General features: G+C 42.4%; 1 protein-coding gene across 1 annotated transcript; it reads left to right on the plus strand.

The window, feature by feature from the left end:
* Window positions 1-19,784: 19,784 nt before the first annotated feature.
* On the plus strand, window positions 19,785-59,704 carry asic1b (acid-sensing (proton-gated) ion channel 1b). Its single transcript, XM_071524606.1, has 10 exons — window positions 19,785-20,456; window positions 45,910-46,060; window positions 49,147-49,274; window positions 52,303-52,453; window positions 53,477-53,533; window positions 54,111-54,264; window positions 56,621-56,712; window positions 57,063-57,142; window positions 57,913-58,014; window positions 58,919-59,704. Exons 1-10 carry the CDS (start codon window positions 19,785-19,787, stop codon window positions 59,012-59,014), a joined length of 1,683 nt encoding a protein of 560 aa, XP_071380707.1. The 3' UTR covers window positions 59,015-59,704.
* Window positions 59,705-60,948: the final 1,244 nt, after the last annotated feature.

The raw sequence follows: 60,948 nt of genomic DNA on the forward strand, positions 1-60,948 counted from the left end.
ATCAAAGAGCAAGTGAGTAAAGTGGCACAGAGGCTCATTTCCATACCCTTCTAAAGCAATCTGGATAAACTGTCTCAGGCAAAGGTAAAAGTCATTATTATCACAATGCAAAGGTGGTAGCAAAACAGTTGTCTCAGTGTTTCCTTTCAGTGTGGTTCTCCACTAATGGTGTTCATTTAAAGGTTGATTTCCAGCTGATTAGCTACATAATAAGGTTAATGCACAGTACAGTAAATCAAATCAATTCAAATACCATGACACAATTTTATCCGATCAACCATAAAAACCTGGAGGACATTATACAACATCTGAAATCCTCCTCCTGCTGCCTTGATATTCTGCCAACAGGCTTTTTCAAAAATGTTTCAAATTGTATGGCCTCAGACCTTCTACAAATTGTAAACATGTCTCTTCTCTCAGGTGTCTTTCCACAGGCCCTGAAAACTGCAGTCATCAAGCCACTCTTAAAAAAGAACAACCTGGACACGTCACTAATGAACAATTATAGGCCCATATCAAACCTCCCGTTTTTAAGTAAAATCATTGAAAAAGCCGTTTTTCAACAGCTGAACAACTTCTTGGCACTAAACAACTGTTTTGATGTCTTCCAGTCAGGATTTCGACCACACCACAGCACTGAGACTGCCCTTGTTAAGGTCTTCAATGACATCCACTTAAACACAGACAGTGGCAGAATTTCAGTCTTAGTATTACTGGATCTCAGTGCTGCATTCGACACGGTCGACCACAACATATTACTGGACCGACTGGAAAACTGGGTGGGACTTTCCGGCACAGTACTAAATTGGTTTGAATCCTATTTAAAGGACAGGGACTACTTTGTGTCTATAAGTAATTACACATCTGAGCGGACAAAAATGACATGCGGAGTTCCCCAAGGCTCCATTCTGGGGCCTCTTCTATTCAACATCTACATGCTTCCACTGGCTCAGATTATGGAAAACAACAAAATATGTTACCATAATTATGCAGACGACACACAAATTTACATAACCATATCACCAGGGGACTATAATCCCATACAAACGCTGAGTAAGTGCATTGAACAAATCAATGACTGGATGTGTCAGAATTTTCTTCAATTAAACAAAGATAAAACCGAAGTAATTGTTTTTGGAGCCAAGGAAGAACGATTAAAAGTCAGTGCACAGCTTCAATCGGTAATGTTAAAAACCACAAACCAAGCCAGAAATCTTGGAGTAGTCATGGACTCAGACTTGAATTTCAACAGCCACATTAAGACAATTACTAAGTCAGCCTACTATCACCTTAAGAATATATCAAGGATTAAAGGACTTATGTCTCAGCAGGATTTGGAAAAACTTGTCCATGCATTTATCTTCAGTAGACTGGACTACTGTAACGGAGTCTTTACAGGTCTCCCTAAAAAATCGATCAGACAGCTGCAGCTGATTCAGAACGCTGCTGCTCGAATCCTCACTAAGACCAAGAAAGTGGATCACATCACTCCAGTTCTGAGGTCTTTACACTGGCTTCCTGTCTGTCAAAGAATTGATTTCAAAATACTACTGTTGGTTTATAAAGCACTGAATGGTTTAGGGCCAAAATACATTTCTGATCTTCTGCTATGTTATGAACCATCCAGACCTCTCAGGTCGTCTGGGACAGGTCTGCTTTCTGTCCCCAGAGTCAAAACTAAACATGGAGAAGCAGCGTTCAGTTTTTATGCTCCACATATCTGGAACAAACTCCCAGAAAACTGCAGGTCTGCTGCAACTCTCAGTTCTTTTAAATCAAGGCTGAAGACTTTTCTGTTTGCCGCTGCCTTTTATGACATCAAATAACTAGTCAACTCTCACACTGCACTGTAACCTTTATTCTTGTATTTTACACCTGTCCTATTCTATTTTAGCCTTTTTTTTTTTTTTTTTTTATTCTCTTAGCTCTTTAATGAACTTTATTTTTCTTGGTCTTTTATTTGAATTTTATCGTTTTCATTTTGTCTCGATGCTTTTAATGTTTTATGTAAAGCACTTTGAATTGCCTTGTTGCTGAAATGTGCTATATAAATAAACTTGCCTTGCCTTGCCTTGCCTTACAGTAGAGGCGCAATTGAAATATTTGTAACTCCGAGATTTATTGAAAGTAGGAAGCAAGTGTCCAGCCTAGAGATTTCTGCTCACTGATGAACTAACTAATCAACTAAATAGCTTTCTAACTGAGTCACAATGAGCTTTGAAAATCCCCCACAAACGTTTCTGGGTAGCAGCATCACGGAAAAGGCTCCAAAAATCTAATTCCCAGTCGCAGTTCTTTAAGTTGCATTGATCAGCTATTAAGGAAATTGCAACAATTCAGTCTACAGGATTTTCGCTCTCTATGGCTGTTAAGTTAACCAGTCAGTTTGAAGTCAGACGTTTGAGGCTCTACAGTAATGAGAATCATAAGTGTACGGTAATTTCTCCTGTTGGTATTGGTGTAGCTGTGGAGTTTCACAGTACAGTATCAACATCATCTTTTAAATAACTTATTAGGGACTATTATTATTATATTTTATACAAATATATTTGTCTTTTAATAATATTATTATGGGCACACATGGTGCAAGGGCAACAGAACTGCACACTCTTGTAAAGTGCAAAAGGACAGAGTAGACTTTACAGATCATTTTACAGATACATTCAGTATTCATGTACATTCAATATTTTAGCAGCATGGCACACAGTAATGCCCAGTGGTGCATTTAGTCCAGTGTACCATGAGGCAGCTACACTGAATAAATTGAATAGCATGAAACAAGTTATGACTGAACAGAGACTTAAACAACCAAGGTTCCAGTCTATTCAATATTTCATCATGTTGATACAGATCGCACACGGCAGTAACCCCGCTTCCACACTGTGAGCAACTTGGCCGATGTGTCGCTCTATTCTGACCGACTGTAGGCGGTGTGAAAGGCTCCAGTGGCATCTACTGTATGTCATGGCTATGAAGTTTGAACAGTCAAATCAGTTTTCGCTGCTGTGGTATTTATTGCCTTCCATAACGTTTGTTTTGTGTGAACGCCGGGGGAAGTTCATCCCGTTCTGAAGTGAACTGCATGGGATTCTGTGTAAAGTGCATCTATCTGCACTCCCCACGTTCTGATTGCTGCCCCACTCACGTCACTATCTAGGATTGGTACTGTATGGATGTCTTGGTTGTACTCAAGGGAAAAAGTTGCAGTTTTCAGCCGTGGCTTAGAATGCCGATTCACTACAGTAACTTTTAGGGGGGTAAAAATAAATTGCACTTTTGCCTCATCGGCTACTTTATGTGTGTATATGCATCTGTGTGCACTTGTATGTGCAGTATGTGCACAAGTTTCAGTGCAAGTGCACAAAACATAGCTGTGTTTCAGTACCTGTGTGCAGTGAGGTAGGACAAGGAGATGGGCTAGCTAGCTGCGAGGCTGCTGGCAGGTAGAGGGCTAAATAGAGACGTATTGGTGCAGGTATAGTTCTGCTGCGCTACTCTACAGGATGGATAATGAGGAAGTTTAGCCACAGGGGTCTTTCTATTAAAAACAACAACTGCAAGAGGTGGAGGGGAGGGGGGAAACCCTGATCTAATCAAATCTCGGCAAGGAAATACAGCAGTAAATGGCGAGTTTTCAATCAGATTGGACAGCTACGTCCCTGGGGTGTGGTTCAAAATAGAGGTATGGATGGAGGAGAAGAGAGAGGGAAGGGTAGATGGACAGAAGAGGAAATGAAGGAGAGAAGAAACAGCTGTGGAGGGTGGGGGATGTGGAAGGAAGGGGAGAGAGAGAGAGAGAGAGAGAGAGAGAGAGAGTGAGGGAGCAAATGAACAAGTGCTAAAATGAGAGAGAGAGTGTGGGAGAAAATGAATAAAAGTCCACAAGAGACAGTGCAAGAGAGAGAGAAAATGAGAGAATGAGAGATTTCCTCGAGGAGAATTTCCTCAAGAGATTTCCTCAAAGAAGAGCTGCACTGAGGTTGAAATTGTTAAAGGCATGGTGGAAAAATATACTTACAGCTCAATCCTGATTTGCTGTCAAATCCAATCCATCGAGGCCACATAAAATTATGGTGTCAGTGTTGTGAAAAATGGTTATATTTTTTACTATGGTGTCCAGAATGTTTTATTTCAGCTTGTCCTCTACCCAGTGGCAAGGAAATATGTTTTGTTTATAAACCAAGGTCTGCTGGTTTACTGAAGTCTGATTCAAGACCAAGGACCGAGTTCATTCTCACACAAGACCAACACCAAAATACTGGGCTAATTTTGCAAAACAATGTTGCAGTGCTACTCGGCAGAATATGGCTCACAAAAAGACAGAAAGAACAATGGAAATAGTGTATCTAAATATTTGTACATGATTCTTTCACATTGTTTATAAAATATGTGAGATAAAGCCAAGACTAAGACAAATTGGGCGAGTGTCTGAGACGAGTACAAGAATTAAATGTCGCCTCGAGAAACAGTGGAAACAGTGCTACATCCCTGCATACTCTGTTTTACTTTCTGTGTTTCCTAGATTACTTTCTGTATCAAGTACATTATACTTACTGCTGAAATTGCTGTTTAACCATTTTAGCAATCGTCTGCTATCCTTTAAGGTGACGTTGAAAGGCAGTAAGACACAACAAGAACACTGTCAGCTGATGACTGTTTTGGTTTTTATGTTTTCTAGTGAGGTGCTGTCATCTTTCATCACCATTTAAAACCTTGCATCGCGCTCTCTTGGGGATTTATGTTTTTTTTCCCATGTCAAGTGTGTTGATCTTTTTCCAATGTGAGTCAATACAAAGCCAGAATGGCCATTAACTCCATTGATCTTTTTTAAGCCAGCCAATCAGGATTTATCTATTGCTGGGCAACTGATTGGCTCCTTTAATGGGGGTGTACAGTCCAGTTGCTTGTTCCCATTCCGTAATGACATTAGGTTAGCCATGGGTCCCTAACATGATTCGACTGGTATTGAATCTGGCTGGGTGTGTCCTGTAGAGCAGTGGTTCTCAGTGTGGGGTCCGGGGACCACCAGGGGTCCTTGACGGGGTTCTAGTTGGTCCCCAGCAAGTTGATGAATTTGCAAGAAGACAAGAAGTTGACACAATTAGAGAATGTAGAAGAAAGACTATTTTGATCATAGTTTTACTGTTATCTCTCTACCTATAATACAGATAGTCATGGAATTCTGGACAAAATCATATCTAACAATAAAAATATTCTCAGATTTGGGTTAAAGAGACAAATTCTCATCAAATGGGGGTCCGTGGCCCTAATGTGTACTAAATTAGGGGTTCTTAATATGAAAAATGTTGAGAATCACTGCTGTAGAGATCGTTAAAAAGCAGTGAAAAGAAGAGTATAGGGTTTTATTGTGGCAGGTCTTATAGGAAATAATGAAGTGGGGTTTTAATATATTATGCATCCTGTGAGTTGTCAAAAGAAATTCTCTCCCGAGACTGGGCAGCAGTTGTTACTGAGTAGTGATATAACACCAGTAGACACCCCGCAGTGCAGTGTAGTGTGAGCCTGCCTCCTTCCCCTCCCATTTCCTCCCTTCTTCCCCTCCTCCATTCCTTCCTCCATCCCTCACCCGCTCCCTTCAACCTTCCCCTCTTAGCAGTGCCTGATTCATTTTCCCAGCAAGAGCCTCAGTTCCCTGTGATTTATATGTTTATGGTCATTACTGACGTTGAGTAATACATTTCCTTTTTCTCCCCTCTTCTCCTTCTTCCCCCGTCTCTCCTTTGGCAGAGCCTTGGGGTCCGCTGAGGAATATCAATTACTTTGTTCCTGTTTAATCACAGTTTTCCACTTCTTCTCACGGCACCACTTTGAGGTGGACAGAGAGAAGTTTTGTTTCTGAGACGTCTATTGTTCTATTTTGTTTCTCTCAAATTCGCTGTTGACCAGAGACTCAAGGCTTTTGAAAAGTGTTTAATTGACTTACTATAGTCATTTCTGCCTCTGAATAGGGGTTCAGTTTACAACAATCAATTGTGTTTTTTGGCTTTTTGTCACCATTTAAGAGGCTGGTGTTGAACAATGCTTACCTCTGCTTACAATAATTGCCCTCTGCTTGCAGTAGTTGCTGACATGAATAATGTAAGCTAACAGCACCATGTGATCATTATTACTAAGGCTGCATTCACACTGCAATCCTTCATGCTCAATTCCAAATTGCTGCTCATATCAGATTTTTTGGATGACTGTTCATCTCTATTCTAGCTTGTAACCCATATTTGATACAGTATAAACTGACAGAAAAGTCAAAAAGATGCATGCGGAAGGTAAGAATAACAAAAAACATCACATTCGTTTCTGTACCTACATTCTCCTGTGTATTTTCGAACACATTTCAGTTACCGTACATGCCTTCTAGTTTTGAACCGACGCTACCAATCAAATCGGCTATTTCGCTTCCTTTCCATTGCTGTGACATAAGATTTACTTTTTGTCATGGCAGCGCTGACAAATTCCGATGTCACCTGCAAGTCCGATTTTGTACCGCATATCTATGTGGGTCAGAACAGAATTGAAAAAGGAGGAGACATCAAATCTGTTTCATACATGAGGGGAAAAAAAGAATTGGGACAATGTGTTCATTGCCTAATTGGTTGATAAATTCCACGAAGAGTTCTGAGCCTGCATGGTAATTTTTTTAGTGTATTCATATTCAAAATCAAACATTACTAATTGTAAGGTAACAAATACAATCAGTCAGACACTGAGAAGCTCAACTGGAGCAACTCGGGGTTAAGTGCCTGGCTCAAAAGTTGGGTCAAGTGCTTTGCTAAAGTTTTTGAGGGAGGGAAGAGCATTACTTATTTAGTTTCCCTGCACAAATGTTCTCAGCTGGTCTAGGGATTTAAACCGCTGATCTTCCACTCATGAGCGCTGTTGTCGGAGCAGGAGGCGAACATGACCCCCCAGTTCAAACACTGACAGTTGGTGTTTACTCAGTTCAGCAGGGGAGTGACAAACAGAACAGCGGTATCAACAAATGGACAGATGTGCATTATCCACAAACTGACTTTCGATCATTTGATTCAAAGAAAGGAGTGGGGGGGCTCCAATGAGAGCAAAGTCAACCCCCTCATTACTGGCTCCCACATCAAAGTAGTTTCCCAGAATCATTCACTTGAAAGTTCCTGGTTAGCACCAGCTTTCCCCTACCAGATGGAAAACATGCATGGGTTTTCATTTGGGTGACTTTATATTTCAGCCAGCTGCAGCTAGCTGCTCTTTATCATATCCAGCTTTCTCAGCACAGAGACCTAATGAACCAAGACTCCCTGTACAGTACGCCCTTTTTTTTTTACTTTGAATTTAAATCAACCAGCCAGGTAGCTGCCTGCAGCATTTATCAAAGGGGACTGAGGCACCGTTCTTTATAGGCAGTAGTACTTCATTCCTTTAAATGAAGTGTCTTAAAGTTACTTGAAAAAGGAAGAGTGCAATCAGTTCATTTCCTTGCATAAGTCCCGTACCACTATCTAAAAATAATAAAGAATAGTTTTACTAATGCAGACCTTGGTAGCAGAAATGCAAAGCTACGTAAGCCCTGAATCAATGAAATCAGTGGAAAGAAGTGTTGGCATGAGAATAACACCAATTTTAGGCCTTCAGATCCATTTTTCAGTAGAAGAAACATATACTGTGTAAGGAGCTTACTCCAGAGGCAGAAGAAAAAAGTGGAAGAAAATAACGAAGATGCGGGTAGCGCTGTCCTTATCAGTCAGATAAGGGAGGATGCTTTTCTTCCCTAAGCTGTGTTTCCACTGAGGAATTTCTCTGCCTCTGATGCAAATATCATCTGGCTTGTAAATTGGGCATGGTGGTATAATACCAAACTACTTGAAGCTGTCACTGCACCTCCTCAGGACATAGTTTAATGACTGCCTCTTGTTGATGTAGACGCCATGTGGGTTTACTCTGCAAGAACTGCTATTTCTAATACAGCGATATGATTGTGTTCCCTCCCTCCTGTGTAAATCCCAATGTGTCATTCTTTTCTTTCCCATCTCTGTGTGCCTGAATAGGCTGTAAATTAGTGAATCTGCAAATGTAAAAAGAAAAGTTGCATCTCTGGGTGGATTTGCGCTTCATGAATATATAGTCAAATGCTTGATAAGAAAAATAAGTAAAAAAAGGGACAACTTCCCCCAAATTAATGCTGAGATTTACAACTTTGCCTTATAGGAGATTTCAAAGCATCAGGCGGAGAATGAGAACGGGCGGGAGAGACAGAGAGAGAGACGGAGAGAGAGACAGGGAGTGAAAGAGAGGCAGGCCCATGTACTCTGCCGTAATGAAATAGAAGTGACCTTCCCTCTCTCAGTGTTAGCTATCTCACCAGGCTGAATTAACTTTCCCCATCATTCTCACCTCTCTGATGTGAACTGCACACACGCCACAGCCCAGCCCCGCATTCTCTCATGTTTATTAATTTCCTTCAGCGAGAGATGCGCTAAATCATTGACCCTGTTTTAGTGCCTCGTGCTCAGAGTGGGCATGGGAACGAGGAGGGCGTATTGATTTTGCCCCTTCTCATCAGCAGCCAGGCCCTCATTTGAAACGAGGAAACGGTAAATCTCATATAGTGAGCTCCTGTCAGGGCCTGTCCACATCCTAATCTTCACTAGTTGATGGCTCTCTAATCTTTTTACCATCTACTACTCATTAGAGACTGCAGAGTAAAATGTAAAGTATCAACGCTCAGGTGGATTCTCAGGACACGTTCAGGGAGTGAGTAAAAGAAAACTTTTATCACAGTTTGGATATGATAGGGAAAATGAAAAGACGCTTAGATTTGATTGTGGAGAGTGTGAAGGACAGGTGCAAACAATGATAACGGGCTGTTTCTCAGGAGAGACTGAAAGCAATCATTTTCCTGTAAAGAGACAACTTGACAACTGAACAGACCATTGCAACAGCTCTTTTCATTGTGATTTGTAAGTCAAAGCAAAAGTCTATTTTTCGGCTTTCTCTCTTTTTTTCCTGGTCTGTTGTGATGGAATGTCTGTCATTGCTGTTGTGTATTGATGTTCTTTATTTGAATGATAAACAAGAATAGCAAAGCTGTTTCTGGGTCAATGCATCTGTGTTGCCTGGTGAAGGCTAAGTGTAAGGCATTGAAAATAAAAGTTGGGTCAGTCCTATAGGACACTAGTGTGAAAGATGTGTGAAAGAATCTACCTTTGAAATACAAATGCAAAACTACCTTCGCCACCAAATTTTGATTTAGGTGAAGACCTGGGTTAAAAACATGTGTTTAGGGAGCCTTGCTTGAGATGCTTTTGAGCGCAGTTCCAGGAAAACGTCCCACAGATGCTCTCAAAACCACAGGAAAACTTCAGGTTGCAGCCAAAAGCAGTGTCACAATCATACAGCGCAAAATGCAAAGTGCAAAACAAGACTTTCAGCGGTGACTAAGCTTTAGCCTATAAAGCAGAAAACGAAGCCAGAAGCTATGTGTGATGATAAGACATTCAGTCGAAACCCGAACCAAAAGATTTTACACTTCACTCCATACCACATTTAAAGTTAGGTTGCTATACATCAATATTTAGTTCAATTACATCATTCAGCTCTTCTCCAATCAATGGCTGTGGCTCTGGATTCCAGTCGATCTTCACAAACCGCTCACACAGGAGAAATCAATCAAACAATCAAAATTGGGACAACTTCTCAATATTAACGCCAAGCTGCCGTAATACCCAGTTTCAAATCACTCCCCTGTGCTTTGACCATCACAGTCTTTTATGAGTGGCCTAGCTGTGTCAGAGTTGGGCCCAGTGGTTATATTTAAAGGAAGATGGTCACACCGAGACAGACTCATTACTGACTTATCGGAGACAAGAGATTTCGCTGACTGAGGTGTGAATTAAACCTGCCTCCCGCCTCGGGTTGCGCTGTGAGATGAAAATTGATTTGCCTCGGGTGGGAATTTCAGACCCGGCAGCATTTATTAACCATGGTAAATGCTGTAGCGCTAGTGATAAGTGCTAAGAATGACCACATGCTTGGATGGATGGAGGGATGAATGGATGACTGGGTGAATAGATGAATGGATAAGAGACAGAGAGCAGACATTATACCATCGACGGTTTAACAATAATAGCACGGCCTTGAGGATAAAGGGAAGGTAAGTAGCCTTCTCAGGGGAGTTGGAGAGATCAACGTCCATGACTGATGCCTCCCCTATTAACTAAACTATCCACATGTCCAACATATATCTTTTTTTGTTTTACTAGAAGATATAATCAGGTTAGCAAATGAACAGGATCTAATCTCCTTTTAAAAAGTGATGAGAGCATCAGGCTCCCATGAGTGCTGGCTCTCTTAGTCCTGCAAATAAATCGAGCTGCTCTCAATAATCTAGTTATGAGCTCTCCCTTGGAGCGCTTGTCATATTATCTGATATGACAAATAGATCAGAGCTCAGGCATCTGGCTCCCACCCGCCCTCTCTCCCCTTTTTTTCTCCCTGTAGTTTCGTTACCACTCGCCCTCCCTCCCTCTTCCCTTTCACCCCTCCTTTCTTACCTACCTTCCCCTCCCCCTTCCCCCTTGGGGGTTCCTCGGAGGCAGCAGTGCTGAATGCCTAAGCAGGGAGAGAGATGCACCAGGTGCCTTCGCTGCAACGCTTATCTCTGATTGGCTGTGATGAGGCTGGTGATTTTAGCCTCCATCTATGGCGGCCGGCCATCCATAATCTGTCAAGGGATGGAGCCGGGTCGGGTGTGAATGTTTACCACCACTATAGGCCGCCCTATACATTCTGTCACAGCGATGGAGGAGATGTTGATTTATGTGTGTGTTCTATTTATTTGTGTGTTTGTGTGTGTGTGTGTGTGTGTGTGTGTGTGTATATCATGTGCATGTGTGTGAGTGTGTGCATGCCCTTGTGTGTGTGTGTGTGTGTGTGTATGAACGACTGAAGGATAGAGAGAGAAAGAAAGATTGACACTGATTGTGTTTCTGCTGCGTGTACATACATTGCTTCCATGCTTGGTGGGTTTGTCTGGCCGTGCGCTGACGTGTGTGTGTGTGTGTCGTGTGTGTGTAGCTGCGTGCTGCTGATGTGTCCCACAGTGCCAATGTCCTGCCTTGCTGTTTTCACAAGCCCTCAGGCACAGCAGACTCCCGGGGACGTGTCATCATGCTCCTCCTCCCAGCTGATCAGACTATGTGGCGGTCTGAGTTGGTGACTGCCGAGCTCTGACACCATCACCAAGTCACGATCGCTTTAACAGCTGACATTATACTGTTACTCCATTTTAGTCATGAGAATCAGCGGGTGTTTTCGGCAACATGAGTGCGAAGTCTGATTAAACAGACCCACATGCTCCATGATATACTATAACCACCAGGATTCAGGTCAATTCCTCTTTTAATTTGCTCAATTTAGAATCTGGAGTCAAACTGCAACTCTGCAACTACTTATGTTAGGGCCTTTGTTTTCAATAATTTATTAGATATAAAAAAAATTCTGTTCTATGGAAGATTTCCAGGATTTTAATTTGGAAGAAAATCTACACCAACCCTGGTATCTACTTGCTGTTTCAGTCTCAGAACTCAAGTTAGTACCACTGCCTTTGAGGCAAACCAAGATCCAAGTCTTATTTAAGTCCACTACCAGTGGCCAATTTTTAAAAAATCATCATGATAATGATACTGCAGCAGTAACTAACAGTGTTCTCTTGCAGAATATATCACATTACCTTGAAAGAAAGAGGTACAGAAAACTGTAATCTAGCATATAATGAAGAAGGAGCAGTGCAGTGTCTTGTGATTGTCACATAATCCCTGTACGATATTTGTGTCGGCGTCAGACAGAAATAATGTTAGACCTATCAGACAAGACCCAGACAAAGACACATTACATCTGAGCCAGAGAAAAGACCAAAGACTGTTGAGTAAGGTGACTGTTAAAGCATGCAAAAAATAAACCTTCTCGTCTATTTATAAGGATACTGACTGAATAAATACATGCATGTCAAGGGTTTTTGGGAGCCTTTTTTGGCATGTATGAAGTGATGCAGACATGCTGTAGCTACTGATAGCACAATCAGTAAATTGTTTTTATTAGCAAAGAGATCCCCAAGCTGTGTGACTCCAGGCCGGCCCTGATGAATGGGCTTCATGAAAATGCTACAGAGTGGCACATTTAAACCATTCAGCTTGATAACTGTGTTCCTCTCAGCTGTTCCGTTAAAAAACAGCCTGCTGCCCCACTGGTGCTCATCTTAGTGAGAGAGAGACAGAAAGAGAGAGAGAGAGAGATAGGGAGGGAGAAACTGTGAGAGATAAAGTCAGAGAGAATCAAACAGCAAAGAACAAACTAGAGAGAGATAAAGAGACAGACACAGAGTGAGTAAAGAGAGATTTAGAATAGGTGAAAGGGAAAGAGAGCTGCGTTTGGAGGCGGGGGGGAGGCCCGGCTGAGGGGGTAATGGAGTGCGCTGAGCGATAATCACATTCGATGGGGAGCCGGTGCCGGAGCACCAATCAAAGAGCAGCTATCACCGCCCTCTGACCCCGCTCTGTTCACATGTACGCGTCAATCAGAGAGGGAGAGAAGGGGTCTGATGTTCCTGCCTCTGATCTGAACAGGCTGCTGCTTCTATGGATTCCATTGATTTCAGAACCAGCCATATGATGTCTCTATTGATTTCAGAAGCGACTGTCTGCTGCCACTATAGATCCCAGCTGGCATCCATCCACCCAATACGGCGCTAATTGCACTGACCTAACGACTGGCAAACATCTCTGTCTCTCTCTCCCACTCCCTCTCTCTCTCTCTCTCCCTGTCTCTCTCATTTTATCATTCACACTAAAAGCACACGAAGTGCCGCCAGCTACATATGTGACCTGATTATCGTTAACTATCCAACACTAAATAGTGTGAATTTAATTTCAAGCATGTCATAGCTGTTAACACCTCTTTAACTACAGTGTGCTCACACACCTCCCATGCATTTCTTGCACATTATCTGCTCTTTTCCCTTTGTATAACATAAACCAGTTTGATTGATGTGATTACCTAATGAATGTTATTTCTGGGGGGTTTAGTAGTGGGTTGTATAGCTACTGAGGTATTCTCTTCTGGCAGCTGGGCCATCACCAGAAATATAGTAAGAAAATATAGTACAGTACCACCATAGTCTGTTCTGTTTTGTCATGCAGTACCACCTTATAACACCAGTGTCCTCCCCTGTTAGCTTAAAAGTCACAATGAAATGAAAAATGATTTTTCACCTTGTTAGCTAGTTTTCCATGTCATAATATACCCCTGTTTAACAATAAACACCAAAAAATTATCATTTTTTGTTTTCTTATAGTTTTATATCAACATCCCATTACTTTTACATCCTGGAAAAGAGCATAACTTTAGTTTTTACTTCATGATGTACTAGTACGCGTACGTAAAAATTCAAACCAATGGTACCATCACAGATTTTTGTAAGAAATGGAGAGGAGGACAAAACAGTAGCAAAAAAAAAAGAAAAGTACAAAGGGGATCACCTCATTAGTATTCTCTCAAAGCCCCCCATATATTTGAATAATGTTGCCTTGTGCCAATAGAGATGGCAATCAGTTTTTCGAATCTTGCTGTGTTCTCAACCCCAACATGAGTTCCTCGTCTTGCCTCATGATCGGTAACAGCTCTTGGGTCGGTGACTTTGACCTCAATCTGCAGTGTGATGAAAACCCTGCGAGAGCGCTCCTGCTGTGGTCGCCGCCACCGAGCAGCGCTGCGCTCCGCTCAGGGATTTACCTCGCATTTTCCTGAGTCATCAGCACTTAGTCACATCTGAAGGGCCGGCGGCGGCCTCAGCCAAGGCACTGCAGTGGGTGAAGGTGGCCTGGGACTGCGAAAAAGAAAGAACAATCAGCTGCGGTAGAGATCTTTCTTTGAAGAGTTTAGTTAGTAGTGTCACTGTGTGTGAAGCAGGATCCGCTCTATGGTACAAGACAGGCTGTGACATGGACCAGCTGCTTCAGGGAGAAGTTTGCACCCAGGCACTGTGGGCTTTCCTAAATGAACAAGCATAATACTGTTTGACATTATGTCTGCTCCTGACTATGGTCAAGTAGTGAGTAATTCTTAGTAGTAGTGAGTAATTGTTTGGGGTTGTTTTGGCTTTTCAAGATTATTTTGGGGGCATTTTTGTCTTATTAGATTATTATTAGTTTAATGTGGAGAGAGACAGGAAAGATTGGTAGAGCAAGAGAGATGACATGTGACAAAGGTTTTTAGGCCGGATTCAAACCCAGTACATCACAGTTACACAGTAACGCCCCAAGTTAAGTAGTGTTAGTTAGTGTTTGTTTTAACTGGCTTGGAATACCAGGTGGGTGGGGTGTACTGCATCAGGACAAATTCAGATAGCCAGGTAAGTGCTCATTCGTAGATAAGTATACTAAATATTTTGTGGTTATGGGAGAGGGACGTTTCACTTCAACAGTAGATATCTTCATGGCGGGTGCTGGACCCAAAAACACATAGATTCCACAGGAGATCCCAGAAAATGAGTAACAAGGCAGCACATCCCCGTCAGGGCTCTGATAAAGACCTACTAGCCGAAACAACGCCCTTCAATATAGCTAGAGCAATGCATCTGTCATTTTGTCACCGTCCCTGAATCTGTTATCAGACAAGGTCAGGTTTGGGTAAAGGAGAAAGATATAAAATGCAGAAACTGAACCTTGTGCTCTGGTGCCATTGTCTTGTTCTGTATCATATGCAAGCTTGTGTAGGGGGTTTTACTATACTTTATACCCCTCATTTACTATTTTTACTGTGTTGTATTTATTTTAGCTTTATTTTACTTTAACTATGGTAACTGTACCACATTGTGTAACTGCACCACAGTGTTTCCCCCATCTTTTTGTCCTTGGTAGGGTTAAAAAAAGCCTTTGAAACAGGATTTAAACCATGTGACACTAAACCTCTATGTAAGATAGCCCAGCCAACACAAACAGACCTGGGATAGTCGTGTTGCAGTGTTACAGAGTACCAATGGATTACTGATTAACTTCAAGAAATGGTGGAACGGAAAAAATGAAGTAGGTATTTAAACGTGCGGAAAACTATGTCCTTTAGATACAAGGTTGGAACAAACTCTAGGTTAAAAAAAAACGGTTGCTAGATAGTGTAACCCAAATGATGTTTCTGTTGACAAAATACTGTTATATTCAATCGGTATTCCATTCTAGACTGTAGTAATTTTGTTTGGTTTTTGTGATTTTTTATAGTGACTCTTCTGTAGCATATATATGGAGGATAATAAATTTCCACTTTTAAATTTTCGTATTAATGTTAATACGTATATGCTGACATTGACCCTCACCATGTCCTTTTTTACATCAAGGACCACAGTGGAAATAAGACTTTATTGTGTAATCCTTCTCAATGTCCTTTTTTTTTTATATAATTATCAAAATACACTAAACTAAACCAAACTAAATAGGGTTTGGGGTTGATTCTCTTTTAACTCACTCAATTCAAAATGTTAATTGACACTGAAGTTCACATAATAATGATAGAGCCTTCATTCTAGAATAATATTTTGCTAAATTGTATTTGAGGGGACGGGAGACACTTTACTACACTACACTACACTTTACTACAATACTTGATACCTTGATTACCCATGTCAGTCGTGATAATTTGCTGTTGTGCTGTGTTGTTTGTCTCATTCTTAAAGTCTGTATGTTCAAAATGTTCAAAATACGCTTTTCGTACAAACGTGACTCAACTACATTGCTGTCTATTACCAGGCAAACCCTGTCCAGGCGCGCTACGGCTATGTGTATTATCACACGACTGGTTGCCTATTATCAGCCATATCATAGGAGAGGTCATGAAATTGTCTGTCACCTTTGTGCTAGCTTAAATGAGAAATGTGTTCTCTGGCCAAAACAACTCACTTAAAAGCAGGTAATGGTTCCCTCCCTATTGTCTTCTCCCAGCAGGGAGCCACTGTGTGTAACACTCTGTATATCAGATGGCAATGCCCCCTGTTGAAAGGTGAAGATGGAATATTGTGTTTGTGAGATCAGCATCATTGTTTCATTCTACCTTGGCATCCTCTGGGAATGGACAAAGCTTTATACTTGTTTCCTTATTCTGGCTCTTCATTATTCCTGCACAGGCTGACTCCATTGAATCCCACAATGATTTAAAAATATGAGTGCTAGACTATTGATTGAAAAGGTGACTGAACAAGTAATATCCTTGACATGGCAGCACTTTTTTCTGTGCTGTTTTTATTTTTCAAGTCTTAGCGCTCTTTTTGTCCTCACTTCAAATCAGATTTATAAGGTATGCATAAATGAGCTTCAAACATCAGAGATGGGTCGATTTAGTGTGTGTGTGTGTGTGTGTGTGTGTGTGTGTGTGTGTGTGGGAGAGCGAAAGAGAGAGATAGAGGATTGTCATGTGTGTCTCTGTCTGTGTGTGTGTGTGTGTGTGTGTGTGTGCGTGTGTGTGTGACTATATGCATGTTCTGAGTAATGGGCTTTGTGCATCCTCTCTTGCTGACGGCCAGGATGTATCCATGGCAACGCCAGGTCGGTCCTAGCTGTAAGCGGGGCTGGTGAGAGGGACTTGAAAGGGAACGTTAAACCTCTCCTCTCATCTGCCCTGCTCTCTTCTCACTCCGACCATGGCTAAATGTGTAGCCTTGTTGAAATCCCAGCCCCAAGGGGATAGTCGTGACTGCGGCCACTCGCACTGCAACACTGCCACCCTTTGACCTGAAGTGAAAACCCACCCCAAAACGCTGACATGTTGTATTTTATTTCCCATGATCTTGGCGAGTTTGTCCATTTGTGCAGACAAACAAATAACTTTCTACAAATGCTGGAAACACCAGAGCCAACACTTTTAGGCACAATGTTGACAAGACACCAGTGTTGCAGCTGTTTGGCATCCAGGGTAAATTAATGGGAGTAAAGTCACATTTTCAGGTCCAGAATGGTTGCCGCTAAGATAAACTAAATGTGGTTTTCAGTTAAAGGCTCAAACCAAGTCCACAAAAATCTGTATATATTTTATTGTCAGTGATTTATATCTTTTATCTCCCCTTTTTCTCAACAAGCAACATTTTGATGATTCAGTTTGGTAAATGGGTCAATATCTATGTAAACAAAAGTAGTGTGATATAAAAAAACCCCACAAAAAACAAAAGAATGATACAAAACACTCTTTGTCATAACTGTTGTTATGTGAATTTCCCATCTTCATCTCCTCAAAATGTTCCCTATGTATCAAGTCCTTTGCTGCTTGGATTAGATGTGCTGCTGCTGCCCCCTGGTGGATGTTAGCGTCCATGCTGAGGCGGAACATTACAGATGTGGGTAGCTGAGAGAGGGAAGGGGAGAGAGAGCGAGAGAGACAGAACTACTGAGGGAGGAAATTAAGGGAAGGAAGAAAAGAGAGTTTTTTCCCTGTATGATAAGAAATTGAATGCCAAAACACAAGATTTATTGCAAAAATAACACTGTGGACATCAATAAACCTGTAGGCTACTGACAATATAATTAAGACAGTTTGGCACAAAGCACTTTAACTTGTTTGTCTGGTTCTGTTGCGTCCATTAACGGGGTCACTGCACTGCTTTGCACAATCCAATTTCCCCCGCAGCAGTTTCACAACCGACCATCTTGGGCCAAATCCAGAACGTTAATTTATGTGCATATTAATTGTGTGTGGTTCCTCTCAAAAGACTTAGGGACAGCAGCTGAGGGAGTTGGGGTGACTTTATTCGTGTAAGGTCAAGCTGGATGCCGGAGGCTATCTGGGATCACTAATACATATTCAAGAATTCTGAAGCTATCAGACACTTCTGTTGAGCAGGCTACCAGATAGAGCCGGATCAAGGCCGAGCCACAACTGAACTTGTTTGCTCTCTTATCATCACCAGTCTCTCTATGATAGACAATCTCAACAGCTGCAGCTAAACACATATTGACCAAGTCTGCTGCCTTTCTCAGCTTGATATGACCATTTCCCCCGTGATGGAAACATGTGCCAGTAGCTGTTGTTACAGTTAAAAATCTCAACACAGCGAATCGGTTGAGATAACGTGTTTTTGATTGGTTTTAGAGATTTGATGTTGATGTTCCTTAGCGGTAGCCCATGGCATCATTAGGTTATAAGTTTTTTTTATTGTAAAGAGTGTTGTCATCCCCTAAATGGGTGTATGGTTTCATCTTCTGGCACCATCATGTTTCTGAAAATAATCCCTTGACAGTCTAATGGAGCCGGATCAATACAGATGGATCGGTTTCTTACATTTCCTTTTCATATCGCAACCAACACCACCGCTGGGAATCTGCATTTATCTTCATATTGAATAATGAGAGGATCTATTTAAGATGTTTTTCCTCTCCACTAGTTGTATTTGTTTTCAGTTAATCTGCTTCCCTCCAAGCTACTTGCAGCTACAGATGAGTTTGTATTTTGAAGGGGAATCGTTGGTAAAATGAGCCATTAGATTGAAAAACAATGAGGAAAGGGAGGTCTTGATTAAATTTCCTGATTTTCCTCCTTGGTGGCTGCTCTGTTACGGCTTATTTCTTGAATATGGAATTAGGTGTCACACATGAACTTAACACTTCCTCTCTCTCCAAATCTTTTTAAAGGACAAATCTTATTTGGCCGTGTTCACTTTACTCTTTGGTCCCTTTGCCCTTTAAAGCTCATTATAAGAGCCTCCGAACACACGGGGAAGGAGAGCAGAAGTGCACCTCTCCAAGCTTTAGACTAACTAACCAATGGTGATCTTGTAATCAAACCATTGCAGAAAAAGTAAGGGTGCTATATTCCTGTGTGTGTCTTTTCCAATTTACTCTAGAGTCTATCATCTCATCTCTTCTCATTTCAATAACATCTAAGTATCATTTGCATTTGAACAACACAACTAAACCCAGTTTTTTTTGAAGGAGTGAGGTCAAACTGAACAGTAACATCAGCAGATCTAAACAGCCTATTTAGGGCTTTTTCTACCGCACATTGGTTGCTGATCTCTTACTCTCTCTCTGCGTCATGGCTTTTTTTCCTGTAAATGGTGAAACTCGGCCCCGGCACGGTGACCTGTAGCTGCGCCCTGGGGGAGTATTCTGTATCCTGTACTCCTCATGGCCTCACCTCATTTCCCCTCCTCCTCCTCCTCCTCCTCATTCTCCTCCTCTTCTTCTTCTTCTTCTTCTCTCTTTCGAAATTGCTCTATGGGGTGTATCTGCCCCCGAGACACAAGGACAACGCCGGACAAGGCATCTATTCACCATTCACTGCAGGTGTGAACGGCAGGGAGCAGAGTTGGTTTAGGTTTGCTTTTCAGCTGAGTGTGACACCGCCTTTACTTGTTCTCTCTTGTCCTCAGACGAACTTTTTTTTTGTTTTGGGACAGTGTGTGTTTCATCTTTATTTTGACCGACTTCACTTTAAGAGACTCTGAGGCATAGCGTAGATTCCCTGGTTCGTGACTGAATTGATATTGTCCGTGCGGAAGTTGTTAATTCTGCGATTGATGAATTCCAGGATGATTTTGATTGATGAAGAGGTTTTTGCATTAGTAGCCAGATTTGAAGAGGCTTATCAGTGCTTTTCTTCTTGAATGGCTTTGTTACTTCAGGATTTTGGAGTCTGCACTCAAAAGAAGAGATTGTGAAAGAAGTTATTTTTTACAAGATCCATAAGGATTTGATTTGTCACTGGACGTCTGACTTCAGATTGGCATCTATTAACAGCGGTATCCGCCTGTTCATCTAGCCACGATGCCTGTCCGTATCATGTGCTCCATCTCCTTCTCAGCCGACGATGAGCCTGGCGGTGGATCTGGTAAAGACGGCTTCGATGACCACTACAAGCGGGTAAACAAGGGCGGCAGTGACAGGGACTCGCAGGACTACCTGGACGGGTGTGGCGAGACGGAGGTTTACGATGACGAGGAAGAAGACGTCACCCAGGTGGACGACCTGGCCACATTCTTCGATGGCTGCTCGCTCCATGGCACCAACCATGTGTTTGTGGAGAACAACAAGTTCGGTATCCGGCAGGGTCTGTGGGCGCTGGTCTTCACCCTGGCCCTGTCTGCATTCCTTTTACAGGTGGTTGACAGGGTGCTGTACTACTTCCAATTTGACCATGTCACTGTGCTGGATGAGAAAGTGGCCAAGAACCTGACCTTTCCAGCTATCACCCTCTGCAACTACAACCACTTCAGAAAGTCCCAGATCACCTACAGCGACCTGATCTTCGTGGGCCCTATGCTGGGCTATGAAGACAACATGGCCCCAGGGATTCCACTGGCCCCGGAGCCTGACCGCCAACCAGGCTCTCGCTTCAGCCTGGATGATTTCTTCGCCCGCACTAAACACCGCATGGACGACATGATGCTGGAGTGTAACTTCAGAGGCGAAGACTGTGGCGCCGAGGACTTCACAGAGGTAGGCTGCAGAGAAATCCTCGGGGAAAAATATCTTTCAAATGAGTTTCAAATATTTTATATTTCTGAGAATAGTTTGGTTTGACTCCACAGACATTCGAACAGACTAAAAGGTGGAAATTTTCATTTGCGTGTTGGCACTTCACACATTCAACCACTATTTTATACAGGTCTGGTAAATTTGACAGTTTTGATTGATAGGTGCGAGATGAGCATAGGTTTATTGCATAAGATGACCTAGATTTGCAGTGAGTGAACCAGAGAAATGTAAAGAGGAAGGCTGTTGAGCGCTGACAGAAAATAGCTTGTGTCAGTGTTTGTTGTGATAAATTGAAGAGGCCCAGTGAAACATACTTGTGTGATGAGTGATCTCGGCTATATCTAAAAACTAAACTCTAATGTTAGGATGGCAGTTTGGAATTTTAACATGTTTTGGAGTTAAGGTTTATTTGAGGTTGAAGTGGTCTTTAAGAAATGTGTACTTGATTAGTGAGTCTTGTCTTAAGTACCTGATACCAGTCATTCAATAAGAATATGTTGAAAGTCCCCACTATGGCTGAAATGGTTTCTTTATTTCTGTGAGGTAATTTGGTTACCTACAATCCCAGGTCATTGCTGTAAATAAGAATGTTTTCCTTAGTCAGCGTGCCTGATTCAATAAAGGTTTACTGTAAATGATAATAAAAAAAACAGAGCAGGACAGGACATAATAATGGAGCAGGTTCCATTACTCAAAGTGGCATACTTGGCATATATCTGTTGTTGTTGAATTGAATAGGCGTTGAAGGAACTTTGCGCTGCCCTGGAAAAAGTGCAGGTCAGCCTCTTGCTAGACAGACATTCCCTGACTTTTTGACTTTCTGTCTGCTACCCAATGTTCCCTTGTGCATGCACATCAGACGGCACGCAAGTGGAATACTGAATTAGTATGTTGTGTTGACAATATCCAGCTATTGGTCTATTGATTTCCCTGACCTTTGCACAGATATGGATAGGTATGCACCGACTGCTAATGGATGTACTGAAGTTATAATTACATCAGTGTGTAAATGCATGTAGATTTATTGACTTTTCCTTTTTAGACTAGCCTGACAGCACTATAATTGGAATTATAATTGTATGATTGTACAATTTACTATTAATATTTTTATTATTAGTATTATTATCATTTTTATTATTAGTATTAGTATTAGTAGTAGTAGTAGAGGTGGTAGTAGTAGTCTTTTGGAGAGGCTTAGGTGGTAACTTTGCCATTGGCATAGGTTTTGTGTATTATTGACTCAAAGTCAGCAAGGATAAAGATACTTGAACATAATTCTGAAGTTCTAATGAAGCAGCACAATCAGTCGTTTGTGGTTTAACATTCCAATGCAATAAGAATTGTATTTATCAATTTCTTGGTATAATTTAACAAAGGACCTGTTAATGTAAAGTTACCCAAATTATTATAACTGTCAGCATTGCGGAAACGCCCTTCGAAAAACTCTCCCTCTGGTTGTCAACAGAATCCAACAGATTTAGAATTCCAGTCTACTTCCTGGTGTAAATGATGTCACCCACACCCAGGTTTTAATGAATGCTCTGATTGGTCGACAGTATGCATAATTAATGAGATGCCCCATAGCCAAACTAGCCAAAACATCTGTGCCTCCATTGTTGCTCAGTGTTTAAGTTCCTATACTGGATATTTGTTCCCCAAAGATAGAAATATTATATAACAATTGTGCTCATTGTGTTAGAAATCAACATCAAACTTTTCGGGACTGAGTGGGAATCATTGCACTGCATCTTTAAGTTGCATTAGTATTAGTAGTTGAATTAATCATTGCAAATCAATAACATTAGCCTGTTACATATACAGTAAAAATGAAAAAGAACAAAAATAGGAATTTATTGATATAGCACTTCCTCGAAAACTAACTTATTTACATGCCGCAGAGAAGATAAAAAGGCAGAGAAAACAGTGAGTGACGTGACATTAAACATTAAAGGCCTATCTAAACAGGTGAGTTTTCATTAGGGCTTTCAAAGCGTCAACACTGAGAGCAGCTCTGACATTCTGGGGCTGTGTGCTCCAGAGATGGGGAGCTGTACGGGAGAGCAGCCTGGCAACCAAAGTGCAGACTCTGGTTTTGGGGTTAGTGAGAAGGCCAATGTGAAGTGAAGGTCTTTGACTGTGGGGATGATGTAGTGGTGATAGCGGGTAAATCCGAGGCAGAGCTGTGAACGTGTTTTGTCGCATTAGGGCAGATCCTGCAGCAGGGAGCTCAAATAATCAGAATCTCTTTATTCACTAAGTGCAATAAATGCAAGACGTGATAAAATAAAACTTTAACGATCGCAAGGGGAAATTCAGTCGCTGCAGCAGTAAATAATATCCTATAGTTAAAAATACAACAAATAGAACATTTTGAATATTAAAGATACAATGTCGCCTTCATGCTAATACAGAACTCATTTTGGCTTCAAATAATTCTCGCTATTTTGGCTTTGACAGATTAACAGATGGTTGGAGTTTACAGATGTTCAAATTTACAGCCCCTGCAACAGCATAATGTGCACAAAGGAATTTGTAGTATATATAGTATGCAAGTTGCAACACACAACTTACTTAGTATCACAGTGTATATTGACACATAGTACAAAGACAACAAGACCTGACATCAGAGCCAAAGAACTACCAAACCTTCGACAGCAGACTATATATCTCTCCACATATTTTCATTCAGGTTTCAACATCTTACCTAGGCAAGAGTTGAAAAATGCCTCGGTCAGGCAATCTGTATCACAAATGGAGAAAGCGGGAAATATGGGCAATGTTCTTGAGGTGAAGTAAGGCCAGCTGTCACACGTTGTTGATATGCTTTTCAAAAGACAAAGTGCTGTGACTGGGCACTGCCAAGTTATTAGCATGGGAGGGAGGCAGTGACCAGGCCTTCTTCAGTGTTCAGACTTGACGTGTGTGTGACGGTCAGGCAACAGTTCCTGCGACTGTGCAGTTCAGAGCTGGTACTTGCTGATTTTGACTTTCATACTTTGAATTAGAAGGGATTCTCCTTAAGTTCACATCATCTCATTCACCTTGGCAGGGTGTTTTGACAGCTTATCCCATTCAAATCAACAGCAGCTTTGTCCTTACAGACTCAGTTACTCTCAAACTGTTTTTGTTTTGCCCTGAGGCTAACCATCATAAATATAATAATTACAGAATAGCTTATAGGCTCTGAATATATTGAAAAACATACACTGTGTATTGCATATACATTATTCATGCTGCATTATTTCTCTTTTGCTTGAGGCTCATCCTTTAGATCAATAAGGTATAGGAAGTTTATGGGCTAAAGATCATGTATAATATTTGTAATGCATTTTATAGGTTGAAGAGTTTGACACTCTCATATATCTGAGAGTATTGGCTTCAGAGCAAACCATACAAGGCTTGAACTTTACTCTCCCAAACCCATAATGAAACAGTTCAATCCCAGGTGTGAATGTTTGATGAGGCAATTAATTATTCAGCACTGATAAAGCACAATAAATAGCCTGAGAGCATTTTCTGTTCTGTTGATAACATTACTGCATAAGAGCATTTAACGAAAGGTCCATTTCTAGAGACAGCTCTGCATTGACTTGCATTAGTGGTAGTGTTTGGGCAGTGGGTGGTCCAGGTTTGTGTGTGTGTTTGTGAGTGAACTGGTGTGTGTGTGTGTGTGTGTACATGCCTGCATCTTTGCAAGTCTAGGTGTATGTAAGTGCATGAAGGCTAAAGAGCAGATTCCCACTTGACAAGTACTAATTTCCTTGTCAAGTCTAATAGGATTAATGATGGCCCTTGACACTTTAACCAGAACCCTTCAGTATTGCAGCCTTCCACTAATATAATCATTGATTGCTGCTTAAGCTTATGCACGGATGCAGCCACTGTAGAGGTTCCTCCTGCTTTATTACCCTTCTTTAATATTACTCTGCCTCCAAATACAAATACTTGCAAATGCAAGTGTTCTCTCTAACCTTTAAAAAACAGCTATTGGTGATGTACCTTGCATTTCTGGGCCCATTTTGTTGTTTGGTGGTTTATATATTTTTTTTATTCCTGCAGATTAACTGGTCAAATATAGACAACGTACATGAAATCATGCTGAGATACATCCAGCAGAGCTACAATGGAACAGAACATTTTTCAGCTATTTAAAATATCAACGGTAAATGTCAGGTTTTGCTGTCAGGTCCCTCGCAGTCACAGAGCGAGCGCTTCTTTCTAGACTCACCATTTTGTACCAGCATTGAACAATCTGAAAATCCTTTGTAGAAGAATGAAGAGAGACCGATTTCTCCACCGATTTCTCCACTGACAGTAGCCTCAGTAGACCATAGTGCAATGCAGCCACAAGACATGTTGCATTAGGAGTAAGGGAGCGTGGCTGCGATCACAGACACAGCGCAATGTTCCTGAGCGAGTTGGAGAGCTTGCTATATTTATATACCCATATGCCCACTTTTGGTTGAAAGCAAAGTTGGCTGTAAGTTCACGGCTGGTCTCTGTGAGTTGACAAAAGTCATTCTGGGAAACAAAACACTAAGTAAAGTGTAGATGAGACAGTTTGAGGGAAAGTGAGTACACCAAAAAAGTAAATTACAACACTTCATTACAGAATAACTCCTGGAATACATTGGACGTTACCAATTCATGATATTTGTGTAAGTGTATCCAAGGGTGGATTTTTTTCCCTTAAGTAAGGATGTTTTCTGCTGTGTAACATTTCATTGAAAAGAATACTGTGGCTGCTGCAGTACTAATGCAGGATAGATGCAGGATGGGGGAATTCAGTTGAGGCTGCCGCTGTAAAAACCGGCTGCTGTTGCTCCAGCCGAAGAGAGTGTGCCTAAATTCCCATATATACACACACACAGAGGCTGGGCTGCCTGGAAAGAGAGAAAATAAAAGGAGAAAATATGCCAGCAGGATACACTCTGGCTCCAGTCCCCTGCTTGTAAACTCCAAATTAGCTATACCCAGCATGTACCCGAGTGGCCTATGTGTATCTGGAGGCAGGTGAACTCGCTCGACAGCACACATTATGTATTTCCATCATACTCTTTCTTCACTGCTAATCAGTGGAGTGTATTTATTTAGGGTAAGGTGGTCATTGGTAACAACACTGGCACTTATGTGGAGAACACTGAACTCCTTGCTAGTGGCTGTTTATTATACCTGCTAAAGGGCCAGTAATGTCCTCAAAGACTGTAGGGATGGGGAGGAGAGCTAATTGATCGCCTGCTCTCTCTCTCTCTCTCTCTCTCTCTCACTCTCTTGGGCTTTCTGTCTATCCATCCTCCACCTCTCTCTCTCTCTCTCTCTCTCTTTCTCTCTCTCTCTCTCGCTCTCTCTCTCTCCCCGTCTCTCTCTTGTGCATGTGTATGAATGTTTCTGTCTGTCTGTGTATGTGTCTTGTGTGTGCACATTGCGATCGTGCGCTTTTGCCCACAGCTGGGTCAATAGCAGGGCTCGGCTAATGCCCTGCAGATAGAGGGTTCAGGTTTCAGCCGTTCTGTCCCGGGGCAGAATGTGAGCCCCCCTCTAGAGCAGTGATCCAAATCCCTGCTTCCTGCTCCATCCCCAGCCCATTAGATACAGCTTGCCTTTCTACCAAGCTCAGCATCGCCGGCAGAGCCAGGCAATGGCTCCGGTTACGCCCTTCTACTGTCTCCTCAAGAGCATCAATCTGTTTACCCTGGCCTCAGGCTCTCACAGACAGACAGATAGGTAGACAGACTGCAATGTTTTCAGAGAAAGGAAAATTAAATGCCAGGGCTGGCCTCAGCGTCTGGCTGTGAGCTGTAAATACTTGTTATGGTTCAGCACTTCCTTTCAGGAGGCATTGGGCAGAAATTGTATCAGGGAAAGCGTAATGTAATTATCTTCAAGCATATGCCATGATATATTAGACGCTGGTAAATTATCATAAAGCAGGAACTGAGTGCACTAGATTATAATGTATGTGCCACCAACAAAGGACAAAGATGAACTGAATTGCACTGAATATAGCACTGCCAACAGTTAGTGTGTACGGAACTCAATTTGTCCTTGTCACTTTGGGAGCAACAATTATTCTACACCTTGTGCAATTAGGCTAATTACACTGTCACTTCCTCAAATAGAAATTGATTTTTCGTGTCTTTGTTTGTAATGTGTAGTCATTTTGTGATGGATTTTAATTGCCCTAGTATAGGTTTTATGCATTCTTTAGATCTTGATCTATGTTTGATCCTTACTCTTTCATTAGTTGGTTTAAAGCCTAGATCCATCAGGTAATAACCACATTACCAGCACACATGCATCATTGAAGTGTGTCTGTGCAGAACAGCAATCACTGTCTAATCAGTGTCTTTTGGTGTAGATGTATCAGTTACGTTGTTTCCATTTTCCTGCTGAGGCAGACACCGTGTGGGCAGATTCATCCAAAATAACAGATTTAAAAGGCAGTCAAATTGCAGTTTACGTAAATAGGTTTGATTAGTGCTCTGTGCAAGTATAGACTCCCTGACAGAATGGTCATTGTGGAGTCTCAGAGTTTGAAAAAGCATGTACCGCTGAAGTGCTTTCTCTCCTCTGAGAGGTGACAGCACAAGATCATTAAATATTTATGGTAACACTGTGAAATTCAGATAGCTGTCTGTGACTTTCTCTCCTCTTTGCCATTATTCATTATTTTCAGATCAGAAGCTCTGAGGTGATCTCTGTGCCCTTTGTAATGCAAAGCTTTGGCTTATCATGCCAAACACAGAGCTGATGTTGAATTACATAATTTATCAATTTTGAGTGCATAAGGGAATCTAGGAATTCTGGATTCCACTCAGATGGAAGAACATTCTATCTAATGCAGAGCAGACACTTGGAAAAAAAAAAGTTATGCAGAGCAGAGATTTTCTTCTTTTAATCTTAATTTAAAAGCAATTTGAATGAGGATTGTATCAGTTAGATAAATGACTCTGATGCTCATCTTATTTCTACTTTTTTTTCGTGCCCTCTCAGCAGTTTATTTCCAGCACACCGGTTAATATAAATTCCTCTCTTATTAAAATGCCCCTATAAACATTGAATATCACATTGTGAACACAGGGGGGCAGTGTTTTACAATTTTTTTTAGAATCTGAACTAGCTCTCTTGGTCAGAGTTGTTGGCACTGAGGGCACTGTATGCTTTTCATTTTTCTTTTTTTCTTTTTTTTAAAGGAAATCACTCAGAAATATACTTAACCCCATCTCTGAAGAAGCCTTCGATTCCTACTACAGTACAACATCAGAGCCCAAGTTGCAGTGACCACTTTCCAGTTGAAGCCTCATTTACAAGCAATGTCGCTGCCAGTGGAAACACAATAATTGCCATATTGAAAGACCTGTTTTCCTGAGGGATTTAACTCAATTCATGTTCTGGGGATTAAACAATAAATATTAGAAATCAAACATGAGCTTAGGCTTGTTCATCGTGTATAGCCTCGAAAGAAACCCTTCTCTCATTCTTTCTCTCATTCTTTCTCTCTCTCTCATTCTCTCTCTCTCATTCTCTCTCTCTCTCTCTCTCTCTCTCTCTCTCTCTCTCTCTCTCTGTCTCTCTCTCTCTATCTCTCTCTCTCTTTCTCTTCAGATCCCCCACTGTTTCTCTATATGGACTAAGCCATGAAGGACTGAAGTCATTTGGTGTCAGTAGGAGGGAGAGCACAGCACTCTATCCCATGATCACCGTGTCTCTCTCTATCCTGGTGATGGATCACTGTTTTCAAATACACCCTTTTTAATTAAATCACTCATCAGTCTTCCTTCGAGACAGAGGTGGGTGACAAGTTGCACAGCAACTCTCACTCCCGTTAAACCAAGTCCAACGGGATATTAAGCCTCAGTCATTAAAATGGGACAGATACGTCACTACCTTTCTTCAATATCAGCCAATACTTCAGAACACAAATACTAATTAGTCATTAAAGTGGCAAAAATAAAGGGATAGAACTTTCTTTTTAATCCTCCACCAAGATTAATGATGCCTGAGAATGTGAAAATGAGGGATAATCCAGCCGTGTTGGAGCAATTATATATGAATAAGAAATATGACAAGTGTCCCATATCGAGCCAATAGCCACTTATCAGCAGCTAATTAGGGTGATGACTGGGCCTTAATGGCTTCCTACTGGATTGTACCTCCGTACTTTATACCAAAGCTGAAAGAGAGCGCTTGGCTCCAAATGACAGAATGGATGTCAGAGGAGCTGTAAGGAGAAAGGTGGTGTCCTTTTAAGACCGGTGGTCTCTGAGTTCTCTCTCTTTCTCTGTCTCTCTCTGTGTCTTTCTCTCTTGCTGTCATTCTCTTTCTCTTTGTGTGTGTGTGCGTGCCTGGGTGTGTGCTTATGTGTGCATGAATGTGCATGAATGTGGACATTCATAGAGTCATAGCAATCATCAAATCCCATTATTGACTGCCTATACTGAAAAAAATCTATTTTTATCTCTGTTCAAACACCACAAAGCTCATGGAATCCTATGGCAAGTAACATGTAGAAGATACAAGTTTTGTGTTTCATACACTGCGGATCTTGATGCACAGTTTTTCTGAGTTGGCATTGTGAGGCCAATATGACAATTTAAATCATACTGTATCACGCATGACAATTCAGTTCTATTTTCCAAATATGAAAATGAATAGTGAAATTGCTGTGTGGCGGGCTGACAGAAACTACAGTGCTAACTGAAGATAAATGCACAGGATGATGATTCAGGATGAGGCACTTACCTGATGGTCACCACTGCACTGTACATGTGTGTGCAGGTGTAAGGGTATATGTGTGTGGCTGCCTGTGTGTTTGTTGCTGAAATGCTATTTGCTGCCTCTGCACTCCAGGGTTTCATAGCTGGCTGCATCTCTTGTGGTCAGCATGACTCCCCCTCTTACACAGATAGGCTGTTTGAAATGGAGTGTAGAATCAGCAGCACACCTCACCTCATCCTATGGAATGGAAGGGTGCACATCTGTCTTGTGTGAGTGCGTGCTTGTGTGTGTGTGAGAGAGAGAGAGAGAGATAAAGAAAGAGAGAGAGAAAGAGAGGTGTCAATGTATGTGAGTGTTTGTGTGAATGTATGTGCGTGCGTGTGTGTGTGTTTGTGCCTGTTTGTGCTTATCTGACAACCGTGCTATCTCCCTTCTTCATGCTCTCTCAGACCAAACATCACAAAACCCCCTTTCACGTTTAAAGAAAATAAACTGTGAATGGCCGTGTGGCTCAGAGACCATGCTGACCTTTCAGTTCAGGTGGAAGGGAGACCTAGTGGTTCGAGATTCTGTCCCGTAACCGAAATGTCACAGGTTTGATCCCTTCAACCACCGATGTCAACAGCCAGTGTCCTACTGAAATGTCATTGACTAAGACACTGAACCCTTATCTGCTCAGTCACTGTGAGTTGCTCTGGATAAGAGCATCGGCAAAATGCCTAAAATGTAAATGAGTTAAAAATTGCAAACAGTCATTCCTGTGCTAGTGTTAGGGGAAGGCCTATTGACTGAGTGATTGTTGTTTCATAGCAGGATCTCGGAGTCAATCTCAGCAGGCCTAGTGTTGCTGCCTTTGGGCAATACAAGAAGAACAGTTGATTATATTATTCACAGCCACAACCCAATAAGCACAGCTGATGCAAATCTAAACACCAATAATGTCTGCCTAAATGGCACAAAGATTTACAGACATCGGTGGGGAATTGTACCCTGTTGTTTCAAACCCCCGCCTCCCTGTTCAGAGGTTTATATTACACCGTCGTTGTACATGCAGTACCAGACTAAGAGGTTTTGGGGGAAAAAAAACAAATAAATCATGCCACCAATTAAGGAGTATTTGAACAGTACATCTGCTACCCACCTTGCACACACACACTCACATACACACACACATACACACACTCACCAAAGACACCAGCCATCCTATTGCTTTGAGTAAACGTATCTCCAGAGGGACCATTATACTGTGGGCCAAAATGAAATCAAAATGAAAAATCCATTTAGATGCAACCCGCTGTGCGGCTGGCAGTGGACTGACTGTTTCATGCTTTTTGGGAGTCAGGTCTCCCTCCGTGCGTGCGTGTGAGCGTCCGCATGTGTGTGTGTGCGTGCGTGCGTGTGTGTGGGTGGGAGGTTATGTGTGCTTCTCTGTATGTGTGTGTGATTTCACTACATGTGCTAGTCCTCAATTTTGGACAGTTTCCAACAACTTCTCATTTTTTCCAGTCAGTGGTGGGGAGGGGGAAGCTTAATATTTCCGGGTTAGGAGTTAAGGATAAGGTCAAGCATTTTCTGTGTTGAGCTGCAGCAGTGAATTTAAGCAAATGTAATGGCCTCACAAGGTGTGTGTGTGTGTGTGTGTGTGTGTGTGTGTGTGTGTGTGTGCGTGTGCGTGTGTGTGTGTGTGTGTGCGTGACCACCCTGAGGGAGTTGTCGGCCAATCGGACTGCCCTCTGCACTTCTTCGTTAGTCCTGCTCTGTCTGCTTGTCTGACATCCCTTTGACATGAAGTGGAACACACACACACACACACGTGCACACACACCTCTTTCCAACAATTTAACAAGCTGCCGGTGTAACTGGTGCAAGACCAAGTTTCTGGACAAGGGGATGAGAAACAGAATTTGGACATAAATTCTGGTGAAGTAGTTGAATTATAACAATACCTCATCCAGGCAAGAAATTGAAGAAATATATTTTTTTTCAGTGTTACCCCTCTGTCAGAATATCCTGCATTGGTTAATAGCAACTGATAAGCCTGTGATTGTAAGGTGTTTTTAAGACCAGTAGGAACCCAGGCTGAAATTAATAGGACAAGACAGGATATCTCCTGAGGGTTACACTGGTGCAGAAGTTCTTGAACATACTTCTGCTGAATTAAAGATCTAAAATGAACTCGGGGAGTAATATTTTCAAAGGGTATGTCTTTTATGATACGGCTCCTTGGGGGGGCCTTGGAGGCATTTATTTTTTTAAACCAAAGCCGATTGGGAGGAACTGCATCTGCGGGATGAGATAGAGGAGAAACCTTGTTCATATTGTTGGCATTCGACTTTTATGTTTGTTTTCATCTATGCACTCTTGTCACAATGTTTGTGCATGTGTATGTGTCTATGTGCCTGCCTGTGTGTGTATCCTTCCTTATTTTAGTGTGTGTGCATGGTGTGCGGGTGGGTATACACGTGTGCGTGCAGGTGACAGACACACAAGCTTAAGCACCAGCGCACAAAACACACCTACACAACTAATAAAGCAAATGGATGGATTTGTTTTTACGATAAGTGTTCATTTGTACACGTCAGGCAGAAAGGGACCATTTATTTCACAAAGGGCCATTCATTCATTTCTCCCTGAGCAGCAAATAGGAGGCAACAGAGCCGTGGGGACCCAGGGACTGTTTGCTATAGCTAGCGGCCGCACTCAGAAAGTCATTCATCAGAACCATCTCTCCTTTCCCAAACTCTCCCCAGCCCAGCTGTCACAATGCTGCCTGGATGAATTAGCTGTGTCATCCTGTGTTTCCCTGTGCAGAGAGGGATCCCCTCACTGGCCCGTGGGCTATAAATATGAATCTGATCCATCCAGCCACAATACTTACACAATAAGACTCCTGGATCCATTTTGAGATTAAGGCAGTGACGTAAATTTATTATAGGTCACTATCCAAGGGCTGCTGCCATACTCAATCCTGTCGTGACATTTAAAAAAAAATGTTTTTTTGAGTCCATATTGTCCTGAGTGCAGTGACATTAGGTTATTAGAGCTTGAAATTCAATGAAGTGTTACTGTGCTCCATCCATTCACAATATTTAAGCAATATGTCTTTTGAAGCTGTCATGTGCCTAGTGCAGTGACATGAAGCAGTTACAGTTTAGTATCCAGGGGGGTTCTTGCTGAAACAATACGCCACTGAATACTGTGCTTTACACTGATTTTAGAACAGCTAAGAGGCTTCACTTCGTGCCTAAAGCCCTCTTAGCTTTTCTAAAATCAATGTACAACACGGCCTCAGGTGGCTTATTTCTTGTACTGATAGGGTTCGACCGATGTGGATTTTGAAGGCCCATACCAATACCGCTATTTTTAGACTGAAGTCACAGATAGCCAATATTTTTGGCCGATAGTCAGTGTCTTTAAATTTGATCTTTTTCATGCCAAAAAATTGCAAGTAGTCAGTGTTTCCAACAGAATTTCATTCTTGTCAGGGTGGAAAAACCTCGGAAACAGCATTTAAATCATGTGACACTAAAACTGCATTGAATCTTTTGGGAAACATTAGGCCTTTAAATGAAGAATTGATTTCCAAAAAAACCTAATTGAGCAATTTACAGACTGTTAATGTAGCTATGGTCAGTGAGAGACAATCATATCATCAGTGGATCATCAATATATTGGCAAACCGATATATCAGTCTACACACACCAGACACACCATTGGAATCATGAAGAATGCAAAAGTCTTTTATCTTAAATCAATAAAAATGTAATAATAATAATAATAATTGGATGTTATTTTTCCATCAAGCTTTATGGTTGCACAAGTGGTGATTTTTGGTTATGCATTAATATTTAAATGAGCAATTATGCAGTCTCAGTTGTTTGTTTTTTGGATGTTTTACAACAGCTTCAGGCAGAATCAGAAATATCCGTTTCCTAATATACTCCACAACAATCCTTTCCACAACAGAACAGTTGCGTTATATTATTCAGTTCAGGATCCAAGGAGATATTAAGCTCCATCCATTCACATCACTTTAATGATATGGCTCTTAAATGTGTGATGTCACATTAGATAATTTCAGTTTTTAGTATCCAAGGAGATGTCTTTGTGCTCCTTACAGCCACAAAACTTTATAAAAAAACATGGCTCTTCAATCTATTATGTGCATAGTGCAGTGCTTATCATTGTTAAGAATTCAAGGACATGTTTTTTTTTTTTTTTCTTACTGTATTGTTCCTATTTCTGCTGCTGACAGTGAAATGTTCATTCAGTTGACAGTGTCATATAATATTCAGCACTGTGTCGGTGACGCTCCGTAAAGCCTTTCTGTGTTCACAAGCTTGCAGTGAGCTACCGAGGAACTTGCACTAACTCTCGTCTCTCTCACGCGGGCTTTACAGTAGTGCTGCGCTTACCTGACGCAGCCATTAATTCCACCTTATAGCCCAGGAGATTGAGAGGCTATTGGAAAGGCAGCCTTAGTGACACTTGTCCCTTACAGCAGATCATGTACACAATTATCCTCGAAATTGTCTCTGTAAATCACCACCTGCTCCTCTGTCAACTCCCGCAGCTGCAGGACCCTGACTGCTGCCTCTCTCTCTCTCTCTGCACCCCGCACCCCACCAACCACCCCACCCTCCCAACCACCACCCCACCACCCCCACCCCCCTCCTCTCCATTTCCCAGCCTCTTCCTTCCCTCCGTCCTTCGCCACCTCCCTCGCTCTCTCTCCGCCTGCTCCCTTGTGGATGTCTTGGCGCCGAACATTCCCCCAGTGGGGGAGAGAGAGAGAGAGTAAGAGAGAGAGCGGAGAGACGGAGGCAACCGAGAGAAACTGAGAGAATACGGAGATCACAGACTGAGAGCTGAAAAGTAGTAGTGAAGGGGGCGGAAGGGGAGTTGGTGGGGACTACAATGGAGAGAGACAACCAACTGAGAATGGGAAGATGAGGGAGAATTCGTTGTGTTTATGCCCTAGTAGAGAGACGGGGTGTTTGTGCAGTATGTACTGAGGGTAGAGAGAGAGAGCTGAGAGATAACGAGAGAGGGAGAGAGTGTGTGAAGCCAAGTAGATTAAAGAGATGGAGGGAGGGAGAGAGGTTGGGAGAGAGCAGGGTGGTGCTGGTTGCCCTGTGGCCTATAGTTTGACTCTACACGAGTCAAGGTCTAGGCTGGCCGGCCCCACCCCTGGTCTAGGCCCAGAATGACAGTTTGATTAACTGCGTTGTGCCTCAACACCCTGGAGCTCTCGCAAACAAACCATCAGCCATCAGTGGATTCAGTCAACACAGAGCCACACAGAGCTGCGCGGACCTCAAAGGTTTATCAAAGTTTCAGCATCCACGCGCTACGGCGGCTATTTCCATTGCCCAGGTACTTTTGTCACTCCCTTTTCAAATAAAGAATTAATAGGAAATCAACATTTTTATTGACTTGTTTTATTGATCGCGGTAGTTGTGATTCTAATCCACAGCCACGCTTGCAGGTAGTTATATGATGCGTTGCAACTTTATATGCACACCTCAAATATTAATACTGTGGGGGTGTTGAAAGTATGTTATTCAGCCCCCAGCAAGACATAGGATGCATACCAAATGGTGTCGTCCTTGCTGGCTTGCTAAAACGGCTGATGAAAGATATGACGTCAGTGGCAATAAATTTCTATGCTTTTTTGGTGTCTTTTCATCCGTCTTAAATTGGGTTTGGGTTCATTTTACTGTTTCACTGGTTCACCGGCCTTACTTACTGATTTGGAGGAGTTGTTGAAGCGAAATCCACCCTAAGCTATCTATTGAATATTTTGATCCACATCAGTTGCTACGGATCAAGCAACTAATAATCTGTGATGTTTACTACTCTGTGATAAAAAATTCATGGCATCAGTTGCCAACAGATACTGACATTTGTGGACATTTGTTTTTTTTCAGCTTTTGCATCTTTCAGCTTTGTTTCATCGTAGTGCTGACAGGTATGAACCAGAAAATGTATCCGTAAGTTTACCCAGCGTACTGCCACTGCGTTCACAAAAGTCCTTTCCTGTCAATTATCAGTTAACAGCTCCAGGATTTGTCTCATGATAACATCATCAAAAGAGCTTTGGTTGACATGTTTCTGTGACTTTGCGAGAGAAGAATTCACATTCACAAATTAAAACAGAACTGGCTAAGATCATAGCAATACCATATGTGAATTTGTTTTAGTGTGGATTTTTCCTTTAAGGCAAAGGGCCTTTGAAATTCTTTACAGAAATAACGAGGCAGTCCTTTTATAGACTCCAACGTTTTGCTATGGGAGTATACGCAACACTGAAAAATCAATGCTTTTAGCCAAAGTCTGCATTTTTTCTGCTCAGTACTAATCAAGGAAACAGCTTTTTTTATGTGAATTCTTTTTTATTTCTCTTTGTTCACTCTTGATTGAATTAATTAAAGTTGTGTTTGAAACAATTTGTCTCTTTATCCGTTAGTTACATTTTAAGATCCTGTCAATCTTAATCAAGCGGCATATATTTAGTTCTCGCGTGCCAATTGATTCACAGAGTGAAGATATCGGCCCAAGGTCCCTTAACGAGTATGCCTGTTTGCTTTTATAATAGGTTCATTAGTGAAATTCTTTAACCGCAGTTTCAGAGCAGCATGCAGTTGTTATTCTGTTGTTGTTACAATTGCAGGGGGATTGTGTTTCTCTGTCAAGCAAGTACATCATTATCCCTTCACCCAGACGGATTAGCTTGTTGGAGCACAGAACCTCTCCTCCGATATGTCTCTTTCTTGATGAGCTGGCTGGGGAAAGAGGGTTGAGCAAATACTGTGAAATACCAAGTGTCAAAATCGGTCTCTAGTGATTTCCGATGCACCGCCCACTAAGTATTTAAATACAAGTTAAATATAATCTATGTTCACCTTCCATTTTTTATGTTTAAACTTCAGTTTCCCTCCTACACAAACAGTGCATACTTGCAACTGACAGAAGAAAAGTCAGAATTTGTTGTAACAGGTTTCTCTCTCGCTTTCTCAGTCTCTCTCTCTCTCTCTCTTTTCACCCTCTTACTCACCCTGTTTCACATGTATGCAGAGCCACAATGTTCTGTACATGACACAGAACTGCATTAAATCAAGCTCATCCTGATTACCATGGTGCAAATCCTGAATATGTGATGGCCGTGTCTCGATGAGCGGCCGTCGCGGGCCCACAGCCTAGCAACCATTCATGACACCCTTACTCATTATCAAATGAGTAATCGCCTGAGTAGAAGACATAGATTGTCCTCTGAAGGGACATTACTGATGTGCACTATGTAGCCGGCGTGAAAATGAAATGGAAAAGCGCTGGGAAGCGGAGTGTGTCCTCCAGGAAGGCAGGAGAATGGCGGAGAGAGAGAGAGATTAAATCTGTTGGTTGCCTCTTCCTCTGTTGTTAGCGGCGCTTGACTCTCTTTATAGACAATTCATGGAAACCCTATAGACCATGGGTGGGTGGGGCAGAAAGGTATAGGGTACACACACACACACACACATACACAGAGAGAGAGAGAGAGAGAAATGCATAGACTCACTCAAATACACATTCACTCACCCTCTATCTCTCTCTCTCTCTCTCTCTCTCTCTCTCTCTCTCTCTCTCTCTCTCTGTCTCTCTCTCTCACACACACATACACACAGACTCAATCACATTCTCACACCCCCTCACTTGAACACACACAAACACACACACATTGAGAGAGAAATGCAGACTCACTCATTCACTATTTCTTTCTCTCTCTCACACTCTCACACACACACTGAGAGAGAAATGCACTCATTCTCTCTCTCTCACTCTTTCACACACACACACACACACACACACACACACACACACACACACACACCAGACTCACTCCCATAGAGTTATTCTCACCCCCCCCCCCTCTCTCTCTCACACACAAATACACACACAAACACTGACAGGGACAGAAAAATACATGAATTGCCTCACTCAAATACACTTAGTCACTCACCCTCTGTCCCTCTCTCTCTCTCTTTATCTCTATCTCTCTCTCCCTCTCACACTCAGACTCACTCGCTCGCACGCCTATTCATTCACACACACCCTCTCTCTCTGTCTCTTTCACTCACACAGTGCGCACACAAACACACACATTGTTGCAGAAAGTGCTGTGTAACCCAGAGCCGGGGCGGAGAGCGAGGATCAGCGCTGGACGGCATCCAGCTATTACTGTGGATTGGAACACTGTGTGATGATGGCCAACCAAGCATGAACCACCACTTAACCAACATCCCCAAGGGAGAGATGCTGTGCGCAAAACACTTCGGCAACAGTGCACTCAAGCCTATATATGTGTTCTGTTTGAAGCATGTTTTCTTGATCACCCAGAAACTGGGGCACTCAGGGTTAAAAAACCCATTAAAGCTAAGTTATGCTCTTTGTGACTCGGGAGAGGCTTTAACGATTCGCAGATACATTATTTGCATTCATTTACCAGAGGCATCTTAACCTTTTTCACCCCCCCCTAACATTTCACGTCGCTCATCAAACCACATTAGAGAGTTGTTAGAGAATTACAGAGTCAGGAATGTCAACCATTTTGCGTACACCTGGGTGTCACCAAAATGTTAAGTATGCAATGAATGCTCTCATTCTAGCTGTGGACCTGCAGTATTTAAAATTCAACTAGTGGAACAATAATGAAAGGGACTACAGTCTCTCCAGTGTTAGCTACTAGTGCAGTGTTCAATTTTTAGGAAGAATACAAATTGTGAGCCAGGAGGGATTACGTACGTGTGTGTGTGTGTGTGTGTGTGTGTGTGTGTGTGTGTGTGTGTGTGTGTTTGCGCGTGTGTGCGTGTGACGGCTTGAAAAGGAAGACAAATGGTCTGTAGCTACTAAAGGCAATGATTTCATTCAGCAAACAGCACTGAGGATATTCTGAGGAAGAGACTGGGAGCGGAGGAGCGACAGAGAAAGAGTGAGGGTGGAGGGAGAGGTGGAGATGAGGAAGAGTGAGACAGAAAGAGAGAGAGAGAGAGACGGACAGACAGACAAAGGGAGAACATGTAGTCTAATTATAAGACATAGGCGTATAATTGCGTGATTTTAACTAAATCCATAGTCTCTTGGGATTTTTTCTGATTTTCGTAGCCTAACTGCTTGTAATCTGCAGCATTTGATGAAGTAATCCACTGGACTCCTGTTGCTGCAGGGTAGCGCACTAAATCATTTTGAATAACTTGGCTACCCACCCACCCCCCCCAACCCCCCGGACAAGCTCTGGGAGCGCTCTGCGACTGACAAAATACTCCCCCATCACCGCTACCAGACTCCAAACGCTGCTCAGTGCCTGAGAGGACCGAGGAGAGCTGTGTGCGCCTCACTCGCTCTTCTCTCTCTCTCCAAAGAAGTCTCTGACAGACAGCAGCCATCTGAGAGAGGAGAGACGAGTTTCGGCTCATTCACTGTGATCATACCCGGACCGATGTTGAAGGTGCGCACCCGTATTCCTCCAAAATGTGCCAGTGCGACTCCTCTGGATCCAAGCCGAGACCCGGCTCCATCGCCGAAGCCGGGAAGCTCTTCTTGAAACACACCACCTTGCACGGCTTGAGGCACGTCTTTCTCAGCGGCTCCTACCCCCGGAGAGTTGCGTGGCTGCTGGCTTTTCTGGCAGCCTTGGCTCTCCTCTTCACTTGGTCCTCCAACCGGGTGCGATACCTGCTCTCTTCGCCTGTGCACACCAAGGCGCACATGGTCTACGCCAAGCGACTCGTTTTCCCCGCCGTCACTATCTGTAACCAAAACCTCTTGCTGCCACGGCGTATGAAAAAGACGGACATATTCAGCGCCGGGAGGTGGCTGGGACTTTTGGGGAGGAACTGGCAAGTCTCTCCCGCTGCAAGAGAGGCGCTCATACCTCTACGGGGTGACGGCAGCGCGAGCCTGGGGAACGAGCCCCCCTGGTCTCCGCTCTCTCGGATTTTAGACTTCAACCACTTTCTTCCCCCTCCCCGGGAGTCCCAGCCGTCCATGAGGCAGCTGCTGGACCGGCTGGGACACCAGCTGGAGGAGATGCTGTTGTACTGTCGATACCAAGGAGAGCTCTGCGGGCCTCGCAATTTCAGCACCGTGAGTGTGTGGACAGCGCCAAAGTTCAATTGTTGTTAATCTCTTCCTCCCCAACAGGTCGATGCAGCTTAGAGGTGGATGCTTTTTGTTCAATTAGGATTTGTCTGAAAGTGAAACTGTTTAAAATAATTGCTTGTCAGTAGCCAATACGTGTTGGCTAATACTGAAAGCTATCAACTAGCTGCTTAATTAATTTGGTTTGAACCCATGCAATCAGAGGTCTGTCCATAATGCGCATTGCTGAACACTGTTGCTCGTTAACGCTCAAGCCGCCTCAAGAGTTCAATCAAGTCTCTCTCTCTCTCTCTCTCTCTCTCTCTCTCTCTCTCTCTCTCTCTCTCTATCTGTCTTATGCCAACAAAAAATCAATACTATTGCAATAGGGACTTATATTCTGTGGTGCTCAATAGTGGATTTATAGTGACATAAATTCAAAGTATGATTGGTACTGACATAAATTTGAATTTGATCTCCTAAGGTATGTCCTGAATATTGTTATAATATTCCTATGATATTCCTAAATGGACTGTGTTGGTGTTGGTGTGATATTTGTATAGAATCCATTTAAAATTTATTATAGGACGACAATAGTTCTTTTCACATTTTCACTTTCTTACTTTTCTCTCTCTCACTCGCCCCCACACTCAGTCAATCCCTCTTTCTATCTGTCTCTCACTCTTTCACTCTCATACACATGTATACACTGTAGAAAACGTAATGATCCCAAAGTTGATGCCAAACATCAGAACATCAGAAGACGAATACTTTCAGTCGAGTTGATTGCATAACCCACCACCCTTTTATGCTTCCCATTTGGACTGAATGGGTCCCTCCTCTCTCGTCCATCACAGCTGGATCAATGTGTGTACAACCCCATGCTCTCAGGAGACCAATCTGCCTCTAATGAAGACTTTTGATTCATTTAGCAACGCTTTACAACACTCTCCAACACTCTGATAGAGAGCAGTTAGCATCAGCTTCATTGGTAAACTGCAGCTCCATTGATTGCACTCCATCACTGCATGAGGAACAATGTAAAAGTCGATGTTCCTCTCTCTACCACCTCATTACCCAAATTTGTTATCATTGAAGTGGATTTTTATCCGCTGTATGAAACACATTTTAATGTCTGGGAATATGTTTTTTTTGCCAGTAATAGGATGCAGCAGACATGGCCGTGAGGGTTATGAATATGTTGTGAGGGAAGCATATAATTTTAAACCTCTTGACTTGATAGCAGCCTTCAATCTGTGTGTCATCAAACTGTAGCCCCTGATCCTAAATAGCGTATCAAACAGATGCTTCTTTTCTTCACACGTTCAGATGCACTGCGCTTAGATTGTATGAGAACCACAGAACATTAAGTTATCATAGTCAAACACATTTCTTCCTACCATCATCTTTAGGAGCGCCGAGCGTTTTAAAGGGTGACGGAGCAACAGAACCCTATTTCAGAGATAAACGGAATGGTGAGGTCTGGGTTTTGGGGATATGTGCGAGTGCATAGATAATCGATGATGCCCCTCTTGGCCTCAGGAGGGGTGAGGCAAGCTGCTGGCATGAGTCAGACCAATAGTGTCAGTCACACTTGAGAAGTGAGGTGTGAGGAGAAAGGGGAGCCTGTCTACATACAATGGGTTTCAAGATTGACTTTTGTGCAGAAAACCCCCCACGTTGACGGGTCTGTACCTTGTGACGCTATAAATTTGGTCCGCTGGCCACATTAATCCTTCCTCCCCTCCATCCGCTGCCCCATCCTTCTTTATCTCTGCTTTATCAACAAACATGCTTAATTCTCAGCAGACAGGCCTCTCCATACTCACAGGTCGCAGACAATGATTTCAGTTACAAAACCCATCTCAGAGCACGCAATCAGCCTCTCTTACTCCTGTGCACTGTATTGATCGACAGGCACATCTCTTCACCCAGGTTTCTTAGGTCTGATATAGTGGTAAGTCTAATTTGGGTTGCATTTGCTATTGGCAATTTGGTAGCAAGGTGAGTTTTTAAAGGAAAAATCCACCCTAAAACATTCACACCTAAAAAACAGCTACTGGCAGTGTAATTTGCATTTCTGGACTCATTTTGTTGTTTGGTGTCATATTTTTCTTATTCTGCATGTAACTGGCCGACGTAATGTCATATTTCCAGAGCAACTACAATGGAATTTGATAGCAGAAAAACATTCTACTATCTTAAACATCAATAGTAAACATCATGGTGTCAAAGGCCTTGTTCAGACTGCAGGCAAATCCAATTTGTTTCTCAAATCCGATCTTTAGAACTGACTGTCCACACTGTAATTTGCAAGTGACCAGGTCGGATTTGTGCGTTCAGGCACCTTTTAGCAATCTGCATTGGTTGCCGTGGTAACGACATCGGCGTGTGTACGTTGTATGGTACCTGACGGCACGTTTTTCAAATATGGAACAAAGCTGAGTGACGTTAATGACAGTTTGAAAACCATTTTGAGCTGCTAGAGCGGTCAGACTGAGACGCATCTGTAGAAATCCATTCCATGTGGTTTTTTTGCTTTATTAAATCAATCCGACTCCAATCTGGATATGCCAAAAATATGATTTGGGCTGGCAGTCTGAACAAGGCCAAAGAGCAAGGCCTTCTGTTTAGTCTCACCATTTTGCACCGACATTCAGCAATCATAACAGGGAGAAATTCATTGTGGAAGAGCCAGGGATAGTGACTTCTCCACCAATGATCGCCTAGACCATAATGCAATGCAGCAACCAGACATGACAAGACAAGACTTATCACTTTTTCCCACCTGGAAAACCTCTTGCTCAGCTATCAGTATTGTTACCGCTCTCTCCACCTACACGAATGATCCACAGCTGAATGCAACACATTCACACCCGCTCTCTGGGGCTTGTCGAAAGGCATTGTGGGAAATGTATGAAATCACTGAAGGAGAAGTAGACGAAGCAGGTTGAGGGAAAGTAAACACTTCACAACACTTCATCCCAAAACTCCTAGAATTCATTGAACGTAACAAACTGATGATATGTAACAGTGTAAGAGTATCCAAAGGCGGATTTTTCCCTTAAATCGGCAGCGAAGTATCGGGTGCACATGCAAAGACCACACTTGTCACAGTATTTTAGCATGAATCCTTTTTTTAAGGTAGCTATATTGATGCAGTGCAACAAAAACAACCCCAAAAATCCTTCACAAGTGTGTACTTTTCTGTAACTGTCATAACACATTGTCCCTGCGTGCCTAGTGCTGATCTTGAAATCAATAGAGAGAGGGAAAAGTGGTTCCCTGGCAACTTTAGGGAACAGCTTGTGCATCCTTGTCACATTGTCATGTGAAGGATAGCCGTGGGCCATCTCAACAGTCTCAGGCTGTCTGTCTGTGAATTATTCATCTTAGAGAGACAGTGACATTTCTACACCCTGTGAGTATGAGGGAGGGCGATGTCTCTATCAGTATTTTGTTCATAGGTGGGTCGATTTAAATATTTCATATTTATGTTCACAAGTTAAAAGTTCCCATTTTTAATGTGATATTCACATGCTTCTTTGGGCTCAGCAGTGAGCAGCCGAAGAACCAGATGCAATACATGTTTCCCTTGTAAAAGCTGTACAAGCATCACAAACACTTGGTCACCCCTAATGCTTAATGAATTAGGCATTAGGATAATTGCAACATGTTTTAATTTTTCACTATCTTTTAGCGTTGTACGAAGCCATTCAAAATGTCACAGCTGCCCTTATGACTCCCCTTCATTTAGCATTAGCAAATTTTGCTTTAAATATTATTAAGAGGGTTTTTTTGTAGAGCCATTGCAGTATGGGGGAAGCATGTTTCTGCCTCGGTGAGGTGTATTTGCATTATTTGCGCTAGGCTGATGAAAAACAACTCGTATTACAGGTAAAAGGTCACGCTTTTCCAAAATAACACGCAGCTCCTGCTTGTTTGTTTGGTGGTATGTGTGGAATCCAAACACTCACTTTGACCCTCTAACAGCAGCTGTCGTCACAATTGGGTACGACAGGCAAGCTGCCGAATAGATGGACATGAAGAAGCATGTTGAGACTATAGCATAAGCCTCAAAGCTACACAACACAATGAAGATGCCGAGTCCCCAAGGTCACCACCGGCACCCACTACTGCCGCTCTTCACTCCGCGCCGCTCAATGCAGCCAGCACAGTCTCCTGGTTACCACAGCAACTCTGACTACAGGCCTCCTTTAGTCAATCACCTCACTATCAACACACACACACACACACACACATACACACACACAGATGCAAGCAGGCTTGTCCCTACACATAAATACACACACACACAATCACCTAGAATCCACGCTCCTGCTTTCTTCTGATCACTCTTGCCTTGACAATGTGTATCTCCCTGCTGCTTGTCTCTGTTCGCTGTGAGCTTTGCCTCCTCCTCATGTTCAAACTCGTCTCATAAAAGACAGTCTGGTCTAGGTGAGCTGTTGTGGGCAGAGCTGTTCGGAAAATAGCCCTAACTGGGTGTTTGTTGTGGTTATGTAGAAGATTAAGATTTAGGAGATTAGTAAAATGGATGGCAGCTTCAGGCGTTGAATGGGTTTCATGAGGAAAACATTTCCATCCTTATAATAGTCTCAGGCTAGAAGCAGAGACCTTTTCCTGCAGGCATTGCCCTTTGTTATTGTCAGTATTTCTGCTCAGCTGACTCGGGTGGTGCCGTAATGTCATAAGATTTCCCTGCTTTATATTCCAAGGAGTAATGATAAACAGTGATCTGATTACAGTGAGAGGCGACTCCAGGACTGAGATTGATTTCGGGGCCATTTTATCGATGTTTGTATCCTCCTGCTGCCGAGTCACTGCACATGGGCAGGTGTTGGAGGCGCCGCTCTTGACTCAGTTTTGCCAGTTACACACTTGAAAGGTCACATCTCATATTGTATCAGACATATCACAAAGCATTTCATTATATTTCTCCAGAGTTTGTATCTTAAAGAGCTTCTACGTCTGCGCCCTGGGTGGCAATTCATCATAAGTCCATGCACTTCTCGTGTTTTGGTCCTGATACACTTCGCCGAACAGGACTCACGCAATACAAAGTTTTCGATTGTGAGACACGGATGCAATTTTTTCGGCTCCATGAGTCCGCGATATGTGACATTTGAGTCATTTGTCATGAGCGAGTAATGTCTGAGTCATAAGTCACCCTTGTAATAAACGCCTCCCTGTATGTTCCAAGGTCTTCACAATACATGCAGAAGAAATGGGGCTGCATCATTTTCAGGCAGTCGAAGCTAAAAGCCTTTTGTACAGACTGTGTTGTGTTGTAGCTATTTGTACCTCTCTCTTGCGAAGAAATCTAATCTATTGTGTATTGAGTGTATTTTCCAATGGTTGCCTTGTCCCCACACCACTTTATGGTGCCTGTGAAGCCTTGCAAGAGCACAAAAAGGAAGACACTCATTTCACTCTTTTCCCTATTACATCTCTTTTCATGTTTTTTTTTCTGCACAAACCACTCCCCCACTTTCTTTTGATCTTTTTTGCCATTAATTACAAATGTAACATGCCCTAGGATTTTCCATGAGCAATCAAAAATGCTCTTCCATAATTGTGAGCTAAGATGTTTTGAGGCAGGGCAAACAATCATCCTGCTTGACACCAAAGTGAAAGAACATTTGATTTTGGATCCTGGCCATGGCTTTCCATTCCCTGATGTCTGTGATTAGATTACACTTCCATTAGTTAACTGCCAATCATGTCTTTCCCCACAGGTCACAGTTCCCTGTTGCACCCCTGCTCTCTAGCTCTCCAGTGGCAGCTATACGGCTGATCAGCTAATGAGGCAGTACAGTCCAAGCCTGTAATCTAAGGGCAGTCATTGTTAGCTTCTGGGGACTGCATTATGTTCGTTAAACTAAAAGATATCATTAACTGGAATAGTGCATCTGCAGATATGTGGTTCATAGAGATCAAATCTTCCTCAAATATATTTGTTTGATAAGGCTTTCTTTTGTCAAGATAGCATGATGTCACATGAAAAGCTTTCATTCCATATATGAATTTAGAAAAAAAAATGTTGCCTGTTGTTCAGTCCTCAATATTTTAAAAACACAGATGATTACATTATCTAAAATGGTAAGATTTTGGACATAAAGGGCTCAAGATAGTGAGGAACTCCAATAATATTTATGAGTGAGATTTACTTTCATACCAGCAATGATTTTGTTGGAGTATGCGAGACATTTTTCAAATGGTGAATATCTCAAGCACGTATCATACAGCACTGTCTGGTTTAGGGCTCCGTTTGTCAACAGAATCTCAACACCAAGACCTGCGAGGTCTACTGGCTGACAGAGTAACAAGAATGAGTTCAGTGAATGAGAAAACGCTTTTCAGAAATGTGTATTTACCTTTACTTCCTCCTCTCCAAGATTTAATACATTCAGCTGGAAATTGAGATATTGTATTCAGGTTAGGATTCAGATTGAGATTTAGATTGATTTGAGAGGCCTACATATTCCTTTACTCTTCTGTCATTGTGCTGCAGGGAGTTCTCACTAATCTCCCTTTATTTTCTCTTTGTTTATTTCAGATATTCACACGCTATGGGAAATGCTACACCTTTAATTCGGGCCAAGATGGGCGCCCCCTGCAGGTGACGATGAAGGGTGGAATGGGCAATGGCCTTGAAATAATGCTGGACATCCAGCAGGACGAATACTTGCCCGTCTGGGGAGAGACTGGTAAGCTTACCTGGAGGGTACAACACATGCTGCATCACATTCCCTGTTCAGAAAGTATCCACTAAAACCATGAGATTGGCGTGTGTGTGTGTGTGCTTAAGAGATTTTTTTTTTTTGATCAATTAGTGGCCAACCCTGACTTTTTTCTTGGTATTGGCGCTCTAATAAGGTCTATGAGGAAACCTATCACATGGGATTTCCCCCTAATCCCTATAGGGGCCAACCTGGGCTAAATCTCTGTTAAATTTTGTATTGCCAACCGTCCATTTTTGCTTTAATTGTACCACCTTAAATGAGTGTGTTGGACAAGTACATACTTCAGGCCAGATTTTTTGTTTTCCCTATCTGCCATTCGCATCTGTGCATGTAGCACAGCTGTGTTCAGTTGAAATCTGAAATATCCTGTCCATTCTTGTCTTGTATGAGTGATGCACACTCTGCACAGTGGAAACGCACCTGCATTTCTGGCCACAAGATATTATCGACTATTCTGTATCAAGACAGATGGATATTGATTAGGAGAAATTTTCTTTTATTGTGATATAACTGCATCACTTGTCAGTCAGGCTTACTTGCCGCATGAATCAAACAAGAGCAGAACCATTTGCCAGATATAAAATCAATGCAGGCTAGTGGCTCCTCCACTGAGTCAGGGCCGACCCCTCATCTGCATAATACAGGCGCTGAGTGTAGGGCTCGGCCTCTCCAGGACGCCCTGAAGCTCATATTGTGGTATCTTTATAGATGAGGTACTTGAAACTGTAACGCTCTAAATGCATTCAAAATTCTTAAGTTATTTTACTCTGCTCCTACCGTTTTATCTGTTGTTCTTTTAAGTATGCTTTTAATGTGGTTGCATAAGACGCTGTTTGTCTGTATCAATATTTCATAAGCACTGGGAAATATAACGGGCCAGTTCACTATAGGTCACAGTGCTGACGATAATCACTGAGCATGAACCACAAATCAATAAGCTGTGATGATGAGTTAATAATGTTAATAATCTATGCTATTTGTGTAATATTATTAAATGATTAACAGCTTTAACAAGAGGGGATGTGGTGAAAACCTAAGGATGCAATAAGTGCAATATACACACAGACACACACACACACACTTTACATACTTTTCATAGAAGCCTACTGGATTACACGAAAGACTACTGTTTATATTATTTGTTTATAGACTCACTTTCCATGCTGAATATCTTTGACACCGCAAATGTGTTTTCAAGGTGGTTCATAGTTTTAATATATTTTGTTTGCAATTTATAAGATTGCTGTAGCTGAAAGCCTGTCTCATAATAAAATGATCAGAAATGCACTCAAACAACAAATTTACAACATAAAATTAGATGGTTTTCAAAATTTTAGGTGCGTCATATATCAAATAGCCTTCTTTATTCTGCTCTTTAAAGGCGTAAAGCTTTTGTCACTACAGCTAAAAACGATGCACATTGACCTTTTACCTGTTTGCTTAGCCTGTCTACTTTCATTAAAAGCTCAGATGGGATGTGATGCCACGCAGTGCTTAACTTGCCAGTGAAAACAACAGGTCTAAACAGACTGTCAGTGAGAATTCTTGTGATATGTCGGAGATTAAAGGAACAAATAACGAGGGAGCACAGAGAAATCCAAGTAAATGGGAGCAGTGGCAGGTTGTAAAATATAGAATTTGATTCCCCATGGTCTTAACTGAGAAGCTTATGATTTTCCTTCTAAAACCATAACCATGTTTCTTGGTCATATAGACTACACTGTGCTCAATCATATTATGATGATTACTATATTTTAGGGTTTAAAACTATCTTCTAACTGATGGGTGGGCGAAAGTGGGGTGAAATGACAACTGTGGCTTCAATCAAGTTGGGGCACCAAATCAAATGTTAGGGCCCCCAAAAGTCAGAGTGCCGCCCGGCTTCTAACTGTGGAGTGAGCCCAGAATCATTTCACAACAAAGCAGAGGCAATGCAACTACTTTGAGACTTAGTGAACTGAACATGTTAGTATAGTAATTCCCTTTGGGGTTGATTTTTCATTTGGCTCCAAGGTTGAACCCCAATATAATTATTCTAACGGTATAAGGATGACAGATGGGCATGACTTAAAGATGGCATTAACTTTTCCAAGCAGAGCTTGAGCACTAGTTATGTGTGTGCTGCTCCAAGCCTCAAGCAGTCTGCTTGGCAGCAGCACAAATGGCTTTGTATCCAGCCTCAGCAGAGCAGTGTGTAACTGTTAATGTCTGTCGCTCCCTTTATCAAAGCTCTCTCACTGAATTCCAGTTGCATCCCCGAGCCCTTTAATTGAAAAAAGTGAGAAAGACTGGCAATCAGAAGAACAGATACCGGGTGACAACCAGGGAGAAAAGGCATCGGGAATCAAACATCCTACTTTATCCCATAGCTCCTTCTCAAAGACACTAAATCACTTGAAACCAGCCTGCTATCGCCACGATAAGCACTTGCAGGTCTCAGCAAATGTGATGGAAATATGTTTTCACTAGGTTGGAGTCGCCGTGTGTCGTTGTGATGTTCCCTGATCTTAGTATCAGGGAGGCCCATCTGCTTCATGTAAAATCTATACAGCAGAGTGCTGGAGCGAAAGAAGCTGTCAGCTGTATTGATTTTCCTTTTATCCTTTTCATCATTTATTTATTAATTTATCCATTCACTCTCATTTCCCCTGCAGTAAATAAGCCTCCTCTGGGGCGTGCGGTGTCGTCAACCAGGCTACTTAAGGAGTCCATCTCCTTTGTCCTTTCACACCTCATTCCCGCTATTGTTAACCCCTGAAAGACGACAGCGTGGGTGTCCTGGAATTATTACTGAATACAAATGGCCCTTTTTTTTTAGATCAAATGAGTCTACAAGTTAATGCTATCTTATAATTTCTGTTTTCGTAAGCTTTTTTTAATGTTTTGATACCGGCTTTTCTCACGCAAACATATTCCACCATTATAATTCACAGCCTTTGTTCCAACTGATGGGTAATGATTGCTGTTTGACTGTTTGATAGAGCGTGCATACCAATGTGTGCATGTGATTCATGATGCCTGTTGCCCTTGCCCTAACACTCTCTGAACAGATGAGACGTCGTTCGAGGCGGGGATCAAAGTTCAGATCCACAGCCAAGATGAGCCGCCGTTCATCGACCAGCTGGGCTTCGGAGTGGCACCGGGGTTCCAGACCTTCGTCTCCTGTCAGGAACAGCGGGTACGTCTTGGGATCGATGGCGCAATGACACACTGAATGGAGGAGAATATATCATAACTTTGTTGTCTGAGTAAACATTGGCCTTTTGTCTCATTTTGTAGGGTGACATTTGTGCTTCTTAATTAATTTTTTGGGCATTTCTGCCTTTATTAGATAGACAGGAAAGGTTGGGAGAGAGAGGGGGATGAAATACAACAGAGGTTCTGGTCCAGCTTCAAAACCAGGATGTTATGGTATGCACCTTAGACCAATAAGCCACCAAGATGCCCAACTGTCCTCCTGGAGACATATTGTGTGTACACAGACTGATCTCCAGCTTAGTCAAAAGGATGCAAACATAGAAAGATGTCCCCCTTCAGTGGAGTGTATACCAACTGCCTGGAAATAGAAATTGGCAGTGATTAGTAAACCATTTTGTGGTTTATATGGCTGCTGTCAGTAGATACATATGATTACTTGAACAGTTATCGCACCAGCAATGCTGCCAGTCTCTCTTTAGGACATTAGCATTTCAAAATGATTAATTCTTACCATGTAACATGTTCACAGTAGATACAGTCAGATATGTCAAAGACAAATGGCTAACATTAGGAAAAACATGAAATTCCTATGCTGTTTTTTTCAGCAGAGCTCTGCCTCTGTATTTATACTTGGTATCTCTACTTTTATTTTGTTGTTGAAGAAACGTAACCTTGGTGTACACCGTCCAACTGTGCAATCAATAGTTCCCTGCACATGGTCCCTTCAAAAATGTTTCAAAATCAAAGCCGGTTTTCACCTTGACAGCTTAAAACTTGATTTGGTTTGTTCCGGATGCATGCCACATTGAGCCACCACATCATTATTATGAAACACACCCTTTCCCATTCAGTATGTGGAATGGCGTGAAACGAAGCAGCCGTGTGTGCTGTTCGGCTCAGCTGTGAATAATTCTGCAGGCGGGATGGCAAGCAAATAACCAGATGGAAATCATACACTGGCCCCTAATACGGTACAGAAGCATACATAATGAATAGAGGAGAGGAAGGGATGGAGTTCGGAGGAGTGATCTCAGTCCCTCCACGTCCACTCTGTTAGTGAGTGTGTCCCAGTGTCAGCAGACTGCAGGAGGATTATGCATGCTGCCAATGTCGCGTCTGCAGGAGGCTGTCCCTCTTTCTGTTTTTCTCTCTCTACTTCTCTCCACCTCCCTTCCTTTTTCCTCTCCAATGATCCTTACATTTCCTTTGTGTGTTATGATTTCTCTCTCTCTCTCTCTCTCTCTCTCTCTCTCTCTCCCTCTCTCTCTCTGTCTGTCTTTGTGTTTTTCTCTGGCAGTCTCACTCTTCATTAATCTAATGCAGTTTACTCACATTCATTCAACTCCCTGCTACAGCTGCCATGTAGTGTAAAACTGTTAGGGTCTTTTCAGTCAGCCAAGCTGTCACTCACCACTCTCCCACAAAATCTAAAAATCCTGAAAGTTCCCCCTACTTAACATGGAAAGCAAAAACTTTTAAATATTTCCTCTTCCTCACAGCTTTTCTTCATCTTCCTCTCACTCTCTTCTACTCTCTCTCTCTCTTCTTATTCAGTAAGTCTTGTTTATACTCTTGCCTTTCCTCTTTTTGTTCTACCTCCTTCCCTCTCGCTTGCTCTCTCACTTAATTAAGGAAGGGGGAATTGAGGTCACAAACTCAACATGGTATGATTTGTTTTCTTCTAGGTTGTTAAACAGCTAACAGCATGAAAAAAAAAAAAGTCCTGAAACCACTCACGCCACATTCACTTTTGTCTGCACTTGCAGAATTAAGCCTCTACACAAGTTTAACCAATGGGAAATAATGTAGATGGTTTAGGATGGCTGAGTACAGCTTTTGAAAATGCGGGGGGCCGAGCATAAAAAACTATTACTCAGTCGAATGCTTCCTCCAACAGGTGTGGTCCACATGACGATTTGGACAAATACAGAAAAATACCAATTGGTGTTCATCACATTTTGTCCAGCTCTGTTGGATTTTATGTTGTGTTTGACTGTGAGATGTCCTTGATGTGACAACAAATAGAGGAACCATTATAGACTCCTGATTAGATTTCAGAGGGAGCTGTCTGGTTTTATTGAGTGTGTGTACGTGTGTCTACGTGTGTAAATACTGTATGTGCATGTGGAACATAGCTTAGGGTTATTAGTAACCACATCCTGTCGGTGAGGCACGTGGCTGCGTCTTACACTCCAGCAGGAACTGTAAAACGCAGGTCCCTAAATCATAACACTGGCCTTTAATTTATCGCTATTTGAGCACTCAGTGGTGCACTGTTTGAATTGATGAAACAGAAACTGCATTATATACCTACTTGATTTAATGCATGAAGTTTTGCACCTCATTTGTTTGGTGCTCAAAATGTAAATGAATAGTTCTCATTTTAATACACTGTTTTAAATATGCACTCTATGAATGTTTTCAGTATACTTCCTTCCATACATGCACATATTACACCCTCAAGTGCATCTGCGCACAGTGAATAATGACTACAAGAAATGCATTCTTTGTCACACAGGTTCTTCCTGAAAGACGGGCACAAAATTTGTTTTTATGGGTCAAAACACAGGGAAATTGGCACCAAGCCTGTCCTGCAGCAAGCAGTTTAGAGTGTCAATCTTATATTATTAGAGCTGTAGCATTACCATTCCCTTTTTTTGAGTGAAGAACGGCACAATCCAGTGAAGGCATAGCAGTAGACTGAGAGAGATAGGAGAGAAGCTTCCACGGATAAAACCAGTACACAAGTACACAACACGAGTACACAAGAACCCACCATGGAATCAGACTGAGATTCATTTCCTTTGCCAAGTGCAATAAATGTGTAGTAATTTGTCATGTAGACAGAGTTAACATTTGTATGAGTGCAGATTTTTTATCACAGTACATATTGGCATAGAGTACAAGGTCAACAGTATTGCAGGATTACATATACTGTATGTATACGCACTATACATATGACTCTCTCTCTCTCTCTCTCTCTCTCTCTCTCGCTCTCTCTCTCTTAGTTGACCTTCCTGCCCCCACCGTGGGGGGATTGCAAAGACACTCCAATGGACTCAGACTTCTTCAGCACGTACAGCATCACGGCCTGCCGACTCGACTGTGAGACGCGTTACCTGGTGGAGAACTGCAACTGCAGGATGGTCCATATGCCTGGTAGGAGCCACAACAGCTTCTGACTCCTTCTCGCTGTCGGATACCTTGCCGCATACATCTACACAGATGTGGAGCGTTATAGTAACTGCTGTTACAGTCCGCTGGGAGAGGGTTTCATTTTAAATGGTGGCGAGAACAATTCTTAAGGCACAAACAGGGGTTTTTTTCGCAAGTGCCAGCGTTTGGAGAAAATGAGAGATTTTCACACTCCAACGGGTCAGAAAACTCAACTATTTTCACTTTGTGTTTGTGCAGTGATTACAGCTGGCATTTGCTCTCTATCTCCTGCGTTTAATCACCGTGTGACATCTAAGACAGCGAATTGAAAGTGAAATTGGCAGAGAGGAAATATTTCGATTGGCCTCCTTTAACCCTCCCTCACCTCTCCAGTGATGGTTACAGCAGGACTGTCCCACTCTCCAATCAGGGTCGCATTCAGAGCTATGTGTGTATAGACAGCCAGACAATCTGTCTGTGTGATGATCAAGATTAGCCGGTATCTTACAGTGATTGTGCATATAATTAATGTCAGTCTGTCGAGAGCTCCACAGTCAGATTCCTCTGCCCCTTGGATTGTGCTCTGCTCCTGTTCATCTCTCCCATGAAGCATGAACCAGCATGAACCACATGCAATGAATAATTGCAGCTAGGAGCTAATTTACTCTCCATCTAGGACATGTCTTCTGTCTGTGTTGTCCTGATAGAGGGAGAGGGATGGCTTGAGTGCCAGGGAGCGGGAGGGGGGGGGGGGATGAAGAGGGTGATGGGGACAAGGGTGAAAGAGACCGAGAGAGATAAAGGGAAGCAGTGAAACTATACAAAAGTTAATGAAATCAATTAGGAGATGAGATCAAAATTTGCGGAGAATATCCAGTCCTGATAAGAGCGGTAATGACAGTCTGACACAAAATTAATTACAAGCCCAGATCTCCTCATCCTTCTTTCCTTTTTGAACCCCTTCTTCCCCTGCTCCTTTTTTTTTGCTCAGAGTGAGAACATTGTGTTTCCTCTGCCTGTCCTTAGGAGATGCCCCGTACTGCACCCCGGAGCAGTACAAGGAGTGTGCAGATCCTGCCTTGGGTAAGGAGATAACCCAGCACGTTCTGCTGTGTGTGTGTGTGCGTGTGTGTGTGTGTGTGTGTGTGTGTGTGTGTGTTTGTGTGTGTATGTGTGAGTGTGTCCCGCTGTTCAGAGCCCCAGATCCGAGCAGATAAGCGTGTTCCTCCGTTCCTCAGGCATTGAATTGAGCCCCCCCCCCCGCCTTCAAACTCTCCTGTAGGTTGCTGTCTGTCCGTCAGTTGATAGCTTTCAGGCTTTTCTTGTTCTCCTCCTTGTTTTTGTATTGTCTTGACAATCTCTCGCTCTTTCATGACACCGTCTCTCTCACATTTCGGCCTCCGTCTGCCGCCGTCTGTCCGTCTGTGCGTTCTTTTGTATTATTACTCTCTGGGGTCTCCCGTCTCTTTTCACAACACTCTCAACACGCTTTCTTTGACGTCCCTCACTCTTCTGTTTGATGTCTTGTGGTGATGACATATCTCCCCTGAACCCATGCCTCTCTCCCTCACACTCTCTCTGCTTCTCTCTCTCTCTCTCTCTCTCTCTCTCTCTCTCTCTCTCTCTCTCTCTCTCTCTCCCTCCTCGCTCCATTTTTTAGACTTCCTGGTCGAGAAGGACAACGACTACTGTGTGTGCGAGACGCCATGCAACATGACGCGCTACGGTAAAGAGATGTCCTTTGTCAAGATACCCAGCAAAGCCTCAGCCAAGTACCTTGCCAAGAAATTCAACAAGACAGAGCAGTACATAGCGTAAGTCATATTTTTTTATTTATCCAGGGAATGGTTTGGCTCCTTCAGCACTGCTCTACTTTACATTCATGCAGTTATACATATTCACACCTTGGAGCTGGCCAGTACAACCAGTCCTACTCTGTGATGCAAGTGTTCATTTTTTTTATGTAACCACTTTCCCTCAACCTGCCTCATCTACTGCCACTTCAGTTAGTGATTTCTTACATTTCCCAAAATGCCTTTTCACAAAGAGAAGGGGTGTAAACATGCATTCAGCTGTGGGCTAAATGTGTAGGTGGAGAGAGCAATAGCGATAGTTATAGTACAGTAACAGCAAGAGAGCGAGTTCATCCAGGGGGAAAAGCTGAAAGTCCTTAACTCTTGTGGCTGCATTACATTATGGACCAATGAGGCTACTATCCGTGGAGAAATTGCTATCTCTGCCTCTTCTGCAGTGGATTTCTCCCTGGAAGGTATATCATCAGTCCAAAATAGTGAGTCTAGAAAGAAGCCCTCGCTCTTTGATTCTGAGGAGCTGACACCAAAATCTGACGTTTACCGTGGGTGTTTTAGGCGACTGAACATTTTTCTGCCATTAAACTCCTTTGTAGCTGCACTGGAAATATCTCAACATGCCATCAAATCATCTATGTTTTGTTATCTGTGGGAATAAGAAAGAAGAATAAGACAATTAAAAGAATAAGAAAATACATCACCAATCCAAAATTGCCAATAGCTGTTCAATAGAATTAGCATTGTTTTAAGGTATTCCTAAAAAAGTGTCTTGCTCAGGGGCTCCTCCACAATTAGGACGGGAGGTTGTTATTCATTCACTTTACCAAACCCAGATTTCCCCAGAACTGAATCAGGAGCTTCCGGTCACAAAGCTGCTCCTCTACCCTTAACGCTTAACTTGATTAATTAGCCAAGCATTGAGTGTGCCTTTGCCAAATACAGTGAAAAGATCAAAAGTAGTCCACGGAAATGAGGAGAGGGTGCAATAACAGCTAAATCTTTTATCTATCATCCCCGGTGGAGCTGTTGAGGACAAGATAACTCTTGCCATATGTATGCAGAGCGCCGCGTAACTCGTCACTTTTCCCGTTAGAACGTTTTTTAATTCCCCATGGATAGATGTGAATCCGTCCAGTTCATTTTTCGACTGGCCAGATATCCAAGTGTCAGGCTGATGAATATTAGCTGGGAGAGTTCTGGTATCTGGGCTGAGCGGTGTTTGGTGGCGTGAAACTGAAGTCTGTGACAGTGGACTGTCTTTCTGCCGGGAAGCACAATCAGAGACAGACACTGGACACGGCTGACTGCTGTCTGCTGCACCCACAAGACGACACACAAACACACACACATATATATATATATAGACAGTGTACTGTATATACTCACAGACACACACAGACTCACTTACTGTATGACAGCAGCTCTGGTCAGATCTATTGCACATTAACCCTCTAAGCAGTGAGAAAATCTGACAGTGAGGAAGCATCGTTCGTATCACAGGCTGACACCTCACGCATGACTGGTCAGGCAAATCAAGAGAAAATGCCCAAGAATGTCAGGAATGGTGAGATAACAACCATCTGTGTTAGTTCTCTATCACCAGGGTTGGAAACAGTTGTATTAGCTTGTGCATATGTGTATTAATTATGGTCGTTTTTTCATTAGGGATGTGTTACAAAGGTTTTTAGTGGAGATAAAGGCTGGGTAGTAACACTACAGAAGCTGGAAATAGATCTCCCACGCTTAGCATGGAAAGAGCAGAAAAAAGAGCAGTTTTCATTTTGTGTTTGTCCATCTGTACTGTATTAGCTGTGATTTGCATTTGGCAGTTTTATCTTGTCCCTCAGCTTTACCAGAGTTTCTTTCAAGATTTTACAAATCGTCACCCTGTCTTGGCTGAACATTACAGCGATAAAACATTGCGGCAAGTTCAAAAAAAGAACAAAGTGAAGTTGTAGTTTTGATCTCAACTCCGATGGGGATTGAAGTCTGACTGAGAGGATATTCAGGAATCAAAATAATAGTCCGCTTTGCCCTGGGCTCCTCAAACTAATCCCCATTCTCTTTTCTGCTGAAGTCACGAGTTCCAGAAATAACAATGTGGAATCAAACAACTGTCATCATTTCCCTTGTATTCCTCAATGACTAGACCCACCTAGGGGAAATTAGCCAGTGGCGGCAGGTTTATTTGTTCAACATGACGCATCTCCTCTGTTATCTGCAGATTAAAAAAGCATGGAAGTGGCAGACTCGCCAATTGTCTCCTCAGCCTAAGGACACTGGATAAACAGCGTATAAAATGTAAACTGAGAGAATTTAATGTGTGACTTTAGAAGTGAGTTGCCCTCTCTGTTTGCAGTGATAACATTCTGGTGCTGGATATCTACTTTGAAGCCTTGAACTACGAGACCATTGAACAAAAGAAAGCCTATGAACTGGCAGGGCTTCTCGGTAAGGAAATGGCTGTCAAGTGTCTACTTAAGAATAGATAATATGCAATATGCAATATGACAGATGCTTTTTATCCAAAGTGACAGTAACGCAAGTGCATGAATTTTTATAATAGGTGTTCAGGTCCCAGTGGATACAAAACTGTCATTTTTAATCTATCATGGCTTTTCAACAAAGTTTATACAAATATATCTGTATTTTTGTATGTAATTTCACACCTTTCAGACCGCTGTGTCACCTAAATAAAGATAATACAGTATGATAGAGAATGCACAAACATGATTTTCCCCTTTTACATGTATTAATGCACATTTGCGATTTGCCTTCTTTCGTTTGATTCGTATTTCCAGGTGACATTGGCGGTCAGATGGGCCTCTTCATCGGCGCCAGTATCCTCACCATTCTCGAACTCTTCGACTATCTGTATGAGGTAAAAATATCCGTGTTTGAAAATATCTCTCCTCATGTGAAGAGTCTGTCAGTTCCATAATACATACGGTACAATACATGGGATTTTACTTGTACTGCTGCGGTGTTACGGCGGTATTTGCTTTACAAAATCTACAGTATTTCACACAATGTTGCCATTCATGCAAGGGCGTCTTTTTTAGCAAGCGTGACGAACGTTGGGTTCCACAGCGCCTGCAGCCCGGCTCTGTAGGACACACGCATGCTGAATACATTAACATTTTGGATGTATTATATTTTAGATTAGTCAGGAAGTGTCCGTCCGTTCTCATTAGGATAACTCTCTGCTGCACGCGTTCTCTTATACATCGTCACTACTGGCAATACAAAAGGATGTTTTTTTACTGCCATACATGTGTTGGTTAGCGCTTGATTGGAAGTGAAAATGATGTGCATGTGTGTGTGTGTGTGTGTGTGGGCAGGCAGGGGTGGGGAGAGGAGGAGGAGGTGGGGGTTGAGATAAAGTGGGACTGTAGTGGCGCCAGCCTACTTGCTCATGTGCAGAATAGATGAGGAAACATATTTATAGATGTGCGAAAAAATCAATCTCATTTGAACTGCTGCTCACACAATGCTATAGAATTCCAAAGTGCGTGGGCTTAGAAACCCGGAAAGCCAGAGAAGAACAGAGAGCGCCTGGATGCTGTCCAGAGCAGGGAAAAACAAAACAAAAAGGATATTGTGTTGCGATCTGAAAGGTCAGTGATGGGTGTTCTCGTCTGTTTTTTTTAGGTGATCAAGTTCAAGCTGTGTCGATGCTCGAAGAAGAAACACAAACGCAGCAACAACAACGACCAGGGAGCCGTGTTGAGCCTGGATGATGTGAAACGCCATGTCAGTAGGCTGCTGCTAAGTACTTCCACCGTGTCAGGCTGCATCGCTTTGACAGGGACACACTCTCTTTATCTTTACTGGTCTCGACTAACAGCCAGATTGAAGGAGGATGGGATGGGGATGCAGGTGGAGGAAGAGCCAGACAGAGAGAGAGAGAGAGAGAGAGAAAACGAGAGAGATGAAGGGAAGTAAAGAAAGAACTTGAGCGACATGGATGGAGCGAAAGAGAGATTGGGAAAAGAGAGACTGAAAATTGAGAGAGAGAGAGAGAGGCAGGAGCGAGAGCAGGAGAGCGGAAAGTGGTTTGAATTTAATCAAAGATGGTGGACAGGACCGGTGGGGATGGCCAGCGTTAAAGCTTTGGGAGGTGTGACAGCTCACTTATTTCCAAGTGTAAATGAAGCCAGTGCACTTTAATTGTAAGTCTGGGCCCGGGTGTAGAAAGAGGATGAGATCTCTTCCTCTTATCTGCTTTCCTGAGTTTACTCGGTAATCTTTTCTTCACATCCACCTTGATCTTTCTCTCCGTTATTTTTTTTTAACTCCGAGCCTTGACACTGTATTTCCTAGGAAATCCTCAGTCTATTTTCTCTCTCCCCCTCTCACCTGGCTTGGTGCTTATTTTATGTTTTTCTGGCAGCCTGTTTATGACTTTTAGGTTTTCTCAATCCCAGACACATTTTACTCGGCTGTTTTGGGTGTGATGATTCCCTCTCTGCTTGTTTGACGTACCTCCCTCCTTGCTGCTAGACTTTTCAGCTTAAAACTTTGTGTCACAACTTTATTTCCCTCTCCTCTATCTCCCTTCTTTCCCTTCCTGATGATCTCCATGTCTCTCTTTCTCTCTCTGTCTCTCTCTTTGCTCTTTCTCTTTTCTCTCTCTCTCTCTCCTTATTCCACCCAGGCTCCTTGCGAGAACCTGCGTACACCATCTACATATCCTGGCAACATGCTACCTCACCACCCGGGCCAAGGTAACTTTGAAGACTTCACGTGCTGAGCGGATCCAGGCGAAGCGTCAAAGCTTGCATTATGCAACCAAAGCCAACGATACAACAAGACTATCCAACTTGGAGAGTAAAGGAATCAACATGGAGTCACATTCTGACGGAGGCACTTTTCACGGAGGGAAGAAAACAGACAAATCAAATAACGACAAAGAACTTTTTCGCCCGGGGACAAAGTGGAGAACATATTCCAAATATAGATATCTGTTAAATTTCCAGAACATTCAAAGATTATTTCATACAACACTGTAGGACCCTCTATCTCTGTGTTTTTGGAATACTGCCGCAAAGGATGCTCTTGGAGAAGCCTTGCCAACACGGACCTCTCTTTCAAAAGACAAGAAAAACGGGAAAAATGTACAGTAATCTCACCATAGACAACGGCTGAACAAGAGCCCCATGCCTTTATATACCACAGCAACACACGACTGTCAGCAGAACACTGGCCTGGTAGCGGGGATATAGGGAAACATATTGCTTAACTCCACTGTACATGTAGCGACATCTGTAACTGTTGCAAAACGCTCCACAAGACAACAGCCGGACTCGGTGTAGTTCATATGAGAATGTATCTATGTTCATAATGGGTTCGAGTCGGCATAGTGAGATGAGTAGGAAATTGTTCAGGGTGACTGGTGGTGATGGCGGTAGAGACACATATCTACCATTTAAGTCAACATGTACGGGGAACATTTCATTTCTCATCTTGTAAATGCATGCTTGTATTTGTCCAGTGCATGTATTTCATTTTATTTCTAAGTTTGTTTTTTTATACACATATATATATATATATATATATATATACAGTATATATATGTATATATATGCATGTATATGTGTATATATATATATATATATACAGTATATATATGTATATATATGCATGTATATGTGTGTATATATATATATATATATATACATACATATTTGCCACGTTTGCCTCAAAGATACACATTAGAACATATACAGGAAAAGGAAGATGATACTCCCCATATATTTGTGTGTGTGCGTGTGTGTGTGTGTGTGTGCGTGTGTGGTGTGTGTGTGTATGTGGGGGCACATGTATCTGTGGGTGCGTGCACAGCTACATATGTTTGATGGTCGTGCAAATGGATGAGCTGCACCTAATTTCATTTTCGTTTGTTTTGTTTTTTTCATTTCCATGTGTGCTCAATGAGTCGCGAAGCGTGTGGGAATGCGTGCCTCCCGTCCAACTTCATTTACTCTTATCTTTTCTGCGGGATGAGGTGAGATTTCCGAGCTCAGTTGATTGCTCTAATCCTTGGAGTTTTGTGGGGCTGTTAAAATTTTCTGTATCTGTGTGTTCTAGTTGCAAATGTCTTATCAAAGCACAATACCGCCAGTATGTAGAGGTGATGTAAAAGAAAAATGTACTATTCTTCTTGATATATTGTCATATTATCAATATCGTGTTGATCAGACTGTTTTTGGTTGGTTTTCCTTTCATACAAAAAAACATACTCAATATTGCCTGATAATCCAGTCTCCATCTTCCAGGTAATAGGCTGTTCTATTTAGCTAACAAATCATAAATAAAATTAAATCTCATTTTGGAAATTGCTATTCTGTGGAGGTTTTCTTCTTATCAGTGAATTTACTCTGACTTTGAAGCCTTTATTTGTCAGTTTGGTTGACTAGGTAAACAGTGGCAAAGAAATGTATTTTTCAGTTGAAGATATTGTGCAGAGTTTCATTTTTAATCACATAAAGTAGCTCTCAGAAAATCTGATTAAGTGTGCTGCAGTTCATCTAAGGCGTTTTACTATCTCTACTTCCCCAATCACCACATTATCTTCTGTTTTCATTCATACAACATTTTTGGAGAATTAAATCAGCATTAGTGATGGGTTTGGGGGTAGGAGCCTGATTTTGTATTAAACCAGATATTGCTTATCTACTTCAACCA

Source organism: Centroberyx affinis, unplaced genomic scaffold, assembly GCF_046629955.1.
Source record: "Centroberyx affinis isolate AG114_WGS23_722 - 3 ecotype Tasmania unplaced genomic scaffold, CSIRO-AGI_Caff_v1 ptg001206l_1, whole genome shotgun sequence".
NCBI classification, from domain to species: domain Eukaryota; kingdom Metazoa; phylum Chordata; class Actinopteri; order Beryciformes; family Berycidae; genus Centroberyx; species Centroberyx affinis.

Bases quoted from the DNA above. Each gene is read 5' to 3' on its own strand.
- asic1b (XM_071524606.1), top strand. From the start codon at position 19,785: ATGCCTGTCCGTATCATGTGCTCCATCTCCTTCTCAGCCGACGATGAG. The intron at 49,275-52,302 runs GTACGTCTTGGG...TCTCTCTCTTAG, and splicing joins TCTCCTGTCAGGAACAGCGG to TTGACCTTCCTGCCCCCACC. The intron at 52,454-53,476 runs GTAGGAGCCACA...GCCTGTCCTTAG, and splicing joins CAGGATGGTCCATATGCCTG to GAGATGCCCCGTACTGCACC.